The sequence below is a fragment of the Urtica dioica genome, chromosome 5 (genome assembly GCF_054948205.1).
Source record: "Urtica dioica subsp. dioica isolate 48M chromosome 5, U.dioica_male_clone48M_v1_H2, whole genome shotgun sequence".
Taxonomy (NCBI): Eukaryota; Viridiplantae; Streptophyta; class Magnoliopsida; order Rosales; family Urticaceae; genus Urtica; species Urtica dioica.
Window position 1 is genome coordinate 10,225,070 of NC_142760.1, and position 72,089 is coordinate 10,297,158.

At 40.8% G+C, this 72,089-nt stretch overlaps 3 protein-coding genes, 2 long non-coding RNA genes and 1 pseudogene across 5 annotated transcripts; 5 read left to right on the plus strand and 1 right to left on the minus strand.

Moving 5' to 3' along the window:
- The first annotated feature begins 4,441 nt into the window (after positions 1–4,441).
- LOC149395135 (uncharacterized) lies at positions 4,442–6,809 on the plus strand. The gene is made up of 2 exons (XM_089614230.1): positions 4,442–6,485; positions 6,563–6,809. Exons 1-2 carry the CDS (start codon positions 4,864–4,866, stop codon positions 6,807–6,809), a joined length of 1,869 nt encoding a protein of 622 aa, XP_089470356.1. The 5' UTR covers positions 4,442–4,863.
- Positions 6,810–7,624: 815 nt separating this feature from the next.
- On the plus strand, positions 7,625–8,787 carry LOC149395136 (uncharacterized). Its single transcript, XM_089614231.1, has 4 exons — positions 7,625–7,714; positions 7,983–8,303; positions 8,383–8,493; positions 8,590–8,787. Exons 1-4 carry the CDS (start codon positions 7,625–7,627, stop codon positions 8,785–8,787), a joined length of 720 nt encoding a protein of 239 aa, XP_089470357.1.
- A 3,340-nt stretch (positions 8,788–12,127) lies between these two features.
- Positions 12,128–13,263, plus strand: LOC149395137 (uncharacterized). The gene is made up of 3 exons (XR_016296898.1): positions 12,128–12,190; positions 12,758–13,064; positions 13,196–13,263. It is a non-coding gene; the product is annotated as an uncharacterized LOC149395137 (long non-coding RNA).
- Positions 13,264–24,574: 11,311 nt separating this feature from the next.
- LOC149395138 (uncharacterized) lies at positions 24,575–36,971 on the plus strand (annotated as a pseudogene).
- Positions 36,972–45,734: 8,763 nt separating this feature from the next.
- Positions 45,735–46,312, minus strand: LOC149395139 (uncharacterized). Its single transcript, XM_089614232.1, has 2 exons — positions 46,139–46,312; positions 45,735–46,025 (listed from the first exon to the last, which is right to left on the minus strand). The coding sequence occupies exons 1-2, from the start codon at positions 46,310–46,312 to the stop codon at positions 45,735–45,737; spliced, it is 465 nt and encodes a 154-aa protein (XP_089470358.1).
- Positions 46,313–47,157: 845 nt separating this feature from the next.
- Positions 47,158–49,325, plus strand: LOC149395140 (uncharacterized). The gene is made up of 2 exons (XR_016297143.1): positions 47,158–47,476; positions 48,827–49,325. It is a non-coding gene; the product is annotated as an uncharacterized LOC149395140 (long non-coding RNA).
- Positions 49,326–72,089: the final 22,764 nt, after the last annotated feature.

Sequence of the window (72,089 nt, forward strand, 5' to 3'; positions counted from 1 at the left end):
AGACAAATGTAGATTTGCATGAACAAACTCTTCATGGTTTGCTTAAAACAATATATTCGCAATCTAAGGATCAAATGACTATTGATCTCAGTACGATTTTTCACTAGTAGAAAAATGGCTTTTAATGGCGCCTCTTTAATGGCGTTAGTGAAAAAAAAAACGCCATTAAAAGTAGTTATTGTATTTTCGAATTTCATTTTACAAAAGAAAACGAATAGCAGATCGCCACGTCGGCACCCGGAGAAAAATCCAAAAAAACTAATCTTAGCGTTTAAATGTTAAGCGCCATTAAATTAAAATAATCCAATTATTTAGCACCACGTGGTTATATATCTATTTAATGGCGTTTAAAATAAGACCACCATTACAAGTCTGAAAATTTTAAGTATTGAAGACTTTTAATTGCGTTCTTTATTCATGCGCTATAATAAAGAATTAAGCTCATCTACGTGGCCCACTTTTATTAGGTAAAATATTTGGTGAGATGAATAAAAATAATATTATTTAATTTTTTGGGAAAAAAAAGTACACTTTGAAATGCTCTACGTTTTTATTTTCTCAAACTTGGGCATCTCTTCTGCGTCACTCTGTGTCTCATTGCAGAAAATGATCCTCCTCAATAAGTCCCATCTCTCATATTGATAAAAGCTTGTTCACATCTTCATGTGGAAGAGAAGACACAAAATAATGATAAAAAATCATCAGCTTTTATTTCAATATCCTGCGGCTGTCGAGAGTCGTCCGTCGAGAGCCGCTCTGTATCAAACTCCGAGAGCCGCTGTTTGCTGTCAAGAGTCATCGCCAGCGCCACTTTTGCGCGACAACCGTCCCCGCCGCTGGTCGCCACCGTTTCTCGACGTCGGTCTTCACCGCCGTTTCTCGAGTCCATAATAGCCGCTCCTCGTTGACAGCCGAAAATCGTGTACATGGTCAACAGGTTAGGGGTTTTTGTTATTATCTGATTGCATTGTTTTATACATTTATTTCTTTGATTGTCAGATTATCAACCATTAGATCCAGATTTCATGTTGTAAAAATATGGCCCTCCATGTGTTTGATTTAATGCCAACACTCTCGGTCAATAGTTTAGCAGAACTTAAAAGTCCAAATTCTTAGCGTTTAAATTAGGCGCCATGAGTCTGGAATGTTTTTGGTATTGAAGACTTTTAATAGCGTTTTTTTATTCATACGCTATAATAAAGAACCAAGCCCATCCACGTGACCCATTTTTATTAGGTAAAAGATTTGATGGGCTGTATAAAAAGAATATTATTAAAGTCTGAGAAAAAAAAAGGATTATAATTAAATGTTTTTGACTAATTAAACACAATCTTTTACGGTTTTGTACTTTGGCGTTTTGTATTCTCAAACTCTTGCGGCGCAACAACTTCTCTGCAACTCACTATGTGCGTACGTGAATAACCACATCTTGCCGCCACTGTTTGCTGTCGAGAGTTGCTCCGATATCAGACTCAAAACAGACTCAACGTTGAGTGTTGTCGCCACAGCCACTTTTGCGCGATAACCATCCCCGCCGCTGCTCGCCACCGTCTCTCGACGTCGATCTTCACCGGGTTTGTCGAGTCCATAATAGCCGCTCCTCGTTGACAGCCCAACATCGTGTACACGGTCGGCAGGTTATGGTTTTTTTTTATTTATTATTTTATCTCTAAATCCGTGGTGTAATTGGTTGTAAGGAATGTTATTAACATCGGTGATGTGGTTCTCTTTCATATTTTCCTGGTCATTCATCACAAATTCAGACCTCTTTGGCAGTATCTATCCCGGTGATGTCGTTGTAGTGTTTTTTCCGTTTATTTTGACGCTCCATCGCATTCCAGCCCATACTACATCTTCACACACCCAGGTAAGCTTTTTTATATGTACATCATGTCGTTGATTTTTTATTATTATTTTTATTTTAGCATGAGTCTGTTATTGTTAATGGTTATTAGTATGAAGTTGTTGATGTTTTTTTGTTTGTTAGGATATATATTTATAGTTGCAGATGAAGCTTTGTTAATTTGTTATCTTGTGTTAGCTTTGGTGGAAGCATTGGTGATTGTTTTGAAAAAATAATGTTTTGCTTTTATGCACGTTTCTCAAATCTACTTGATCGTTGTAAATGTCTTTCTCAAAAAGCACTATAATTTGATATCTTTTTTTGTGTAATCAATAAATTTTTAGACTGATAAATAGAAGAAGTTTCAGTGACTAAATATTTGGCTATTTTAAATGACTTGGTTATGCAAACTCATACCAATATTATCATGAGTTTTTTTCCCAAGTTTTCTTTTTATAAAGTTAGAGGGAATGTTATAGCTTTCCATCAAGAAATTCGTTTGACTAAAAAAAATGTACAAGTGACAGATATCGAGAGCCATCCGTCGAGAGCTGCTCCAATATAAGACTTAAAACAGACTCAACGTCGAGAGTCATCGCCACTGCCACTTTTGCGTGACAACCCTCCCCGCCGCTGCTCGCCACCGTTTCTCGACGTCGGTCTTCACCGCCATTTCTCGAGTCCATAATAGCCGCTCCTCGTTGACAGCCCAACATCGTGTACACGGTCGACAGGTTATGGTTTTTTTTATTTATTATTTTATCTCTAAATCCGTGGTGTAATTGGTTGTAAGGAATGTTATTAACCTCGGTGATGTGGTTCTTTTTCATATTTTTTCGGTCATGCATCACAAATTCAGACCTCTTTGGCAGTATTTATCCCGGTGATTTTGTCGTAGTGTTTTTTTCGGAATATTTTGACGCTCCATCGCATTCCGAGCCCGTACTACCTCTTCACACACCCAGGTAAGCTTTTTATATGTACATCATGTCGTTGGTTTTTTTTTTCTTTTAGCATGACTGTGTTATTGTTAATGGTTGTTAGTATGAATTTGTTGATGTTTTTTATTTGTTAGGATATATAGTTATAGTTACAGGTGAAGCTTTGTTCATTTGTTATCCTGTGTTAGCTTTGATGAAAGCATTGTTGATTGTTTAAAAAAAACTGTTTTGAAAAAATAATGGCTTGCTTTTATGCACAACCAATGTGGGACTCATTTCCCACTTCAATAGAGTTTACTACAGCAATTGGTATGCATTTAACTCTTTTGGTCAATTAATCAGGAGAGTGGCTATAAAAAGAAGCTAATAAGGAGAGTGACTATTATGAATCAAATGTTGGATGAAAACCAATTTCAAACGTTTCAAAAAATTAATATAGTTACAGAACCATTTTTCTAGTAGACTTTGCACGCGGTTATTAAGATATCACCGTTTAAGCGAAACCCACTCCGTGTATGAGTTGGCCTTTATCATACCCTCTGTCGTGCCCATTGTCATTTTTTTTCATAGCTTTTATTTATGTCAAATGTTTGGCTATCAATCAACAAAATAAATATTCTATTATAAATATTGATCCTTGTAAATGTCTTTTTCAAAAAGCATTATAATTTGAGACTTTTTTTTTGTGTAATCAATAAATTTGTAGACTGATAAATAGAAGAAGTTTGTATGACTAAATATTTGGCTATTTTAAATGACTTTGTTATGCATATTCATACCAATATTATCATTGAGTTTTTTTCCCTTGTTTTCTTTTTATAAAGTTAGAGGGAATGTTATAGCTTTCCATCATGAAATTCGTTTGACTAAAAAAAATGTACAAGGGACAGATATTTCTATTTTTTTTTTGTAAGGTTACTATTATTTAATGGTTAATGAAGAAAAATAATACATGTATGACATACCTTTTCTTTTCTCTCATTGCAAGATTCATGTATAATATGCAACTGTTGAAAAAAAAAGTTTTTTTTTTCCAATGGCGATACTTTAATCTTTGACGTTTTGTAGCACTTGTTATGCTATCTGCAATTTTTTAAGTTAGCATATGTCTATATTTTCGTGAATTTCATCGAAAATTTTGGTTCCTATATGACATAGTTTATTATTAAATCGTTTTAATTTGTTTTTTTTATATAGTTTTATTATGGATAAGTCTTGGATTTTCTCTCCTAGAACTTCAATTCAATATGTGAATGGCGTAGAAGGTTTTTTAACCCATTGTCAAACTGTTTGCGAGAACGTGAATGAAATTCATTGTCCATGTGTTAAATGTGGAAACTATGGTCCAAAGGTGAATATTTGTACTTTGAGATATCACTTGATCTCAACGGGATTGATAAGAGCTATATTCACTGGTCCCATCATGGTGAAAGTTATTTCACCAAGGGAAAGGGTAACGTGGTGGCTGAAGAGAATGATGTAGATGTTGATGCTCCACCTATAGCTGAAATGGTTGATGATCTGCAAGATGAGCTAGTTGATAATCCCGAAGGACTTCAGTCTCTACTAAGTGATGCGGAAAATCCTCTATATCCGGGTTGTGCCAAATATACAAAGTTGTCGATCTTGGTAAGATTATTCAATCTAAAAGCTAAGCATGGTTCAAGTGATGTCATGTTTACAGAACTGCTTAGATTGTTGAAAGACGTCTTGCCTGAAAACAATCAGTTGCCATCAAGCATGTATGCTGCTAAGAAAATTCTAGCAACTATTGGTTTGGGTTACACTAAAATTCATGCTTGTCGGAACGACTGCATTCTTTACCGTAAAGAATATGATTCTCTGGAACAATGTCTCGTGTGTACAGAATCCAGATGGAAGAAAACCACCAACGATCAAGAGAAGTCATCCAAGATCCCTGCAAAAGTATTGTGGCACATTCCTATCATTCCTCGTTTTCGTCGTTTGTTCTGAAATTCTGCACATGCTAAAGATTTAACCTGGCATGCAAATCAAAGGATCGACGATGGAAAGCTACGTCATCCGGCAGATTCTCCATCATGGAAACATATCGATTCGATGTGGCCGATATTTGGTAAAGAGGCGAGGAACCTACGCCTTGCACTTTCGGTAGATGGCATCAACCCACACAGCGTTCAGAGCAGCAGACATAGTTGTTGGCCAGTACTTCTAGTTATTTACAATCTTCCTCCTTGGTTATGCATGAAACGCAAATTCATGTTATTGTCGCTGCTCATTTCGGGTCCGAAACAACCAGGCAATGACATTGATGTTTATTTGGCTCCATTGATCGACGAGCTTAAAGAGTTGTGGGAAACTGGTGTCCAAGCTTTTGATGCATACTCCAGAGAAGAATTCACTCTTAGAGCTGTTCTCATGTGGACGATAAATGATTTTCCAGCGTATGGTAATTTATCTGGCGCTTCTGTGAAAGGCTATTACGCATGTCCGATATGTGAAGAAGATAAAGAAGGTACCGAGTTTTTGAAACACGGGAAAAAAGTTGTCTATATGGGTCATCGGCGATTTCTACCATTCAATCACCCATACCGGAGATGTAAGAAGGCGTTCAATGGCAAACAGGAGTTTGGTGTACCGAAAAGACCATTAACGGGGATTGAGATACTTGAGAAAGTCTCACGTATGTGTTTTAAGCCTTTTGGAAAGATTGTGAAGAAGAAATACGGTGGCAAGAAATCAACGGAGAGCAAGCCCAAGTCGGTGGTGTACGACAAAAATTGCTGGAAAAAGAAATCAATCTTTTTTGAATTGGAGTATTGGAAACATTTATTCGTGCGTCACAATCTCGATGTGATGCACATTGAGAAAAATGTTTGTGAAAGAATTGTTGGTACACTTCTGAACGTCCCGGGAAAAACTAAAGATGGTGTATCGTCGCGGCTTGACATGGTACGACTTGGAATTCGAGAAAAATTAGCTCCAGAGAAGAGAGGGGATCGATTGTACCTACCACCATCTTCTTTCACTTTAACAAAGATTGAAAAACAAAAGTTTTGTCAAACTTTGTTCGATATTAAGGTCCCCGAAGGCTACGCCGCAAATATCCGTAGTTATGTTTCTATGGACGAGTTAAAACTGTTTGGGCTTAAGTCGCATGATTGTCATGTCTTGATGCAACATCTTTTACCAGTGGCGATTGAGTCAATCTTACCGGACGGATTGAGAGATGCTCTCATTAGGCTATGTGCATTCTTCAACATTCTTTGCTCCAAAGTGGTTGATACTTCGATACTAGATTTGCTCCAAAACGACATTCAGGTCATATTATGTAAATTGGAGCAATATTTTCCGCCATCGTTCTTCGACGTGATGCTCCATCTTACAGTGCATTTGGTGAGAGAATTGAAACTGTGTGGACCTGTTTATCTTCGTTGGATGTATCCTTTTGAAAGATATATGAAGGTCTTGAAGGGATATGTTAGAAACCGAAATCGACCAGAAGGATGTATCGTTGAAGGTTACGTGGCTGAAGAATCTCTTGAATTTTGTTCTGAATACTTGCATGATCTTGAAGCTATCGGACTCCGAAACAACGTTGAAGATCTAAATGTGAGTGAAGTCTTAGGTGCTGGGATAGTTCATTCATCTCCATATGAGAGTCTTATCATAGCACATCAAACTATACTAGCGAACTCCACTTTGGTTCAGCCTTACATTGAGTAAGTTAGTAAAAAATGTATTGGTTTCCTAGCTTTCCCATGTTTTGTATTTAACCATAGTTTATTGGATTATGCAGAGAACATATGAAACTTTTGCAAGAGAAATCGAATAAAAAATTGATAAGACAAGTACAAGATGATCATGTTCGGAAATTTCCTCACTGGTTTGAAATGCGGATTAGGGGTGAAACCGATGTTCATGACACGCCACGCAGTTTATCAAGAATACCAAGTACACAAGTCATCAAACATTTTGGTTATATCATAAATGGTGTACAATTTAGCACTATGGAGCGGGATAACGAGAGGGTCACCCAGAAGTAGTCAGCTTGCTAGCAGAGAGTATGCACTATGCAAGTGCTAAGGATAAAAATCCCGTTAATTCTGAGTTGATATATTATGGAGTAATTAAAGAAATATGGGAAGTCGACTATGTGTCTTTTCGCACACCAATATTTCTTTGTGATTGGGTTGAAACAAACGGAGGAGTCAAACACAATTCACATGGATCTACACTCGTAAACTTGAAGAGGCTAGGTTACAAGCGAGATTCGTTTGTTATGGCAACACATGTGAAACAAGTTTTCTATGTTGCGAGTCAAAGCGATGAAAGATGGTCACACGTATTCGCTACGCAAAGTAAAGATTACGCCAACGAAATTCAGGATAATATTCATGATAGTGACGTCTTATTCGAATGCTTGACTCCTATGAAAGGATTACATGCCAGTGGTGATAATGTTGCACAAGATGATAGTGACTTGTTATATATTCGTAAAAACGGGGAGGGAATTTGGGTTTGATAAATTGTGGTAATTTTACTTTGTTTAATTATTTTTAATTTTTATTATCAGTAGTCTTTTTTTTAATAAAACTGTGATGAAGTTCTATAATTTTGACATGTTCAGTTTTTCTTAAAAAAAATAATTTTTATATGCTTTAATGGTGACTTGATTAATTTTTCCAGATTCAAAATGTCAAAGCCAGCACAAAAGGAGAAGAAAAGGACAAGAGGACCCACGAGGATCGCAGACATTATAAAAATTCGGAATTAAGGCATTAAACTTAAAGTGGATTTCGATTCTTACGGAGAACCTATAAGGACTAACAGAAAGAAGTTTCGCACGTTTTTGGGCTATATGGCGAGAATGAAGGTGTCAATTATCGACTTTGAAGATTGGCATGAAGTTGATGAATCTATAAGAGAAAAAATCTGGCAAGAAGCTCAGGTATTCTACATTAATGACATTACATATTGAACCATTATTATACAGGTTAGAGGAATCAAAATAATAACTACATTAATGACATTAAACAAACTTGCATTAAACCCCTCACTTGATCGATCACCAGTCATCAACACTTACATATTGAACCATTATTATTAATTTTATAGGCTAATTTATTATCTGTTGACATCTAGACTATTACACAGGTTAGAAGAAACAAAATAATGACTATTCTGTTGACATATTTTTTGTTATGGAACTTTCTCAGTTAACATTTATCGTTGAAGATAAACATCGAGAGTACGCGATGCAGAAAGTCGGTAAGCTATGGAGATCTTTCAAGACCGGCTTGACGGGAAAACTGTACACGATTCTGAAAAAGGATGGCAGTCCTGAAAATATCAAACTGCTCGGAGACAAAGTAAAAGCCGATTATGGTGTACCTGAAGACATTTGGACCCGTTTTGTGCAAAGTCGAATGACTCCCGAATTTGAGGCAATAAGAAAGAAGAACCAACGCAACCAAAGCCAACAAACTGCATATCATCACAGTGCTCGGAGACCATATTCTGACATCAGAGAAGATTTGGTAAGTTATTATTGACTAATGATTGCCCTTTATTTTGTGTGTTTTTATTGATTACAAGTCTTATTCTTTTAATACATAGCGGGAGAAATTGGGTGGCAAGGAACCAGATCGTGCTACGGTTTGGGTTGAAGCCCGCAAAAACAAGAAAGGAAAGTTGGAAAATGAAATTGATATTATTCAAAGAAAAATCGTAAGTATGTCTTTTTGGAAATTGATCTATAGGCTATAAGGACTGACTGTTTACTTATTTTGAAATGTATGTCTTTTTTTAATGTGGTTTGTGTAGGATATTCTCCAGGATGCGGAAAAAGAAGGTAGATTCAAAGCAATCGGAAGCACTGATATTCTGACTACGGCTCTATCGAAGACAGAGTATAGTGGACGCGTGAGAGGTGTAGGTGGGTCAAAAAATACGGCTTACTATTTAGATCCGTTGAATAACAAAAAAGTGTCGGATGATATAGTGACAATCTTTTACTTGTAAGTATATTAGTTAAAGAACTTTTATATATAGGTAATGTATAATTATAATATATTATATCATGTCGTGTGTAGGGCGGATTTGAAATACACGTGGAAGATAGTTAAGGTACGAGTTATATAACTTTAATTTCATATATTAAAAAATGTGTGGAATTACAATTCTAAATTTTGTTAGGTACCGAAACAACCATCGACCGTCGAGTGTGGATATTTCGTCCTTATGATGATGAGAGACATCATTAAATTCTCGAGTTTCCAAAATTGCATCAAAATTATAAGTATTATATAAACTAGATATTTATATAGCTTAAATTTTAATTTCTAACATATTACTTTATAAACTTGTTTTAGTGGCGCGATCAAGACACATACAATCAAGTGGACATCGACGAGTTTCGTGACGAATGGTATCAATTTGTTTTAGATGACATTTCTAAGAAAGACAATAAAGACGGATATGTAAAACATGCTTGGAACTTATGAACTTGGTGAAGACGTTAGATATAGTTTGAACTTATGAATATGGTGGATGTTAATTGTTTTTTATTTTTATTTTTGATGAACCTGTGAATCATAGTTAGAAATCTTTTTCTAGCTTCGGAAATTAGAAGAAGTTATGGTATTATGCATATTTTTTTTATATAAAAAGAATGGTATCACTTATTGTTTTTCTTAGATGTTTTTTTGTGTTAAGATTATATTTTTATTGATGTATGTATTAGTGCAGAATTGCAGGCTACTAATATTATTAATATCTATTTTTAGAGCAATAATTAAGAAACTTTTTGGGTAAAAAAAAAAGCCACAAATAATGGCGGTCAATTAATTATCGCCATAATAGGTTAAATAAAGCGCCAACTTTACAGCGCCAAAGTTTGAACTTCGCGCGTTGTGTAATTTTTAATGGCGTTCGAAAGATAAACGCCATTAAAACCATTTTTTTAAAATGGCGTTCGCAAGCAAAACGCTATTGAAACTCTTTTTTTAATGGCGTTCGAAAGAAAAACGCCATTAAAACCCTTCCCAGTACTCCGCCACGCGGATATGACACGTCGACACATTTAATATCGCTTTTTGGTTTACACGCCATTATATATCTTTAATGTCGCCTGTTTTGATGGCGTTCAAAAAGTGACATTAATTCTTTATAATAGCGCATTTTGAACGCCATTAAATCCGTTTTTTCTACTAGTGGTTAGGAGAATCTATGATGTCTGGTTATGGGACATTGAGAGTTGGAGACTCTATAGTTCTTCTAGGTATCTTCCGAAGGTACTGAATTGACCAGTGCACTTCTAGAGACAAAATAAGAACAAACCATTTAACCTCTTATGTCTCGAGGTCACTACGTATAAATTGCATGATGCTTACCTTAATACTGAAATGAGACATGTCATTTCATAGCTTACATATTCTCATTTGAGAAAGTCAGAGTTCGGACTCACTATGTGATTCCGAACATGATTTATTGATGAAGTACTAAGCTATGAAGATGTCATGAGTAACTTTGTAAAGATCTCATAGATATGGAATTTATGTACAAGATTGCTGAAATGCAATGTATATCACCTCATGCTTTGTTCCTTGGAATGTGAATAAATGAACTGGCCAGTGTCCAAATTGAGTCATGACTCTTTTGGTTGAAACAATGTGACTTTTTAGCTCCTCATCAATACATTGTTTCTAACTTATTCACAAGCGACGAAGGAGTTGAAGAAATAACAGCTAGAAGGGTATAATGGTAATTTTGTAAATCCCGACTAGCTGATGATAATCATGAAGGGTAAACATAGATAATATTAAGTGGATCCACTCATCACAATTAAGTTGAATTCTTGAGTATAAAATAAATTCATTTGAACCGAGAGATTCTCAGTGTCAACTCTTTAGTGGAGTCAGTTGACATTAAGTTAAACTTGAAAAAAGTTTGTGAAATTTTGAGTCCAAGTATTTTAGCTCAGGCTTTGTTCATTTGGATCCATGAGGTCACTGTCACAAATCATATTGAGTAGGAATAGTTAAACTAGAAGCTAAGTCAAAACAAGAACGAGACAAGTTTTACGAAAATTGTCAAAAGGGTATTTTTGTCTTTTTAGACATAGGATGAAATGAATGTCAATAAATTTTTTGACATGGTCATATGATGACTTAAATTACTCGGCCATGATGAGTTCATTGGGCCTTGTGGATTAATTTCATTTCATAGAATTTTACTTGAAAATTCTTAATGGGCTTTTCTTATGTTGTCATGAACAAATGAAGAAACTTCTAGAAGCTCCTTCTAGGAGTCTTGGCCGCCCAACCCAAAGAAAGGAAAGAGAGAAATTTGTGTGCATTAATGTATGAAGATACTTGCCAAAAGAAAAAGAGGAAACAAATTTGCATCTAGATGCATAAGGGATTTCGGCCAAATGGGTCAAGGGAGAAGCAGAACAAAAGAGGAAACAAATCCAAGGCTTCTAGAAGCCCCTCTTGGCCGTGTGAATGAGGAAGGAATGAGCAATAAATGATTGCTCATGAAGGCTTGGAAAGTAAGAGGAAGCTACTTCTTTCCAAGGCCGACCCTTTTCCTATAAATAGGACCATCATTCCCTTCATTTTATTCATTCAAAAGTTTGAGAGATTGAGAGCTTCTCTCTCTAGACTTGGCCACCCCTCTCTCTTCCTCTCTCTAGTTTTCTTTCGTTTTTGTTTTGGCACCTAGGTCCACATTTGACCTAGTGTTTTTAGCTCTTCAACTTTGAGACTTGTTCTCGAGTCGTCGTGTTTAAAAGTGCCCATACACTAATTCTTTTCTTTCTCGAGTGATTCTTGTGATAGAAACTTTCGTGGTTGCTCGAGTTCCCGAGGAAAGAAGAGAGACGTGCTGCGAATGGGACGAACGTTTCAACCTTCCGAAAGCTCCTCAACGTTCAAGTTTCTCAAAGGTTAGTAAATATATAATGCTCATTAATGTTTTAAATTATATGTATTTTCTTTTTGTCTAGTAAAATCGTTTTACTTGTTTTAAAGAAAAATTTTAAATTCCGCCGCTTGCTCGAAGCGTTAAACTTTTTCTTAACCCTAGATCAATGCCAACATAAACCAACTCCAGCTGGTTTAACTGAATCCACTAACGTGCTGAGGTGGTTGATCTGCTTGTGCCAACGTGGACGTTTCTCTAACACAATGACACGTATCTTGATTGGTTGTAATGACAAGGCTTGTTTTAGACACAGCGCATATACATTGCAATGCGTGTCATGTTTTCATAGAAACAAAAAGTTTTGTGCTTACGATTCAGAAAAAAAAAAAAGTTTTGTGCTTCTTTACGTGTGTTTAGATATTCTAGCCGAAAATACCAATACTCCAAGTCCAAACTCATAAATCATCATGTTCACAGGGAATTTAAATCAGAATAAAAGGTGAGACTTCTTTGATTCTCTAGTTTTCTAATTGATTGATGCTTATCTTTAGTTGAACATAGATCTGAGATTTTCCATGAAAAATTTGTAGGTTAAGTTTCTAATTGATTATCTTGTTTTTTTTTAATTAATCTTAATACAGTTATAAAAAGACATTTTTTTTTCTCTCGCTCAGGTCTTTGATTTAATCTAGCCGTTTCTGATATGGAAGCGTGGATCAAGTAGTTGGTATTCTGTTTGTGTTATAATACGTTAAATTCAGCTTATAATTTTTTTTAATAAAAAAATTCAGCTTATAATCATAGTGCTCTACTTTCACTTGAACCGTCTTTGATTTTGAAAAAAAATTGCACTTGCGAGACAACACTGTTGATAGTATATAAGGATTGCTGCGACTTCTTGAGATATGTTTCCCATTACATTCTTGTTCTAGTTTGCATTTTGGTCACACTCATCAAAGATAGATTTGATTAAAAATGCGAAGTGATTTATTAAATTAAAGTAGGACTGCCATGGATTAAGCTCAATAATATTTATTTGCTCAAATGGCGGTGTACTTTACAACAGATATAAGGGAAAATCAGAGTTCCAAACGCCGGCGAAAATCCGGGAAAATTGTCGGAAAAGTCATTTTCGGTCACCTGATGGCCAAAGAAAAGAAGATTGTTGTTTCGCGTCGTTTTTTCGTTCAAAAATCGGCGACATCGACATGTCGTTTCCATCATCGAACGACGGTCATTTTCGCTCACTATAAAGAGTAAACAAAACTCTTGTTTCGGCGAAAGTGAAGGAGTCACGGGACTGTTGAAGACCAGCAAGGGGCGGCGATTTTCTTCGAGTTTCTTCGTCAATCGGCGACTTTCGGACAAGGACAGTTAGTTTTTATACCCTTAAACCCATATTTTTATTTTCGTCATTTTGATGTTTAAGTTGATTTTTTTTTCATATGACCGCCTTCATTAATGTTGTTTATAATTTGACGATCTATCATATATTTTTTTTCAGATTTTTTGGACAACTTCCGGTGAACCACCATTTTTTCGGCGACTCAAAAATCAGATTTTCAACTATTTTAAATTACATATACTTATGTTTTGAATTGGAATCGGTATATATTGAATTGAATTGATGGTGTTTGATTTTTAATTGAAATTGAAATTGTTAGACTTTGAATTTAAATTAATTTATCATGTATGCTAGAAATGAAATTGGTAGAGTAGGAATTGAAATTGTTACATTTTGAATTGAAATGAAATTAGTTTGAATAGAATTTATTGACATGTTGAAGGAAATTTGTTTATATATTGAAATGAAATTAGTTTGAGTAGACTTTGAATTGAATTAATATATCATGTATGCTAGAAATGAAATTAGTAGAGTAGGTATTAAAATTTCTACATTTTGAATTGAAATGAAATTACTTTGAATAGAATTTATTGACATGTTGAATGAAATTTGTTGATATATTGAAATGAAATTAGTTTGAGAAGACTTTGAATTGAAATTAATTTATCATGTATGCTAGAAATGAAATTGGTAGAGTAGGAATTGAAATTGTTACATTTTGAATTGAAATGAAATTGGTAGAGTAGGAATTAAAATTGTTACATTTTGAATTGAAATGAAATTAGATTGAATAGAATTTATTGACATGTTGAAGAAATTTTGTTGACATATTGAAATGAAATTAGTTTGAGTTGAATTTGTATAATTTGTAATTCATGTATGTGATTATTTTACTTGTAGCTCACTACCTAAATCCAAAATTTCAATATAATCCGGAGATCATCATGGAACCCGAGCATCTTACGGCGGTTACAGAAATGTTTGAGCGGCTATTCCCGAACGATAACTGCGACAACATCGGAACGAACTTCTGGCATTCCGCGACGCGAAAGTCATGTTCGGTAGTAAATCCGCAGTAGCGGGAAAGACAAAGATGGCTTCCGGTAAGAACTATTTCTTTGAACCGAATTTGTAATCTGTCCTAGTTTCATATTTACGAAATTTATTCATTTTCTTAGGAGAATGGTGGGCCATGTTTGGAATCAAAACTCCCACGTTGAGAAAGTTGGCGATGAGAATCATGTCTCAGACCGCATCATCATCAGCGTGCGAGCGAAATTAGAGTGCATTTGCACTTGTCTACACTATGCAACAAAATCGACGGGCATATAAGAGACTAGAGGAACTCGTTTTTTGTAGCTACAACATGAAGCCGCAATTACGAGATATCGAAAGCAACGTCGCTGACAGGAAGGATCCTTTGGATATGATCCAAAGATCAATTGAGGTAATGGGCGACAACGCCAACGATGATGAACTCCTACAATGGATCTGACAAGTTCACCTCAACGATGAAGACCGGAAGGTGTTGATATGGACACCGTATTGAGCGAGGATGTCGATCAAAGTTCGCATGGATCATCAGACAATGGACGCTGTCCTAACGACGGTGACGATGATGGAGGCGGTGGTGACTTTGGCGGGTATCCTGCTAGTCAAGATGTTGGCATTGGTAGTGGTGGTGACCAACCTTATGAACAGTCGACTATGGAGCAAGGTTAGCAAGCCATGCAAGATTCGGATCACGGGTCACAAGATCAAAGATCTGACAGGCTGGTGTATTCGCATTTATTCATGTCGCAATTTTAAAACAATGTACGTAGGCTGATTATGGAAAGTAATATATTATATGTTTAATAGACCCGGAGACTACTTTGACTTTGAGACCGGATCGTATTACGGTGGTGGAACACAGAGAGCGTCCGCGCATTACATGTCTTCTGGTAATGATTACGGCGGTGACTTTCAACAAGGATATGGAGCGTATATGTCCTCTGGTAGTGAATACGGCGTCAACTACTTGATGTCTCAGTTTGACACAATGTCATTCACTACGGCAGACACACAGAGTGACGGTTCGTATACTTGTCCTTCTTACCGTTACCCTAATCCGATAGGAGTGCCACAACCACATGTGAATCCGTAAGGAAGTCGACGTCGTACATTCGGTGTACGCGTAGATCGGTTCGGTGCCAAGCACATTTTAGCCTGTGCACCAAGATGTCCACTAATAAGTGAAGCTGTAGGGTACGAACAAGCTGACTACGGCAGGCGTGTTCAAAACTTTCGACGATCGTACAAGGGGAATTTCACTTGATCTCAATATTGCGAGCTTCAAGAAAACCAACCGAGTTTTATCCAATCGGGGCGTTCCGACGGAAAACCGAACGCAAATAATATGGCGAAACAAAAGAATATATATATATATATATATATATATTTGTAAATGTAGTTCAAATTTAAAAACACTTCAAATCATACCTATCTAGCATAAATGTTCCATATTGAACGACTTACAATCAAATTGTTCATGAAATAAATATGTTTTACAAACATGTAGTTACAATGGAAAATTAAATGTATCAATAGAACCTCGATGAACGTCCCGGTTGGATTAAACTCAGTTGGTTTTCTTGAAACTCGCCAGATTGAGACCAAGTGAAATTCCCCTTGTACGATTGTCGGAAGTTTTGAATATGTCTGTCGTAGTCGGCTTGATCGTACCCCACAACTTCATTTATTAGTGGACATCCTGGTGCACATGCTATAATGTGCTCGTCACTGAACCGATCTACACGTACACCGAACGTAAATGTCCACTTCCTTGCGAATTCACCTATGGCTGTGGCACTCCTATTGGATTAGGATAGCGGTTATAAGGATAAATATAGGAACCGTCACGCTGTGTGTTTGACGTAGTGAATGACATTGTGTCGAACTGAGACATCAAGTGATCGATGCCGTATTCACTACCAGAGGACATGTACGCTCCATATCCTTGTTGGAAGTCACCGCCGTAATTGCTACCAGAAGACATGTAATGCGCGGGTACTCTTGGTGTTCCACCACCGTAATACGATCCGGTCTCAAAGTCAAAGCAGTCTCCAGGTCAGTTAAACATATAATATATAACTTTCCATATTCAGCATACGTACATTGTTTTAAAATTGCGACATGAATATATGCTAATACACTAACTTGTCAGATCTTTGACGTCGTGACCCATGATCTGAATCTTGCGTTGCTTGATAACCTTGCTCCATAGTCCACGGATTGTAAGGTTGACCACTACCACTACTACCACCAAAATCTTGACTAGCAAGATAACCACCGAAGTCACCACCGCCTCCATCATCGTCACCGTCGTTCGGACCACATCCATCGTCTAATGATCCATGCGAATTATGACTGACATCTTCGCTAAATACGGTGTCCGCATCGTCACCGGGTCGGGGTTCCGGTCTTTATCGTCGAGGTGGACTGGGCGGATCCATTGTAGGATTTCATCATCGTCGACGTTGTCGCCCATTACCTCCATTGATCTTTGGATCATATCCAACGGATCCTACCTGTCGACGATGTTGCTTTTGATATCTCGTAATTGCAGCTTCATGTTGTAGCTACGAAAGACCCGAGTTCCTCCGTCTCTTATACGCCAGTCGGTTTCGTTGCTTAGTGTCGATAAGTGCAAACGTGCTCTAATTTCGCTCGCACGCCGATGATGATGCGGTCTGAGAAATGATTCTCATCGCCAACTTTCTCAACGTGGGGGTTTTGATTCCAAACATGGTCCACCATTCTCCTAAGAAAATGAAGAAACTCTGTAAATATGAAACTAGAAAAGATTACAAATTTGGTTCAAAGAAATAGCTCTTACCGGAAGCCATCTTCGTCTTTCCTGCTACTACGGATTTACTATCGAACATGCTTTTCACCTCGCGGAATGTAAGAAGTTCGTTCCTGATGTTGTCGCAGTTATCGTTCGAGAATAGCCACTCAAACATTTCTGTAACCACCGTAAGATGCTCGGGTTCCATGACGATCTCCATATTATATTGAAATTTTGGATTTAGGTAGTGAGCTACGAGTAAAATAATCACAGACATAAATTTAAAATTATACAAAGACATTCGCAAAGAATAAATGAAATGACTAATACCTGCCTGGTGTAACGGATGGTCAAGTTGTCTCGTCCATCTCTCAACCGCAATGTCAACCACCCATTGCTTGTTTGGGATGCTTTCCAACTTCTTTTTCATTAAATCGACAGAATCTTATAGATGTACAAATAGTTCTTGATCTCATCTGACGCATCAACAGACTTAAGCTGAATACACCATAACATTTATTATGCTCAAACGCGTCACCGTCCATCCATCCGACATTATGGTGCATCCATATTCCTTCCACACTTCTCGTTGTTAGTCGATGTACTTCGTGACGGACGCAACCTCGTCTCTCAAGTGCGTGTTATAAATCTTATACGGAGTCGGAAGCGAGATACCTGGACCTGTGAAGTTTGAAAATGCAAGTACAGTTGGACACGACAATACTTGTCAAATTAAAACCCTACTTCAAATACACGAGTCTTACCAACTGTCATGGCTTCATTGACCACGTGTCGAAAGTGCAGCGACTTCACTTTGTTCGCTGGTATGTTCTCGTGGATGACGTAGCTGCTAAAGGCTCGTCCTAGTCATTGCTTCAATTTTGGATTTTTGATTTCCGGAATAGTTGGTTGTCATCCACTATCTGGTTGAAAATGAGGAGGTGGTGGTGCAATCCCGGAACCCTCAACAGGGCCAGATATCCAAGCATCCGGCCGTGTCTCTTGATGGCTTCTTTTAAGAGCTTGCATCATATCATATTCATATTGTTGGCCGGGGTCAAGCTCTACGTGAGTCGGACCGAAGCGTCCGACCAAGTGCTCGTCTACGGTTTCATCGAGGATGGCCTTGATTTTCTTCTTTTGGAGAGTCTACGCTTGTAATGCTAACATCTCCTTGCCTACTTCTGTAAGACAACTCGGACATTTCTTCACATTTGTCTTCGGATCGTTTCCACTTAAGTGTAACTTCATCCGTGTGATCCCCCCTGTAACGTGCCCACAATAATTGCACGTAAAGTGATCCGGGTTTGTTGCAGCTGTGGTGCAATGCTTACGAACTCCTTCCTCGCTCATCTTCGATATACCTGCACATTGAATTCAAAATTTCAATACATTTTCAACTTGTCAAAAAATTCTAATCAAACTACTTTCATTTCAATATGTCCACAAAATTCTTTCAACATGTCAATAAATTCTATTCAAGTTTCAAACTACTTGCATTTCAATATGTCAACGCATTTCTTTAAACATGTCAATAAATTATACTCAAACTAATTTTATTTCAATTCAAAATGTAACAATTTCAAATCCTACTCTAACTAATTTCATTTCAATATATCAACAAATTTTCTTCAACATGTAAATAAATTCTATTCAAACTACTTTCATTTCAATATGTCAACAAATTTCTTTAAACATGTCAATAAATTCTATTCAAACTAATTTCATTTCAATTCAAAATGTAACAATTTCAAATCCTACTCGAACTAATTTCATTTCAATTCAAAATGTAACAATTTCAAATCCTACTCTAACTAAGTTCATTTCAATATATCAACAACTTTTCTTCAACATGTCAATAAATTATATTCAAACTAATTTTACTTCAATTCAAAATGTAACAAATTCAATTCTTAGTATACCAATTTTATTTCTATACATGATAACTTAATCTCAAATTTTCAATTCTACGTCTAACTATTTAAATTTCCAATTCAAAGCCTAACAACTAAAATTTCAAATCAAAATCAAACTACATCAATTTATCACAACATATATGAACACTAATTCAAAACAAAAGAATATGTAATTTAAAATTTAAAGACATAACCTTACTTAAATAACATAAATAAAAAGTTGAAAAATCTGTTTTTTTGTCGCCGGAAAAAATGGAGGTTCGCTAGAAAAAATGGTGGTTCGCCGGAAAAATAGTGGTTCGCCGGAATGTCTCCAAAAAACATTCATGAAGACGATTATATGAAAAAAAAAATCAAATTACTAAGTAAAATCAAGATCTAAATTTCGGAAATTAGGGTTTAAAAAAGAAACGAAAATTACTTCAAACAGATGAGACGAATTTCGCCGAATAATTGTTGAATTTGAACTGAGATGAGATGAAAACTTGGATATTCTCTGATTCTCTTGGAAATTCGCCGATGAGTTCTCCTTCTTCTTCGTTAAATCTCCCTTGCCAAAAGTCGTTTTTTTTCCTTTTGTCCTGATATTCGTCGACAATCGTGGATTTTGGGCAACTTTTATGCTCCAACTTCAGTGAAATGTGTCGGTCCTTTGTCATGGAAATGGCATGTCGTTTCGCCAAATTTCCAACGCCAAAAAACGACGAAATGACACATACGCATGTCGCCCGCCGCTGACTCACTGGAAAGGACATTCCCGGCAAAATTCCTAGAAATTCGTCGGCTTTTAAATCCATGACTTGAACTTATATAATCAATTCCCAGAGAAATTGGATATAATCAATGAGTCAATAAAATAAAAAGGACATCACAAAAAAGAAAAAGAAAAAGAAAAAGAAAAAGAGAACTCAAACCGTTAGAGCCCTAAAACCCTAAACCAAAAATGCAATCTCACCTCTATCTTCCTCGGCGCTGATTGGGGCTTCATCTAATGAAACCTAGCCTCTGCAAATGATAGCGATAAGGTGTTATATAGCTCTGGCTTGGATATATGTTCGATTCCCTGAATTCAAGTGTTAATGTTCCTTGCATACTATGTGTTTGTCAAAATGTCGCAGAGATCATTTGAAATGGTATTATTTTCTTGACTATTTTTTCAGGTTTTGCGTGCCGACTCAAACAACAACGAGAAGATTTTAGGGATTAAGGATGATGAGGATTCAGACTTTCTTTTGTCAGAGCTTTGTTCAATTAAAAGGTATGCTTTTCGACTCACATCAAATGTATGCTGAATGTGATTTTATTAATTTTAAATTGTATGTGTGAAAATTGTAAATAGAAGCTTCTATGCCGCGTTGGATCATATGGAAGGAATTAAAATCTCAGCAACAAACTTTATAATGATGTTTTCACTGCATGTAGTAAAATATGGTGAATTGAATGTCTTTTTCTGTTCAATTATGATATCTTTATAGATGATATCTTGTGAAATATAATTTATTATTATTATTATATTATAATAGTCTTTTAACTTAGTTATATATATATATATATATATATATATATATATATATATGAAACTTGTCTTTTGATTTATTTTGATTATCTAACTTAGGAGTTTGATGAGATGCCTCCTTCAGACGAGCCGAGGACTTCATAAAAGAAATTTTGAAATTCAAGTTACATGACGAGGATGTATAATCTAAAGGTTCAAGTATTTTTATTGGCTAAAACTAATCATATATCTTCTTTTATTTATTTTTTAGAATGATGATTGTATTTTGAAGTCTTATTTTCCCATGTCTAGTATGTTTGATATATTTTTATTTTGTTAAGATTGTTTTTTCTCTTGTAAATATTATGTTTTTTTATAATTTAATCTCAGTTAATTGAGTACAAATGTTTAAACACGATTAAATCAACTATTTAACACGTTTATTAAATGGTTTAATTTAAACGGTAATTGATCTGTAAAAAAATGAACAGTCGGATTTGGATATAGATTTCAAACACGATTAATAAATGGTCGGATTTGGTTTTAACAATTATTTATGCAAACACGATTAACACGACACGAACACGAAATTTCCATCCCCAGTGCCACGTATCCTTTTTATTGACTTTTTATTGAATTTTCATTGACTAGACTATAATATTTATATGTAAACACCAATTATCTTTATTCATTTGCGCCACATATGTAATTTATTTAAAAATGAAAAAACAAACAACAATTCCTAAATCGTGGAGAACACAGAAAGAGGCAAGAGGTAAAAATCGATAGTTGATAGTCATTAAAATTACACATTCGAACAGAGAATCTAGGATTCAGCGTTGTAATTCGTACACGGAATGAATTCATCTCTTGGGAGATATGAATTTTATTATTTAATTTTGATTTAAGGCTATTTTTTATTCAAAATTGAGAATTTGAAAGTTAAGGTACTGGTTTGGATTTGATTCGTTTTTTCTTATATAAGAGTTAACATCAATGAATGTGAGATTTGTAACACTATTATCCATTTCAGGGTATAATTTCGTCATTTTAGTTGAACAGATGGTAGGAACTCAATATTTTTGAAAACTAAAAGTTAAACTCGACATTTCACTAAAACACAAGGTATATATGTGTTATTTTCCCCATGTATAATAATGTACAATATCTCTTCTCGAGATTAAGCAAAATGGGTGAAAAAGCTCTATATTATCTTATATGCATATTTTGTGTTTAAAATTCTAGTCTTACGACGCACCCAAATTACCGATTAACAAACATAAATCAAGTATAACACAATATAAAAACAATGAAACATAGTTTTGGAATCCGTTCGGAACCCGAAAAATGTGAGGGAAAGAATGAGAATCCGTTATGTTATTTATGAATTGGTGGAGATCAAAACATGGAAAGTTGATGTAAGATTTACATTCTTGATAATTGATTGTTGGAATTCTAGATACAAAAATTAGACGAACTAGCCATGTCCAAACGTTTAGATTGCAAAATAGCCAACCTTTGAGAAACTTTTGCAGAATAGCCAATATGAGTGAGCTGGCATTTCAGACTTATTTTTTCTACCTAAACTGCCCTTATTATTTTTTGAACGTGTGTTGTATATAAACGGAAAGAATCAAAATGATAAAGTCAACCAATGATCCACTTTTAATGCTTGTTTAACAGAATTTCCACGTTTAACCATAAAAAATATACACGTTCAATACAGATTTTATTGAATCAGATTGTTAATGAGATTGGAAAGTTACGTTGTATTCAAATTTCAAAAACCATTCAGCGCCTAACCACACACAATTTTTCTTCTTCTTTGATTTCTAGATAATACAGGTTCTTATCTGAAGAGTCTTATTCATCAATAAACACATTCAAATCTGACCTCGTTTTTCATCTGTTCCACCGAAAAAACCAACCCTAAGAAATGTCGATGGAAAATTTGTCTGTTTCAACAATTACGAATGAAGAACTGTCCCTTACAAGATCTTTGAATGACGACTTTTCACTCATTGAATCAGGTATTGAACGATTTATAGGTTGTTGTTATTTGTATTTATGTGTTATATTTGTACAGGAATTAAAGATCTTGTTTTCAATCATGTTAATTTATGTTAATTCTTGTTAATTGCTGTTGACGTTCTCGGGTTTGGTGTTTTGTATTTAATCTGTTGTCGATCTGTTGACGATTTCAATCATGTTAATTTCTGTTAATTCTTGTTAATTTCTGTTGACGATCTGGGGTTTGGTGTTTTGTATTTAATCTGTTGTCGATCTGTTGACGATTTCAATCCTGTTAATTTCTGTTAATATCTGTTTATTTCTGTTATGTATAATTCTTGGATTTATTTCCGTTGAAGTTAAGAAAGTCCGCAAACGGACCTTCATTAAACAACTCACTTAGCTTTTCAGTGACTAGTTGTGATCTAACTAATCCCATCACTTCTAGCTTTGAATGTGAATGGATTCGTTGTCCGGAATACCACATCGACTTATCCACAACGTAACTTCCAGGATTTACACAGAGAACATATACACGTCAATTAACTTGGAATCCAAATATAATGGTTTCTGAATTTAGGATGTTCATAATGTTTACCACAATGTTTGAATTTTTCTTCCCTGCTGGTTCTTTATTTTTTCTCCTCACCGCCGGTGATTTCTTTTTCGCGCTCGACCTGGTCTTCATGTTCTGTTCATCACCATACATACAAATTAACATATATTAACAGAATGAAACACTGATTATCATACAAAACCATTCACAGAAACTAACATACATATCAAAAATAACATATACTAAAAGAAAAGCTTGTATTAACAATTCTAACATAGTCTGTCATTAACCCAAATTAACTTGTATGAACAATTAAATATACTCACAGTTAAAAACCCAAATAATACCAGTTTCATTATATACCGTAATTAACGATTATATATCAAAGGGACTGTGTTCTAACACAAATTACCCATCAAATCGGTATAACTAAGAAACTCATATTACCCTCACCGATAACCATAAATCACTTAAAAGTTACAAAAAACCTTAAACGAGAAAAACCAAACCCAATAAACCCAAATTATCCCATAATAACAACCCATTATAGGTCGATTGCCATTCGTTTATTTGTTATTAACTTAAATCAACCACCGCAGAAGAACAACAACATAAACCCCCAAATTTTTCAAACAATACACTTACCGGTTGTTTCGATTTCATATACTTGATTTCTCCCGTATTTCTTCGTGAATAACGTCGCCCCCGGTGGTGTTGTTAACAAGAATATCTTCAAAAACAAATCCTCCGTAAAATCGCTAGTCTCGCTTCAAAAATTTTTGTTTGACTTTGTTTTTGAATTTCTTCTCCTGCGGTGTAGGTGTGGTTGCGTCTTGCTTGGCATTTATCACGTTGATTTGTTAGATACGCGCATTTATCACGCTGGATTTTTTTAGTTCGCATTCATTGGTTCAAATTTTATTTCTTTCTTGTTTTGGGCGCTGGAATTTGATTTGATATTATTTAAATGAAGGGCAAATTTTTATTTTTTAACCGTTAATGTGGTATATTGGCTACACATTAAAAATAAACCAAAACTTGGCTATTTTGACAATTACAACGTTTGACTTTGTTATTTAGCTCGGGCTCCCTTCTTTTTATCCGTTTTAAAATGATGTATTTTTTCTTATCCATTTAATAAGATTTTTCACAACCTTCTCCAAATAAATAACCACTGAAAAATAATTATAGAAAATAAAAGATTGTTTAGATTGAATTAAGAGATATATTGTATATGATAAAACCAAATTCTCTACATTCTATGTTTTAATTTTGAATTGTAATTGCCTAAAGTTATGATCATTTGTATTTTTCATTGGCTGCTTCGTTTCAAAGTAATTTAAATTCGTTTTGGAATCTCATGTCTTCAAAAGATAGTGAAGCAATCCGATCTCATTGTCTAAATGTGCGAATTAGTGCCCCTACCGAGGATTATGTTGTATTTTTTTTCTTTGTGGCTTTAATGTATTAGTTTGTATATGGTAGAAGTGTTTAAATGAGTGACCAATTTGCTGACAATATTAGTAAATATTATCAGTAGCTAACAATAATTGCACAATCAAGTTCATTATATAAAAAATTCTCCCATCTCTCTGTTGATACTTGAAGAGTTAACATAATTATGCAGTGCCATTTCTCTAGACTTGTTTATTAGGCTTGTATTTTGTTTCGATAGCTCGCAGATAACGAGGAGCTCCATACCTAGTGGAGCGCAGCGAAAAGGACCAACGAGATGAAAGTTGTGTCCTTGACCAAGGAAAGGGCTAGATACACTGTCAGTCTCGATGCTATGTTTGTCATCTTCAATTCTCTTGGAAAGTTTTCAGATCTTCTGGATCGTAATAACATATTATCAGTAGCTGAAAATAAATTGAATGAACTAAATTAAGGTAAAGAGCAGTCATGAATATAAGAGACAACTATTAAACATCTTAGGAATCGTCCACTGCTACAAGAAGCTGAAAGAAATGAGTGCTTTCGGAGAGAGAAGGAAAAAATGTTCCAAAAGTTGGTATCTTTTGAGGCAAAGCTTTTGCTACATATGTGCAACCAAAGACAATTGTAAAATTCATTCCAAGATCATTGTTTATTATATAGCTAATAAACAATGATCTTGAAATAGGTGACTTGCTTAAGGTCTGCAAATCATGGTTTTTCCATGATGTCTATAGTTGTTGTCGCTGTTTTTCGGACAACTATTTAGGAGTCGCAGACGGTTAGACCCAAGGACGGACCAAGTGGTCTCGTCTCGACTCGAGCGTGTCGGGCTTGGTATCCCAAGCCGTCCCTTAGCTGTAGGTGATCTCTGTCTCGTCCAAGCACCTGAAAAGTAAGCAAAGAAGGTGTGAACTACAAAGGGGAAACAGGGGGGGTGCCCCTGTTTACCTCTCCGACGCTCAACATTAGTGTGATTGAGGTGGAGTATAGAGGTTTTAGGGGTGTTTAGAGGCCAAAGCTTGAGAGAAACGAGCGAGGTACGAGTTCGGCAGCGTTTCAGTACTCAAGAATGGATTACCTGAACCAAGGGGGGTGCCTTGGTATTTATAGGCAGCCAATGGGTGGTTTGAAGACCCCTTGGCCGAGTGAGAATGCTTGGGTCGGCATTGGAGGAGGTTGGGTCGGCCAATGGCCGAGTGAACATGGTGGTGAAGTTCACTCGGCCATTGGCCGAGTGAAGGTCTTGGGCCGGCTGAGGTTCACTCGGCCAATGGCCGAGTGAACTGCTGAGGCAGCAGGGAGGTTCACTCGGCCATTGGCTGAGTGAACTGTTGGAAGGTTCACTCGGCCAATGGCCGAGTGAACTGTCTTGGCGGCTGAAGGGTTCACTCGGCCATTGGCCGAGTGAACTGCTGGAAGGTTCACTCGGCCAATGGCCGAGTGAACTGCCTTGGTGGCTGAGGGGTTCACTCGGCCATTGGCCGAGTGAACTGCTGGAAGGTTCACTCGGCCAATGGCCGAGTGAACTGCCTTGGTGGCTGAGGGGTTCACTCGGCCATTGGCCGAGTGAACTGCTGGAAGGTTCACTCGGCCAATGGCCGAGTGAACTGCCTTGGTGGCTGAGGGGTTCACTCGGCCATTGGCCGAGTGAACTGCTGGAAGGTTCACTCGGCCAATGGCCGAGTGAACTGCCTTGGTGGCTGAGGGGTTCACTCGGCCATTGGCCGAGTGAACTGTCCAATGGCCGAGTGAGCCATTTGACCCAGCCAATGGCCGGGTGAGCCATTGACTCGGCCCGTGGCTGGGTTTTGACTTGGCCATTGGTTTGGGCCGGCTCCTGGTTGAGTCGGGATTTCGCCGCCCAAGATCTCGTACCAGCCATGTGGGTCGAAGAGATGACCTTGTTCCCGTTGGCCCTAGACGGGCCAACAACATTAGCCCCCCGAGTTTCCGGTCGAGCGTAGATCGAGTGGAAACTCAAAATCTACGCCTTTGTACGGATGCGGGATGAACGCTCTCGGGTCCGTGCCATGAGGAATGGCCTTCGCGCGTCGCGAGGGACGGCCTTTGTGCGTCGCGAGGGACGACTTTTTGTTTCGGGTTGATCGTGCGTGGCTCATTTTCTCGATCTACCAATGAGGGCGTGATCGGTTAGCACGGCTTTATTGCGTTGTGCGCGTCTTGTTTTCTCGACTTGCCAATGAGGGCATAATCGATTTGCGCGTCTTCTTTGTGTGGTGCGCGTCTTACTTTTCTCGACTCGCCAACGAAGGCATAATCGATTTGCACGTCTTTTTTGTGTAGTGCGCGTCTTACTTTTCTCGACTTGCCAACGAAGGCATGATCGATTAGCACGTCTTCGTCGTTTAATGCGCGTCTTACTTTTCTCGATTTGCCAACGAAGGCATAATCGATTAGCACGTCTTTTTTGTTTTGTGCGCGTCTTTTTTTTCTCGACTTGCCAACGAAGGCATAATCGATTTGCACGTCTTTGTCGTTTTTGTGCGCGTCTTACTTTTCTCGATTTGCCACCGAAGGCATAATCGATTTGCACGTCTTTGTCGTTTTGTGCGCGTCTTACTTTTCTCGATTTGCCACCGAAGGCATAATCGATTAGCACGTCTTTGTTGTATTGTGCGTGTCTTACTTTTCTCGATTTGCCAACGAAGGCATAATCGATTAGCACGTCTTTGTTGCTTAGTGCGCGTCTTACTTTTCTCGATTTGCCAACGAAGGCACAATCGATTAGCACGTCTTTGTCGTTTTGTGCGCGTCTTACTTTTCTCGATTTGCCACCGAAGGCATAATCGATTTGCACGTCTTCGTCGTTTAGTGCGCGTCTTACTTTTCTCGATTTGCCAACGAAGGCATAATCGATTAGCACGTCTTCGTCGTATGGCGCGCGTCTTATGTTCTCGATTTGCCAACGAAGGCATAATCGATTAGCATGTCTTTGTTGTATTGTGCGCGTCTTATGTTCTCGATTTGCCAACGAAGGCATGATCGATTAGCACGTCTTCGTCGTTTAGTGCGCGTCTTACTTTTCTCGATTTGCCAACGAAGGCATAATCGATTTGCACGTCTTTTTTGTATTGTGCGCGTCTTATGTTCTCGATTTGCCAACGAAGGCATAATCGATTTGCACGTCTTTTTTGTTGTTTTTTTTTTTGTTGAACGAGTGAGCTTTAGTTTCGTCGAGCATTGTTCTTCGTTGAGCATTGTTTCCCATTAGCCCCCCGAGTTTCTCGTGTACTCGTAGAGGAGACTAGAAATTATAATGCAGCAAGATAAAGACTTCGAGGTGAAATGTGATACAATTATCATGCACAAATAGTCAAAAATTACATCCCTGGGCCATTGGCCTTATTGAAATTCGAGATTGTCTTAAAACCGGAAATAAAATGACATAATGAGAAAAGGGGACGGGCTTAGCCCACGACATGCAGCTGTGAGCTCTCCGGTTCTTCAATCGCTGCCTGGTCCATGACAGTCACCGTCGCCGGACCCTTCCTTCCCTGCCGTGGACGGCCTTCGTGCACCGTGGCCGCCCCGACCGTTCTCAGGACATACTCTTTTAATTTCCCGTCTTGAATCAGGGCCTCGATCTGACGCCTAAGATGATAGCACTCGGACGTCAGATGCCCGTGATCCTGGTGGTACTCACAGAACTTGTTCCGATCCCTCTTCGCGGGATCCTTCGCCAGAGGAGCTGGACTTCCTAGCTTGTCGCGGTGTAGAGCTAGGATCCGCTCTTGCGGAGTGTTCAGAGGGGTGTATGTTGATGACGCTCGGAAGCTATCAACGTGCGACGATCTTGGACCGGAGAGGGGGCGACCGTTAAGGGCCCGGCCTCCCTTGCTCCTCTTGCTTTGAGGGTCGGGGCGATCTTCGTCCCGTTCTTCGCGGTGGCGACTACCTTGTCCTCCTGACTTTCGGCCATCGCGGCCATCGAGATAGTCCTCGATTCCCATATGTGTACGGGCTCTCGTCATCAGCTCCGCCATGTCTCGCGGGACTTGCCCGACAATGGACTTGAGGAAGTCGCTCGTGCGAACTCCCTCGGTGATCGCCGTGATGGCGTCCTTGTCGTCGAAGCCCTCGACTTTGTGAGACTCCTCGGTGAAGCGAGCGAGGTATTGTCTCAATGTCTCATCTCTCCCCTGTCGAATGGAGAGGAGGTGGGTCTTCGATTTCTTTTGTGCCACAAGCGTGGCAAAGCGAGCGAGGAAAGCCTCTCGCAAGGCCCTGAAGGACGGGATGCTTCCAGGCCTCAAACTTTGGAACCATTCAAAGCCCGACCCCGTGAGGGTCAGGCTGAAGGCTTGGCAGAGGGTGGCGTCCGTCTGCCCTTGCATCGTCATCCACGTCTCATAGTGTTGGACGTGGAAGTGGGGGTCCGTACGTCCATCATAGGGGGGAATGGACGGTAACTTAAAGTTTCCCACGCATGGCTGCGCGAGGACCTGTGCGGCGAAGGGAGAGTATGATTCCTCGATCCCTCCGTACGGCCTTTGCCTCCCCGACTCCCTCATCTCGATGATTTGATTCTGGAGGCTCTGAATCATCGTGACCACGTCAAGCCCGTTAGCAGGGCCGACCGTCGGGGCCACGGGAGTCACCGGTTGGCGTTCGTTGGATGCTTGGTCCATGACATTGGCCTGAGGTCGGCCAAGAGTTGCGGCGGGGAGCGCGTCCCTTCGAGAATTTAGCCTTTGGCGGAGATCCTCCCCTCGGGAGTTTCTCTGCGCCGTCAAGCGCTCTCTAAGGTCCACGCTTGGCGCGTGACGAGGCGAGGTCGCCCTTGGTCGGGTTGTCCGGCGAGCGCTTCGGCTATCGGCTCCTTCGTCGACCATAGTCGCTCTCTCCTCGGCGAGGGGCCGTGTCCGGCCACCTCTTGAAACCGAGGGGGCGAGTCCCCAGGACTGTGACCGTGCCTGTTGGCGCGCCGGGTACAAAGGATCGGCCAACGCACCATTGGCCCTCTCGGGTCGCGCTTGAGCGAGGCTAGGGGTGGCCTCGTCGGTCCTTGACTCCTCCACGTATTCGGGGTCGGAGTAATCCTGAGCAGATCGATCCTCGACGTCGGCGATGAGGGAGCTGTCAACGCCGGGACGGTCAAGGAGCTCCGCGAGCCGCCGGGCCGTGTCCTCTCGGAGCTCGGCCTCGGGGTCGTTCATCGGGTCTTGGGGCTGGCTCTCGCTATCGCGAGGTTGCCCTTCAAGACGGTGTGCGAGGAGTCGGAGACCGTACCTCGAGCTCGTCGCTCGGGTACCCGCGGAGGTAGCGGGTAGGTGACTCATCTCTCGAGAGTCGTAGGAGTGGTGAAAGTGTGGAATGGAAGGGAGAGCGTGCCAAGGTCGGAGGTCCCCTCCTTCTAGCGCCAAAATGTTGTCGCTGTTTTTCGGACAACTATTTAGGAGTCGCAGACGGTTAGACCCAAGGCCGGACCAAGTGGTCTCGTCTCGACTCGAGCGTGTCGGGCTTGGTATCCCAAGCCGTCCCTTAGCTGTAGGTGATCTCTGTCTCGTCCAAGCACCTGAAAAGTAAGCAAAGAAGGTGTGAACTACAAAGGGGAAACAGGGGGGGTGCCCCTGTTTACCTCTCCGACGCTCAACATTAGTGTGATTGAGGTGGAGTATAGAGGTTTTAGGGGTGTTTAGAGGCCAAAGCTTGAGAGAAACGAGCGAGGTACGAGTTCGGCAGCGTTTCAGTACTCAAGAATGGATTACCTGAACCAAGGGGGGTGCCTTGGTATTTATAGGCAGCCAAGGGGTGGTTTGAAGACCCCTTGGCCGAGTGAGAATGCTTGGGTCGGCATTGGAGGAGGTTGGGTCGGCTAATGGCCGAGTGAACATGGTGGTGAAGTTCACTCGGCCATTGGCCGAGTGAAGGTCTTGGGCCGGCTGAGGTTCACTCGGCCAATGGCCGAGTGAACTGCTGAGGCAGCAGGGAGGTTCACTCGGCCATTGGCCGAGTGAACTGTTGGAAGGTTCACTCGGCCAATGGCCGAGTGAACTGTCTTGGCGGCTGAAGGGTTCACTCGGCCATTGGCCGAGTGAACTGCTGGAAGGTTCACTCGGCCAATGGCCGAGTGAACTGCCTTGGTGGCTGAGGGGTTCACTCGGCCATTGGCCGAGTGAACTGCTGGAAGGTTCACTCGGCCAATGGCCGAGTGAACTGCCTTGGTGGCTGAGGGGTTCACTCGGCCATTGGCCGAGTGAACTGCTGGAAGGTTCACTCGGCCAATGGCCGAGTGAACTGCCTTGGTGGCTGAGGGGTTCACTCGGCCATTGGCCGAGTGAACTGCTGGAAGGTTCACTCGGCCAATGGCCGAGTGAACTGCCTTGGTGGCTGAGGGGTTCACTCGGCCATTGGCCGAGTGAACTGTCCAATGGCCGAGTGAGCCATTTGACCCAGCCAATGGCCGGGTGAGCCATTGACTCGGCCCGTGGCTGGGTTTTGACTTGGCCATTGGTTTGGGCCGGCTCCTGGTTGAGTCGGGATTTCGCCGCCCAAGATCTCGTACCAGCCATGTGGGTCGAAGAGATGACCTTGTTCCCGTTGGCCCTAGACGGGCCAACAACAATAGTTAAATTCAATAGTTATGTATTTGTACCTCCATTGTGTCGCTGATCTTTTCCAACATGTTGCTTATGTTATGTCATCCTTGTCTCAGATTACAACGAGAGTGGTGCTGAATTACTGATTCCTGCGAGTGAACTCTCACAACACATCAGGTAATTCTATTTTCCTTAGTAACATTGGTTGAGTTGCATTTATTTTCTTGGTTAAAAGCCTTATTATAATAAACCACAAGTCACCCAATTTGAATGCAGTGTTATTTTTTATAATAGCATTATGTCTTTTGAGTGAAACAGGGGCTGTATCTGAATTTTTTGTTCACTGCATCCCATTGAAAAAGACGGAAAAAAGTTATCTTCATCTTTATTTTTGAATCTTATATTCATCATACATGGTTGCTTACCACTTTGTCATTGCATTTTATTTTGAGGAAACCTACTTGTAATAAGTAATTTTTTTCCACAAGGTAATATTACTTGTAGAAGTATATATACATTTTTTATGGACCAGGAGCATGCTGCTCCTTTTGTGAAGGCCCCTAAGAAACCTGCACAAAAAGCAGCCGAAAAGAAAGAAAAGAGCATCGATGTAAAGGAAGAGCCTCTAGATCCTTTGTCTGGGAAACTTCTGACAACAAAGGTAAATTGCTTTAAGATTATTTAACTTTTTTCCATGTTCTCGAACAGTTCTCTAAGGGCCTTCCCATCAATGCACTTTATCTGATTAATTCTACATGTATTTATTTATCTAGGATTAGATTCACGAAGCTAATTTTTTTCTTAGTTTGTTTAATGTCGATGGAAAAAGAAAAAAATATATTGATGTTTTAAACTCGATTACCTCTTTATAGTTTCACTTTATTTGAATTGTCTGTTTCCTTCCCATGGAGATTCTAGAGAGGACTAATAACAACAAATCAATGCAGTAAGTTATCTAATATATTATTAGAGACCATATTCACATCATTTTCCTCCTTCAGAGCTCGTAGAAGAAGCAGATAACAAATCAAGCAAATGAGCTCTTTAGCAAGAAAGGTGACGAGAAAACACTTGACAACTTTATCCCGAAATCTGAAAGTGATTTTCAAGACTACTCAGAGCTCATTGGTCAAAAATCCTTCCATACAAGGTTAGACGTGGGGAAGGGTGTTTTTTCTATTTTATTCTTAACTGTGAAAGTTGTGCCTCGTCATCATGACACGTCACCAACAAACTCAAGAGCTCGGGCTGGAGAGTTAGTTAGGTCTGCACATGGTTTTTAGGCAAGTTGTAACCAGGGTAATGTGAGTATATAAACACTAACATGGGTAGTTTCTTGTGATCGATTCATTCACTCACTGTGATTAGAGAAGTAAAATCTGAGAGAGTGTTAGAGATCAAGAATAGGGTCTTGATCTCACTGGAAACACGAGAGATAAGCTGTTGTGAGGCTGTTTGGGTTTTCTAGGTTAACGTTTGAATCCAAAATCAAGGGTTTGATCGTATTTGTACTTGTACTCTGTTGAAGATAATGCGTCATCGAAATAGGACCCTCTCAAGGTCTGAAGGGACTAGGATTCATTCTGAATCCGAACCAGGATAAATCAGCGTGTCTTCTCTTTCTTCTTCCCCTCAATCTTCGTGTGTTTTGTTCTTCGCGCTAGATTATTTCAAGCTGAGAGTTGTTCAAGCAAATAAAGAGGCTATAGAAAGGAAGTTCATGAGAGATGTGCCATACTCAAACTGTGTTGGCAGTTGCATGTATGCCATGATAAGCACCAGACCTGATATTGCTTATGGTGTAAGTCTCATCAGCAGGTTTATGAGCAAGCTACTCGACTTCACTGGCAAGTAGCAAAATGTTTGGTCAAATACATCAAAGCAAGCCTAAATCTGAAGATGGTCTTTAAAGCTGATTAAGAGGGAAGGTGCAGAGTTGTTGGGACTGTGACTCAGATTATGCAGGAGATTTAGACAAAAGAAGGTCCCTAGCAGGATACGTGTTCACAATTGGAGGAAATACTGAGAGTTTGAAGTCTACACTCCAACATATAGTGGCCTTGTCTACCACAGAGGCATAGTATATTGCTCTTATTGAAGCAATTAAAGAAGTTTTGTGGTTAAAAAGATTCACCAAAGAGATTGGTCTGGCAGATGAAGAAACAGTGGTTAAATGTGATTCTCAGATATGCTCACTCTTATTGAAGCAATTAAAGAAGCTTTGTTGTTAAAAGGATTCACCAAAGAGATTGGTATGGCAGATGAAGAAACAGTGGTCAAATGTGATTTTCAGAGTACAATCCAGCTGTAAAAAAATAGTGTGTTTCATGAGTGGATCAAATCCATTGACGTGAGACTGCACTTCATCAAGGATGTTATAAATGAGAAGCTGGTGATGGTGAAGATGATTGACACTGAGATCCATCTTGCCAATGTATTTACCAAAGTTGTTGCACTTAGTAAGTTTGAAGGAGCTCTTATCTTGCTAAGGATGGTCAAGGAGTAAGGACCATGTAAATAGGCCTCGAGATGAAAGAGAAATTTGGTGATATACACAAATGAGGACTTCAATTGGTGTACCTGAAGAGTGAAGATGGGTGATGAACCAGCAAGGTGGAGATTTGTGAAAGTTTTGCCTCGTCATCATGACAGTTCAGCAGCAAACTCAAGAGCTCGGGATGGAGAGTTAGTTAGGATCTACACATGGTTTTTAGGTAAGTTGTAACAGGGTAGTGTGAGTATATAAACACTAACCTTGGTCGTTTATTCTGATCGCTTCATTTATTCATTGTGATTAGAGAAGTAAAATCTGAGAGAGTGTTAGAGATCAAGAATAGGGTCTTGATCTCACTGAAAACATGAGAGATAATATGTTGTGAGGCTATTTTATTTTTTTTTCAGGGTTGAAGCTTGAAGCCAAGATCAAGGGTTTGATCGAATTTGTACTTGTACTCTATTGAAGATAGTGGATCATAGAAATATGACTCTCTCGAGGCCTGACTGTACTAGGAATCATTCTGAATCGGAACTAGAATAAATCAGCATGTCTTCTCCTTCTTCTTTCCCTCACTCTTTGTTCTTGGCGCTAGATTATTGCAGATAACTTCAAGTAGAATTTATCGCTAGTTTTGTGCTTTGATTTGTTTTTTTTTTTTTGAAATCTTGTAGAATTGTGTTTTTCCGCGTTCAATTCTTAACATTAAATATCCTCTCAACGTGGCTTTTTTAATTTTAAGGTGGTGATGAGAGTATCGACGGTCTCTTTGAAAGTAGCGGACGCATTGGAAGTGGCTTCTTCAATCACTGAAATCGCCAACGAGAAACTATAGTTGGAGAAAGAAGTCGTGGCTGGTAAAAAGAAGACACGTAACAATATTTTTTTTAATTTCTTTCGTGGTAGGCATTAATATTGTTTATATGTCAGCTTTATTGTTTTGAAACTTAGATTTCTGCAGAATTTTTGGCATTGGTGCCCACAAGAAGAGTAATAGTTGATGCTTATATGCATTTGATGCAATAAAGTCTCACGAAGACTCTTTCTTGTAATTGCTGAATAATTAATAAAGGGTTGAAGCTTTCATTCATTCTTCCGTGTTTGTTTGTTTGAATCTTTATGATTAACCTTAGTCTTTAGTCCTTAAAAAAACCTAACAACAAATGAAGAGTCAAATATAGATTTGCATGAACAAACTCTTCATGGTTTGCTTAAAACATAATATTCACAATCTAAGGATCAAATGGCTATTGATCTCAGTATGATTGTTAGGAGAACCTATGATGTCTGGTTATGAGACATAGAGAGTTGGAGACTCTATAATTTTTCCTAGGTATCTTCTGAAGATACTGAATTGACCAGTGCACTTCTAGAGACAATGTAAGAACAATTCATTTAACCTCTTCTGTCTCAAAGTCACTATGTATGAATTGCATCATGCTTACCTAAATCCTGAAATGAGACATGTCATTTCATACCTTACGTACTCTCATTTGAGAAAGTCAGAGTTCTAGATTCACTAAGTGATATAGACAAGACCTATTGATGAAGTACTAAGTTATGAAGATGTCATGAACAACTTTGTGAAGATATCATAGATATGGAATTCATGTACAAGATTGCTGAAATGCAATGTATATCACCTCATGCTTTGTTCCTTGGAATGTGAATAAATGAACTGGCCAGTGTCCAAATTGAGCCATGACTCTTTTGGATGAACAATGTGACTTGTTAGCTCCTCGTCAATACATTGTTTCTAACTTATTCACAAGTGACAAAGGAGTTGAGGAAATAACAACTGGAAGGGTAAAATGATAATTTTATAAATCTCATCTAGTTGATGATATTCTTGAGGGGTAAACATAGATAATATTCAATGGATCCACTCATCACAATTAAGTAGAATTTTTAGTATAAAATATATTCATTTGAACCGAGAGATTTTCAGTGTCAACCCTGTAGTGGAGTCAGTTGACATTAAGCTAGAACTTGGAAAAGGTTTGTGAACTTTTGTGTCCAAGCATGCTAGTTCAAGCTTTGTTCATTTGGATTCATGAGGTCACTACCACAAGTCATTAGAGTAGGATTTGTTAAACTAGTAGCTAAGTCAAACCAAGTTCAAGTGTTGAACTAGACGAATTTTACGAAAATTGTCTAAAGGGTAATTTTGTCCATAAGGACAATAAGATGGTATAAATGTCAAAATAAGATTTTGGACATTGTCATATGATGACAATCTAAATTGAGTCCACATGGCCAACATGATATTTGGGCCTTGAGGATTGAATTTCATTTTATGGAATTTTATGTGAAAATTCGACATGGGCTTTTCTTATTACTGTCATTAACAAATAAAGAAACATCTAGAAGCTTGTTCTAGATGATCAATTTTGTGGCCCTCTATATAGAGAAAAAGAGAATTTATTTTGTGCATTGATGTATGAAGATACTTGTCAAAAAGGAAAAGAGGAAACAAATTTATGGCATAAGCCATATTGATGTTGGACGTCCAAGTCATAGAGGAAAAGGGAAACTATTTGCAACCTTGGTATTATTATGAGAAATAGAGATTGTGCTCATGAATATGTGATACTCAATAGAAAAGAGGAAACTACCTCTTCAAGGCAATCCCTCATCCTATAAATACCACACCTCATTCACAATGTTGAAGACACAAGTTTTTGAGATTGAGAGCTTCTCTCTCGAGCTTGGCTGCCCATCCTCTCTCTCTCTCTCTCTCGCTCTCTCTCTCTCTCTCTCTCTCTCTCTCTCTCTCTCTCTCTCTCTCTCTCTCTCTCTCTCGTCTTGCTCTTTTGTTTTGGCACCTAGGTCATCATTAGACCTATCGTTTTGTATTAGCTCTTTGGCTCTAAGACTAGTTCTTGAGTCATTGTGTTTAATAGTGCCCACACACTAAATCATTTCTAAACTTGAAGACTCTAGTGGTAGAAACTATCGTGGTTATTCAGGATTCAAGAAAACACGAAGGAGACAAGCTAAGTGGGGAGATGAGCGATTCAACCTTTCCAAAGGTTTCTCAACGCTCAAGCTGTAAACGAGGTTGGTACCGAGATGAGCGATTCAACCTTTCCAAAGGTTTCTCAACGCTCAAGCTGCAAACGAGGTTGGTACCGAGTGAAAACTCTTTATAGTTTTAAATTTTAAATTATATGTTCATGCACTTTGTCTATGTAGTAAAATCATTTTACGTGTTTTAAAGAATTTTTTATATTCCGCCGCTTGTTAGAAGCGATAAATTATTCTTAATCATAGATCTATTCCAGCAAGAATAGCTAGAGCAATTAACACACCCAAATGACTATTCCATAATAATGATTTTTTTTTGGCTATTCACTCATATGTGTGACTATTTTGTGTGATATTTGTTTGGTTTAGGTGAGAAGAAAGAACAACTTCACGTTGATAAACCTGACGGCGACCTGGTTATTAATTCGTACGACAATATGGAGGTATGATTTCATGTTAGAGCATGTTTTCAATTTTTTTATCGCACAAATGGTCCAATAAAGAAAGAAGAAAAAAAAGGAGAGCTTTTGGATGTCATTTACCACCAATCAAAGAGATTTGATGATGTGTTGGAAGATGAAATTATTGCTTTTTGCATTTTGCATTTTTGACAAATACAAATAAATATGCCCCCTATTTATATGTCTCTTTTGTAGGTAGTGCTCAATATTCTTGATGTCTCTTGACTATTATCGGAATAATTTTGTTCTGTAACTCTTGACTATTATCGGAATAATTTTGTTCCGTAACTCTTGACTATTATCTGAATAATTATTGTTCCGTAACAGTAAAACTTTGGCGTTATTTTTTGTTCTTTTGCTTACTTTTGATGAAAAACATATTACAATCTTAAATGAATTAGAGGGCCCTTTTCATTTTGGGTATTTTATACTATGTTTCTTAGTCACAGTAAAAAAGATGAATTGTTTTTTCAAAAAATTGGCTACGTAAGCCACCTAAACTATAGGAATTGTAAATTAGCCAACCTTTAGTAAATATTTTGTAAATAGCCTACTTGCATATGTGTCAGTCTATTAACTACCTAAAACATATGTTTGACTGTGTTAAATAAGTCTTTTATTAATCTGTTAATAAGTTTACTTGGTTATTTACAAGAAATTAACCAAAGGTGGGCTATATTTCAATCCACTATATCCGTGTGGCTATATAACTTAATAACACTTGTTTTTTAAGACATCTGTGCTCAGGACATTTGTAATCCTGTGTTCAAGAGTTGTTTGTGTTGTTCATATTTGTCCAAGTATCATCAAAGTAAAACTATATATATAGGTCAAGGCTCACATGTGTGTTTATGGGCGACTCCGAAGCCCATGTTTGTAATAAGGGAAAATATCAAGAATATTCCTCGTGTTTAATCGAAATGCGAGATTTATCCCTTCGATTTTTAGAAATATCAAATATATCCATTCAGTTTAATATAAATGACATATACCTAAAAAAGATATTATATTACAAATATCATCTTTTTCGTTTATTTTTTACAAAAAAAAAATAATTCGAACTCCCCTAAATACCCTTCATGAAATAATTTTTTTATTTTCTATTCTATATACAAAAAAATTAAATTAATTTTTTTTTATAAAAAGTTAAGAATTTTTTTTATAAAGAGAGATTTCAATTTTTTTTAAAATAAAATAGTAAATAAATATTTATTCTATTAAGGATATTTTGGGGAGTTAAAATGATTTTTTGTAAAAAATAAACGAAAATGGTGATATTTGTAATATAACATTTTTTAGGATATATGTCATTTATATTAAACTTAAGGGATATGCCTGATATTTCTAAAAATCGAGGAGATAAATCTCGCATTTCGATTAAACACGATAGATATTCTTGATATTTTCCCTTGTAATAATGATTAAGCGGTAGGAGTGCATAGATTAGTGACAACAACTAAGCAGCAGTGATTCGATCGATTTCAGTGAAGACGAAGATTTAACATAAAAGTTTATGTTCTACTATCATGTGTAATATTTGGAAGACATTTTTTGCTAGATTATTAAAGTGCACATGGACAGTGCATTGATTTAAGTTAAAATCAAATCCCTTAACTCTCATGACTTCTTTCCCCCACAGCTTTCGTTTTTTTTTTTTGTTCAAATCATAGCGTTCATTTATATATATATATATATATATATATATATATATATATATATATATTCGAAGTGCTAAGAAGAAGAGAAAGAGATGAGGTGTCAAAATCTTTAAGGATGAACAATTTCTGAGCAGTAATTTAGCTATTGTGATAGAGAACTCGCGCTAACCCTAATAACAAGTTGAAATTCTTATTAGTCACAAATGCAAGATGTCGCACACAATGTGTTGATAATGTGTCCGGCAACTTGCTTGAACACAGATAATGGATAATCAACAAACAGTGCGATAAATAAACGACACACAATATGGTTATCCAGTTCGGTGCAACATCGCTTACGTCTGGGGGCACTCTGCCTGTGGAAAGGATTTCACTATATAGTAGTCAATAGTACAAGCAAGGTTTTATATGATTACAACACAAAATCAACGCCCTAGAAACTATTACCACGACTGAATACCTAGACCAGGGACTCCCCCTGAATTTGAGATCCTCCTCAATTCCACTCTTCGAGCAAACGCCTATGCTCAGATGACTTTGGTCTTCAAACGCACGTGAGTCTTCAATCACGTAAACACAGAACCAAAAATCACTCAAACACTCAATCTTCTGGAATAGTATTTGGTGAATGACACCGCTCTTGTCAAAAACACAAAGCCTCCCAATCCATCGGTCTTGCACGTCTAGGAGCTCTAAGTATTTTGAAGAAGCGTCAAGGCTGCTAAGGGGGAAGCGCATGGCTTTTATAGCAGTTGTACAAACCTGGAAGTGTATCTAGGGTTTCCTTACCCATTCTCGCAAGAATATCACGCAATAAAGTCACCAGCGAGGCAATCTGGCAAAATCGGAAACTTGCTTGAAATATTGTCTGCGCACATGAGGTAGGATGTCTTACTAGAAGCTAGAGCATGAAGACCGACATCTTTCCATACAACTTGCACTAAAAAATAGAGCCAACATATAACGTAACAACAATCTCCCCCTTTGGCTATTTTTTAGGCAAGCACTTCCAGAGCATTTCTCAAACAAGCGTCATGACCAGAGAAGAGCGTCAAAATAAATGACCTCATATCAAAATAAATGACCCTCATGACGCCTCTCCCTCTGATTGCCTAAAAAACATACCAAAGGCAATGATCGACCAATACAAAGGGAGGAAAAATAGCAAACAGTACAAGAGACTTGAAGCAAGCAAATGATATTCCAAAAACAATAGAGTCTGAACATAGTCTTGAACAAGCAGAGAAGCAACTGAAGTTAAACACACACAAGCTGTAAAAGGGTTCCAGCCGAAGCACACAACATCAACAAAAAATTAAGGTTCAAGGGTTACAGACCATAGACAAAAGGTACTAATGGGCAGTAGGTTGAGCGGAGTCATCATCACTTTCATCACCTAGGCCATCTGTGTCACTGTTGTCGTTCCCTTCACTGTTTTCATTGCCTTCAGAAACAGCAGCATCATTGTTTTGACCAGAACGAGTGGTGGCCACATCATCATTACCAGGAGAAGCAGTTAAGTCGCGAACAAGACTTTCGCATATGGACTTCCTGCGAGAGAGTGTCTCGATGGTCTTCTTGAGAATGTCAATCTCCTCATGGAGCTCTTTCAAAACGTTCCTATTAACTTCTTCAGGAACAGTACCCAACTTCATAGAGCTACCAGAGGCGAAAGATGTCGCGACAAAATGTTTAACAAGATCACGAGCATGCTTCCCTTCAAAATGCTTGTGACTGATGGTAAGAACACCTGGACTTTTCCCTGCCACATCCGTGCTACGCATAATATTCTTGTTTTGCTTAAGAATAATGCCAGTGATGATGGATGGGAACCCAATGGGAAGCTTCACGGCATAAGATTTGGCATTTTTTGCCAAATGATCAAAAACAAATTCTCCGAAATCAAAGGAAGAGCGAGTACCTATTTGGTAGATCATGCTAGCCAGCTCTGCCTTGATGCTAGACCCATGAGAAGAAGGAGCCCAGTTAGCGATGCCTATGCGATAGAGAACTGAGTACTTGGCGATGAGATCAGAAGAAGGCAATGTTCCCTTGGAAGGCCAAACTTTGGTCTCACCACCAGCGATCTCTCTTGCAATGACGTCCAGAGAAGGAACATGATCAGCTGTAATAATTTTCCCTCGACCAAGGAAATCATTGATAACATTTGGGGAGATCTCAAAACAATGTCCTCTAACATAGACCTTCCTGAACTCAGCATCATCAAGAACATCAAAGGAAGAAGAGAGGTTGACAATAAATTCCTTCACTAGAGTGGGGTAGTAGACACCAATGTTGGTGACTGTCTTGAGCATCTCAGCATCGTGTAGGAGTTCCATGACGACATCAATTTGTTGAGCCTCAGCAGACAATTCCTTCTCAGGAAAGATGGCTCGGTGATACACAAATCTCCACTTAAGTACTCAGTCTTCCTTGTCCATGGGAGCAGCAGGACATTCTTTGGAAGCTTTTGACCTCCCATAGATCTCTTGTTTCCAATCCCAAGAGATATCACAGGTTCCTCTTCTTCAGTCTCAATGGCCTCGTCAGCAACAGGCATAGGTACCACAGCGGGCTTTTTCCCTCTCTTCTTGTTCATACCAACCTTAACCTTTCTCTTCCTTTTCTTTTCCTTGATAGGAGCAGCAGACTCACTTTCCTCCATGATCTTTCTCTTCTTCTTCCTCTTCTCAGACAGAAGAGTAGCAATACACACGTCATCATCATTCTGAACTTTCTTCTTTAGAGAAGTAAGAACATCCTCTCCAACATCTTGCCTCTCATAAGTTTTATCCTTATCCACTTGTGCCGAGGATGTCGGGACATCTTTCACAACATCTTGTCCCAGACCCAGAATTCTCCCAATCACATCATCATGTGGGGGTTCTTGTTCATCAAGAAGAGATTCCAAAACATCACTGTCCCTACGGTTCTCTTCAACATGTTAAGAAGGAATAGAGGAATCAAGATTACCTTGAACCATCTTGTGAGGGCCTTCAAGAGGAGAGGTGCTTGTGTGGGCTTCTTCCATGGCAGTGACATTAACATCCTCTCTCTTCAGAAGCGATACTTGAACTGGCATCACCTGTGATGTCGGTGATTGAAAGACCGGCTTTCTTGATCATGGCTTTTCTCGTGGTGACAAGGGAAGGGTTTGCAGGTGGAACTGACGACCCAACAATGGCACCTCCAGCCTGACCATCGGCGCGATTACCAGGTCGCATTCCACGAACCCGGACCCCGTGCTTCTTGCTTTTCAGCTCAAGCCCAGCCCATTTCTTAGCAACATTCTTCGTCTTCATCTTAGGTTTTAATTTCTTTTCTGACCCGGTTGTGCTTATGCCACTTATTGTACCCACACTAGTGAAGGAGAGACTGAGATAACTACCACAAAAATAACCGTCAGGGAAAGTGGTTACCCAATTCAAAGATAATGTGAGATAAGAGAGTGAGAAAACAAGAAAGAGGGCTTCACCGAAATTTGAAAACAAGGTAACTTCCTAGCCTTTCTTGAGAAATAAACCGTCAGTTGCATGTTTGAGGAGCTGAAGATGATCGAAACAACGCTGTACAAATAAATGGGCCTTGGTCCAGCTCCAGCCCAAACTCGAATTAGATGGCATTTTAGCCCGGAAAATAGGTCGAATGGGCCAACCAGACAAATGGGCCCATGAACATATACTTATGTAAAATAGTGTAGCATAAAACAGAGACAAATTATCAAAGGGGAGAGAAAAAACACGAATAACCATCTCTCCATATCTCAGTAATTGCTATTGTTCAATAACACATAATCCTAGGGAGGATCAGAGACTTTCAAACCTGTTCACATCCAGGGCCTTTGTAAAGATGTCTGCAAGCTATTTTTTAGTGTGAATATATTTGAGTTTGATGTTCTTATCTTCCACTAGATCTCGAATGAAATGGTGCCTGATTTCAATGTGCTTTGTCTTACTATGTTGAACCGGATTCTTTGAAATATTGATGGCACTGATATTGTCGCAGAATAATTTCATGACATCTTGTCCGACACCATATTCAGCAAGCATCTGTTTCATCCAGAGTAGCTGAGTGCAACTTATTCCGGCTGCAATGTATTCTGACTCAGCTGTGGATAAGGATATGCAGTTTTTCTTTTTGCTGAACTAGGAAATAAGATTGTTTCCCAGATAGAAACATCCACCAGAGGTGCTTCTTCTATCAGCAGTGCTACCTGCCCAGTCAGCATCACAATATCCCACAAGAGTAGAAGTAGCATCAAAGGAATATAAGAGCCAAAAGTCAGCAGTTCCAGAGATGTACCTTATAGTGTGCTTAGCCTGAGAGAGATGGCTAACTATAGGATTAGCTTGATACAGAGCACACACACCAACAAAGTAAGCAATATCTGGACGGCTGGCAGTGAGATATGAAAGGCTTCCAATAATACTTCTGTACATGCTTTGATCAACAGATTCACCAAGATCATCTGTAGTACTTTAACATGAGTAGCAGCGGAAGTGCTTTTGTGAGAAGATTTTTCAAGGCCAAACTTCTTCACAATGTTCTTGACATGCTTACTTTGAGATATAAAGATGCCATCCTCCATCTGTTTGATCATTACTCTGTAGTTGACTGGATTCTTCGTCCGAGTACGTATCCCATCTTCAATATCACCAATGACCTCTTCAACAGGGTGATTTTTCTGAATTCTTTTAGAAGGAGCACATCTTTGAGGAAAAGCTTCAGTTTCCTTGTTAGGGAACGAATTATCAAAAGGAGAATCGTCTTCAGACACAATGTCGTCCACTTTGTCGCCAACATTTGTCCTGACATCTGTGCTACTAGGTAAAACTTCATCCTCATCATCAGCACTTTTAGAATCATCAGAAACGTCATTAACAATCACATTTATAGACTCCATCATACATCATAGACTTGGTGCGTTTGTTAAAGACACGATAAGCACGACTGTTTCTGGAATACCCAAGAAAGATACCTTCATCACTTTTGGGATCAGGATTACGACGAGGATCCCAATCAGCATGGAAGTACTTGCCGTTTGGCTTTCTCCCCCTCCATATATCATAATGAGTGACAATAGTACCCGGACGAATGGTAACTCTGTTATGAATATGACAGGCTGTGTTGAGAGCTTCAGCCCTTAAAAGAAGAGGAATGTCTTTGGCAAACATTATCATTCGAGCAATTTCCTGAAGAGTGTGATTCTTCCTTTCAACAATCTCATTTTGCTTTGGGGTGAAGGGGGCAGAAAATTCATGAGCTATTCCTTCTATGCTTTCTCCCTTTTTCCTCTTTGCACTTTCTTGCATAAATCTTCAAACACAACAAAAGTGTCAGATTTCTCACGAATAAAATCAACCCAAGTGTACCTTGAGAAGTCATCGACACAGTTAAACACATATCTCTTTCCACCGAGACTTTCAGTCTGCATAGGACCCATCAAGTCCATGTGTATGAGCTCTAGAACACGTGAAGTGGTATGTTGTTGCACCATCTTGTGGGACTTCTTGACTTGTTTTCCTATCTGACAATCACCACTGATTATTCCTTCAATAATATTAAGATCAGGGAGCCCGACAATAACCTTCTCAGAGAAAATCTTGTGCATGCTTATGAAATTTAGATGACCGAGTTTTTGATGCCATAGCTTAGCTTCATTTGCCTTGGACAAGAGACACTTGGTGACCTGAGAGTCTTTGACCGGGGACCACACATAACAGTCGTCCAGAGTCCTGGTTCCTTTCATAAGCTCATCATGTTCCTCATTTATCACTACACACTCATCACGAGTAAAATTAACACGTAAGTTCAAGTCATAGAGTTGGCTAATGCTAATAAGATTAGCAGTGAGACCTTCAACCAACAAAGCCTTTGTTAAGCAAGACAAACCAGGATAATTAAGTTGACCTTTACCAATAATCTTTGCCTTCACTCAATCACCAAAAGTAACATGGCAATTAGAGTAATGTTTTATGTTAGATAAAAAGGTCTGAACACTTGTCATGTGACGAGAACAACCACTTTCAAAATACCAATCGTTACCAGTGGTGGAACGCATGGAATTGTAAGCAATGTTGGCGCGATATGATGCATTTTTCACTCTCCATTCCATGCGAGGAGATGGGGAACGACGTGGTTGAGCTTGCCTGTGAGAGGATTGATGCCGATGAAGATTCCTCACATATAGGCGATAGCAAAACAGCTGAATGTGACCCCTACGTCCACAGTGATGGCAGATCCAACGAGGTCTGTTGACAGGAGACCTAGTTGGTATATAAGGATGTTGCTAATGCTGATTCTGGATCTTGTCACGACCAGATGTCTGAGACATATTGTGCGGCATCTGAGCAGCAGACTTTTGAGGGACAAAAGTAGTCTGAAACGTGGAAGCACCATGAGTATACCCAAGTCCCTTCATGTTCTTTGCAGGCTTTCCAACTGTGAGAATTTTATCAAGACTATCAGTGCCAGAGTTCAACATCCTGACAGATTTTGTTATCTGGTCAAGTTCCCCATTTAAGCGGCTGACTTCGCGCTTTAGATCAACAATGGTTTCTAAGAGCCTTGTTTTATCTTCAGTATGAGTTAGGATGAGAGCAATTTGCTTGTCAAGGATCTGAGACTCTTCAACCGATTTAGTATGTAAGACGTTATAAGCATCATTCATAGTATCATCAGAAAGTTCATCATCAGTAATAATTTTCTTTGAGGAACCATCAACTTCATTAAAGGATCAAGTGTTATGAATAGGAATAGACGTTGTGAAAGAAACAAAATTGCTTATCTGGTCAGAATTTCTATCTTCTTCTTCCTCATCAGAGAGAGTGACATTGTAACCCTTCTTCTGCTTCTTTAAGAAGTTAGGACACTCTCTCTGAATATGCCCAAAGCCTTCACACTCATGGCACTGTATACCTTTCCCTTTTCCAGTAGTATTGTGAGATTGTTCACCACCTTTGTCATTTCTGTGAAAATTTCCATTCTTTTGAAACTTTTGTTGAAAGTTGTCTGCGACATCTTGAGGGACATTCTTCCCGGTCATCTGGTTGAATCTCTTCATAACCCTGCCATAATTTTTTGCCAAGATAGCAATAGTATCATCAATTTCATTATCCGAGTTAGATGATACCTGCTCTGATCATCGATAGAACTTTTGAGAGCTATTCCTTTGTGTTTCTTTTCGGTTTTTGGAAGAGATAGCTCGAAGGTCATGACGGATCCCATAAGTTCATCAAACTTCAGCGTCTTAAGGTCATGAACCTCCTATGGCAGTGATCTTCATCTTGAATCTTGGGCTTAAAGCCCTCAAGGTTTTTCTGACCAGGTCTTCATTTGTCATAGGTTTGCCGATGGAGTATGACTGATTGGCGAGATCTCGAATACGAACATTGAAGTCGGAAACTGATTCATCTTCAAACATAGTGAGTGCTTCAAAGTTCGTCGTGATGTATTGAAGCTTCTGCTCGCGCACTTTAGTGGTTCCCTCATGGGCAACATAAGGATTTCCCAAGCTTCTTTGGCACTTGTGCAGGTGTTTATTAGCCTGAAAACATGTTTATCAACCCCGTTAAAGATAACATTGAGTGCACGAGAATTACCCAAGGCTGCCTCATCGTCTGTACGACTCCAGTCCTTCTCAGGTTTGAGACCGGTCACTGTCCCTTTATCATCAACAGTTACAGGAGCTTCCCAACTGTGGATCACAGCCTTCCAGGTCTTGCTGTTGAGGGATTTCATAAAGGCGCTCATTCTAGCTTTCCAATAACCATAGTTGGTTTCATCAAGAACTGGAGGAAGATTGACAGACCCTCCTTCTCTAGAACTATCCATCTCTAGTTAACAGAATAAAATACCCAGGAAACCACCCAAAGATCAAGGTGCCTGCTCTGATACCAATTGAAATTTCGATTAGTCACAAAGGCAAGATGTCGCACACAATGTGTCCGACAACTTGCTTGAACACAGATAATGGATAATCAACAAACAATGCGATAAATAAACGACACACAATATGGGTACCCAGTTCGGTGCAACATCACCTACGTCTGGGGGCACTCTGCCAGTGGAAATGATTTCACTATATAGTAGTCAATAGTACAAGTAAGGTCTTATATGATTACAACACAAAATCAACGCCCTAGAAACTATTACCACGATTGAATAACTAGACCAGGGATGTAAGGACAAGTTTCTGCGTCACCCGTATTTGGAGATATTGAAATAACTAACGAGTTTCCGTTGTTACAACTAAATTCTCGAGTGAATTATACTCCAATGGATTTATCGAATTAATTTTAAAGTATGTTAAGGTTATGGAGATCTCGGAATAAATAAAGGAATTATCGAGTTTAACTCGATTAGTAAATTATTTCCGATGAGACATTCCGGAAATTAATTTAAGAAATAAATTCTCAAGAACGAGAATTAATTCCGAGAAACCTTAAATATATTTTAATTAATCGAGAACGAACGAGGAAATTCTCGGTTCGAATCATATAATTATAATCCGTTCGGTTATGGATTTAATTGAATAATTATATGAAAGGACTTGGTTGTAATGATTTTTAAGGGACCCATTTGAAAGAAAATACGGAGAAGAGGTTGGTTTGGGAATGAGAGGATAATTTTTGGTTTGCCACGTCATTAATGTGTGGAATTTATTATCACTTAGCCGAATAAGGGAATCGGCAACCAAGAAAAAAAAAACATACCAGCCCACGCGAGAAAAGAAGGGAAAGGAAAGAGAAGAAGAGAAAAGAAAAGGAAGAAGAAGAAGAGATCGAGAGAGAGAGAGCGAGCGGCCGAGCGAGCGAGAGAGAGAAAGAGAGCGAGGGAGTGAGCTCGCAGAGGAAGAGCTCGGCCGACAGCAGCCGAGACCGGGCCACTGGACGCGCGCGCGGCCGAGAAGGAGTGAGCGCCGCCGCGAGCACGCCGAGGACGCCGGAGCAGAGGAGCTCGCCGGAGAAGAAGGAGAGAGGGATGGCGACGGAGAAGGTAACCTCAATTTCGAATTTTTCTTCCTCTATGGTTCGATTTGAGGAAAAATGAATTAGGGTTTGTGATTTTTGATTTGGGGGTTTTACATGGGTTGAGGTTTAACTCCGAAATTGATGTGTGGGACTTGGCTTCAAGTTATAATTGAAGAATCGTTACTTAATTTCGGGATTTATGAGATGATTTGGATGAGTTTGGATTTGGAATTGTTTCAGCCGTGTGATATTGTTGTTGTTCGTGTGAACTCTTGGCCGTGTGTATTAGGGGTGAAACTGGATCGGTTCGGTTCGGTTTTTGACATTTTTAGTATCCGAATCCGAATTTTCGGTTTTTAAAAACTTGGTCCAGTATCCGGTCCGATTTAGTCTAAAACCGAAATTCGGTTATCCGAATATTCGGTTATCCGGTTTCTTAAATCCAGTATCCAGTCCAGTATCCAGTTTTTAAAATTCGGTTATCCAGTTTGTAAAATTTCAGATCCAGTTTAATATCCAATTTTATAAAATGGATATTCATTTTCTAAAATCCAAATCCGGTTTGTAAAAATTCAAAAAACGAGTACAAACCACTCTTATAAAGCTCCAAAATGACAATACATAATCTAAAACTGAGTAAAAAAAATAAAATTCAAAAGGATACTCGTCTCCAACTACATGAACATGTAAATATCATAATATAAAATTAAAATTACAACCCTAATGATCATAATAAACCATACAACGATTGAATTTGTGTGTTACTTTTATAGATCACATAATCAAGTTGTAGTAGCAGTAGGAGTTGATATATGAGAAGTTTGTTCTTCTATGACAACTTGATCATCATCTGTTAATAATAATGACATAAATTTAAAATAAATTTTGTTTTAATAAACAAACAACAAATGAATATGTCAAATAACTTATCAAATTAATTATTTTACCCAAAACAACTTGCTTAGTATCATTTAGTGCTTCCACTTCAGTAAAATCTGATTTGGGAAAAAAATAAAAACGCTAGGTCTCTCTCAAAATTAGGTCAAGTCTTTTTTTTTAATATATATTTATTTTTAATTAAAAAAAAATCGGTTAAATAACCGATATCCAGATTTTTCCAAAATCAAATCCGATATCCGGTCTAGTTTTGTAAACCGGATCGATTATCCGAATCCGAATTTCGGTTAGCTGACGTGGCTCCGAATTTCGGTTTCGGTTCGGTTTGGATATCGGTTTTATCCGATTTTCGGTTCGGTTTTGTACAGCCCTAGTGTGTATTGTTTGGCTTGATGAGATTGTGTGGTTCATTTTGGTCTGTTTTGGCCGGATAGTGTTTGGCTGGTTTAATGTTTTTCTGGATTTGTTGGTATGGCAGTTAAGTCTTGTTTTGTTGCGAGTGTGTTGTCGAGTGAGGCTCGATTTTAGGTAGGCTGCACAGGTCTCGGGGCAGCGGTTCGGGACGGCGAGGGCGCTGTCCAAGGGTTGACGGAGCTGCTGCGCGAGCGATGACGGAGCGGGGCTGGTCAGCGTGGTTCGTCGGCTCGGTGTGGATGAGCTGTTGAGCCAGGGACGGCAGCGACGTTGTGGCGGCTCTCGGGGGCTGTTTACGGCAATCTCTGCCTAGTGTTAGCGAGTCGAAATTCCCCGAGTTCCGACTCGAGTCTAGAACGTAATTAAGTAGTTTTTCTTTTCAAAATGGGTTATGAAGTTGTAATTTATATGCGCGAGTTACTTCGAGTTAGCGCGTTAGTAGATTTTATTTGTAGTATTGTTATGTTTTATAGTCAAGCTCGTTTGATATAAGTCGTTAAGAAAAATAAATTAGTATGTTATCGTTACTAAACTCGTTGATGATTCAATCAAATTAGTTAGTATACTTATCTTCATTATGTATTAAAAATCGAGTTCGACTATAAGCTCGACTCTTTTAATTTGGAAAAAGAATATCAACGAGAAATGTTTTATTTACGTTCTCAAATACTTATAACTTGTCAATAAAGAGACAAGTCATATAATATTTTCTAAAACACATTTGAGAAGTATCGTTTTGAGTTATTTTCATATAACTTACGTATGCTATAGATTGTTAGTAAGAGTTTCTTTATACGTTCTTTTCTTTTAGTTTCGACCTTCGGGAACCTATTCTAAGCCGTGGGCTTTGCCCAGTCAAGAGAGTAGGTGGTCGAATAGTGTGGGACGTTTCTTAGCTTAGATTTGAGAGGTTATGTCAGGGCCTTATTTTTTTAGGCGTCGATTCTTTTTGTATCTCTGTTTTGCCTCCGTGTATTCTCTGGTTCTCGTGTTTTGTGACGCTCTGAGTAGCGAGACTAGGAGGACGTTTTGAATACGTTCCGTATGAGCTTTCTTTTAGTAGAAGTGTGTACGTTAGTAGATCAATGGACGAGATACTGAGTATGCTCGATGTTCGATCTTTCTCTTCCATAGATACGTTCAGAGTGCTATCAGGATTAGCAGGAGAAGCTTACGAGGACTGGGTTATACGTAAGAGGGACCCTTTTATCTGGAAGAGAAGAATTCAGGATTCGAAAGAATCGTTATCCGGGTAAGTGGATTATAGGCACCTACAATATCAAGAAATATTATATATATCTTTATATATATACATATGTTGTACGTGCATTTTCTATATGCTTTCTAGTAAGCAAGAGTAAGATAAGCCAGAAGATAACTCACTATCAAAATTAAGGGCTTTAAGCCACTAACGAATAGGGAAACGGAATTAGTCCGGCTAACAAAAATGGCTAGAGGTAGCTAGGAACCCGAGCCTTTGCTATGTGTTTAGTTAGCCACCCTCCAGAGATCCAGTCCTAGTGAACTGGATTATGGGAGACTGAAGTTAAAGCTCGTAATCAAAAGCGAGAATATTATGATAGGATCTTTGGGAGTCGCATCTCAAGATCTTATAAGTCACGAGTTAATAAGAGAAAAGAATATATGTTAAGATCGGGATTAAACCCGAATTAAGCAATCTCTCATGTTAAGTTAATTAAAGAGAAAACATAGAATGGTACCGCCTCCGACATATACCCCTTGTTAGCAGGTACCTATTATGCTTCGTGCTGGTACCACATGGGGATTAGGCAGGAGACTGTGCAGATATCATTAAGGGATCCCGAGCAGGAAATGTATTGTATGATGGGAATTGCCGGGACCTAAGCTGGCATATTCTCAAGTAAGAGGAGTTACCGGGACCTAAGCTGGTAATTCCATAGATTATGATTAAAGCAAGTATGTTATGATGTGAATCACCGGGACCTAAGCTGGTGAATTCTTAAGTAAGAGGAATCTCTCGGGACCTAAGCTGAGTGATCCCTAAGTAAGATGAATCTATCGGGACCTAAGCCGATTGATTCTCAAGTAAGGTGGATTTATCGGGACCTAAGCCGATACTTCCGCAAGTTATGAAAAGATATGATCTCATGTTATGTATTGTTATGTGTTATATGCATTGTGCATTAGATATGTAGATATCCGCTTACTGAGTCTTTCGACTCACAGTTATTATCTTGATATTGTAGATAAAGGAAAGGCCAAAGAAGACTGAGCAGAGCATCAGCGAAACCGGTAAGTAAGTAGGCGTGTGTATGTACGGCTGCCGACCTGTGGCTAAATCAAGGGCGAATGAGTCTGTTTTGTTTTTAAAAGACGAGTCTTTTGTTTATGAAGTTTTAAATAGTATGTTTTAAGAAAAACGAAAAATTCGCCCATACTTTTGAGACGCTTATGTAAATATTTTAAAAGTTTTTCTAGAAAATGTTTTCAGGAAGCGCTTCCACCAAAGTTTTTATGAATTTTATTTATGTTAAGTAAGATACGAAGATCTCTGCCGCGGCTCGTGGGCGAGCTAAGGCTCGCGGGTCGTGACAAGGGACTCCCCTTGAATTTGAGATCCTCCTCAATTCCACTCTTCGAGCAAACGCCTATGCTCGGATGACTTCAGTCTTCAAACGCACGTGAGTCTTCAATCACGTAAACACAGAACCAAAATCACTCAAACACTCAATCTTCTGGAATAGAATTTGGTGAATGACACCGCTCTTGTAAAAAACACAAAGCCTCCCAATCCACGGGTCTTGTATGTCTAGGAGCTCTAAGTATTTTGAAGAAGCGTTGTCACGCCCCGGGAAAAGTGGGGTGTGATCACCAGCATAAAAATTGCATTTTGCATTTGCATATCTCATCATTCAATGCACGTTTACTTTTCTGCAAGGTATACTTGTACGTGTATGGTGATTTACACGTGACAAGAGTAGTATTATTATTAAGTAAATATTATTTTCGAAAATCTTTTTTTTTTTTTTTAAATCAAACCATTATTATAGCACCTACTGAGCCTTAGGCTCACCCCTATTTCCTCAAATTTTTCTTATAATCAGGATGTGAGAAGGAGAAGGGTTAGAAAGACCTCGGGATTAAGTGTGGTCGAGAGTTTGAAGGTTTTCGCTGGATAGACTATCAAGTGTCGAAGGTTGGTTTTATATTTCCATTTTCTTTCTTTATCTTTGGACTTGTAAAGTAAATAACTGAGTATGCACCGTGGGTTAGTTATGTAAAGTTTATTAGTGTTCAGATTATATTCTAATCACGCCTCATCTTTTACCGGGGCGTGACAAGCGTCAAGGCTGCTAAGGGGAAGCACAGGGCTTTTATAGCAGCTGTACAAACCTGGAAATGTATCTATGGTTTCCTTACCCATTCTCGCAAGAACATCACGCAATAAAGTCACCAGCGAGGCAATCTGGAAAAACCAGAAACTTGCCTGAAATACTGTCTGCGCACAAAAGGAAGGATGTCTTACCAGAAGCTGGAGCATGAAGACCGACATCTTTCCATACAACTTGCACTAAAAAAATAGAGCCAACATATAACGTAACAACACAAGTTATACATTCTTTCATTTCGTTGATGATCGTTTAAACAACTACAGAGAAACAATAACAAGCAAAGGTAAAGGCCTTAGAAAAGTAAGAATAACTTTGTGAACTCATTCGTGGACATACTGTTGATTCTAGATGATCGTTGAATAATAATCTGAAATAATTGTTGATTTTAGAGGATTTAGACTTTGGAAGTTAGTTTGAAATAGAGGTGTAATATTACTAATTGTCTTGATGAAATCTGAAAATCGTTACACATGACATAGTTTTGTGAATGATCTTATTTTAAAAGAGTATTCTTATGTTCTTGTTTGTAACAGTACCTAACCACGCCGTTGGCAAAGAAAAAGAATACAAAAAGGTCGCACTAGAAGCACTTGTCTCAATTACTTGCTTCATTACTTATACTTGGGCATAAAGATTTTCCACATCTACAAGAGCATGACACGACCACACCATGTCATAGGCACGATCTGTTGCCTAAGGTGCAACACATTGAAGTCAATCCGCTGCCTCCGCCCACCCAGCTCAGCCATACTAATAGAAACTCTTTGAAATGACTTTAGTGCGCTCTCTCTCATTTGCATAAAAAAATAAGTACTTTAGAATGTTATTACTGTGAACTCTCTCAACTTCTCGCTAAGAAAATCTATGTTATTTCTGCCGTGATTACGTAAAAACTCTCATCATCTCTCTTTTTTTTAATTTGATTTTAAAGATTTTTTTTCCTATAGAAATGGAAGATAGTTGAGTTCTTTGTTTTCGCTGAACAACAATTATATCAAAACAACCACGTGCAAAGCACGAATATAGTTGAGTGCCTTATTTTTGCTTAGCAACAATTATATCAAAACAAACACGTGCGAAGCACGTTCTCCATCCTAATTTGAAAAGAAATTGCACTTACGAGACAACATTGTTGATAGTATATAAGGGTTGCTACGAATCCTTGAGATAGGTGTCCCATTATATTCTTGTTCTAGTTTGAGTTTTGGTCACATTCATCAAAGATATATTTGATTAAAACTGCGACCTGATTTATTATATTAAAGTAGGACTGTCACGGATTAAGCTCAATTTTATTTATTTGCTCGAATGACGGTGTAATTTACAACATATATAATAATGTACAATATTTCTCAGTGAGATTAAGCAAAATTGTTGAAAAAGCTCTATATTATTTATATGCACATTTTGTGTTTCAAATTCTAGTCCAATGACGAGTCCAAATTACCGATAACAAACATAAAGCAAGTACAACACAATATAAAAACAATGAAACATAGTTTTAGGATCCGTTCGGAACCCGAAAAATGTGCACAACTAATTGACAAATGTCACTTCTAATTGACAAATTTCGCTTCTAACTAGAAGCGACTTATCGTTTCTAATTTCAAGCGTCACTTATAAAAGTCATTTATGTAGTAGTAGCGAGGGAAAGAATGAGAATCTGTTATGTATTTGTTTCAAATAATTACATTTATCCGAGTAATCCACAAACGATGACAATTTCTCTTTTTCCTACTTTGAGAAAAATAAGAGAGAAATTTGATTTTCGCCACTTTCAAACGAAATTTATTTTTCTATGCATTCTCATTATCATTTCATTTTTCTTTAAATTTCATTTTCTCTTACATTTTCCAACATTTTCCAGGTTTCAAAATGGTCCCTTAGAGTGTTGAAAAAAATGGCAACATTAAATTCTCAAAAATGAAAAAAAGCATATCCACAACTTTTGAATAGAATAATAACAAACATGGCATGATTTGCAGTGAAAAAACAACATAAAAAACAAACTCATATCAATCATACCTAGATAAAATATAGATGAAACTTACATTGACAACATGCCAATTTTTGTTTTTTGTTTTTTTAACCACGCGTCCACTTTTTTCCAAGTGGGTGTTGATACTCGAACATGAGCGCATGTCCGAACTCGTACATAAGTTTGTAACATGCATGGTTATTGCCCCGCACAAAACTTCAGAGGTGATTAAGAATATGATGTTGCGGAATCACAATAGTAGTCCGTGAGTCCCAAGTCCACTAATGTGAGTCCCATGTCCTAACGTTGACAAAGTTGTTTGTGGACAAGACTATCGGTTCATTGCAAGCCTCGCATTCAAGTCGTGCAACTTTGGCACAACCAATTCCTACAATCGGCATGGTCAATGATTACATTGGAGGTTTCAGGTTCGGAGGTATATGAGCTCGATGTAGTTTCTACATCTACTAGGCCCGTCTTCAATGCCTTCACTAGGTTCTTTATTTCTAACCACCGTTGTTGTTCCATCAACACACAACTAAGAGTTAGGTTGATACATGGTTGCGTGGAACTAAAGCAATTCAACACCAATATCAAAATATTTTCATGAAAACAACTAAATTCGATCGACATTTCCCCTTGGGCTGAAGAACTGTTCTTATTTCTTCTGTTCAAACCAAACTCTGCCTGACATGCACAAAGTGGAACAACAAATTTGACCTCATTGGTCCCATAATTATGTCAAGTTTATATTTACTCGTAACATCCACATACACAAAACAAACAACAGTCACTTGTCACTCTTCTTCCTCTTGGATAAATAGTACCCATAAGTTATGGACAAGTGCCAATATGCTCCTTAGCAACCGCAACAAGTGCCAATTGGAGTTGACGAGAAAAACAATGGACATAAAAACACATGAGTTTTCTTCCAAGATAAGTGTTTTAAAACCATTGAATTGACCTCGCATATTACTTGCTCCATCGTATCCTTGCCCTTGTAAGCTAGATATACTCGATCCATACTTAGAATAAAACTTATCAATAACCTATTTCAACAACAAAGCTGCGGTATCGGCAACATGTCAATTCCCATAAAATGCTTACTTTTCAATTCTATCAACATAACAGAAAAACAATCGCCATTTGTTTTTACAACGAAATGTCTTTTGACTCGTCAACTAAAATAGAGAAGAATTCACTACGAATATCTTCCATGATGAAACCTAAAGTCTCTTCTGCGGAAGCTCGTACAATATTTTTTTGAATTTCGGATGATGTAAACTTCAAATTTTTATGAGCATTTTCCAAAGTGACGGCTTTGAAATCATCGTTATGATCATAAATAAATTTCACAGTGCCTGGCATGTTATGGCTGTGTTGATGAGAGTCAATTTTTACTTTCTTGTTTTGAGTCTGTGAAGCTTGTTTAGATTAAATTTTTTTGGCTTGTTTGGTTCCTTCAAGACTCAGGATTTTCCACCTGACATCTGTGAAGTGGTGTTTTAGTTGATTGAAGTTTCTTTTCGAGCAATTTTTTTTAATAATTTCATATGTCGAACCAAAGTCAGACATGTGCACTTGCCTCTAGGTCGCGGCAAGTCATGAGATCGTCTCTCTTTTCGCCGTACCGGATTTGGTAGAGCTAAGCGCACGCCGCCATGGCCAAATTTGAAGGAAGAGGAATTAAAGAGTTATACCATTATTGATGTCGTACCATGACTCAGATTTTGCTGGTATTTCGGGAGATACCAATGGGTTATTGAGGTATGCAGTGACGGTAAGGATAAACTGTACCGATAAAGTTACCGTTACTAGTGTGGTAAAATCGACATATATTAGATTTACCAAGAGGTATAACAAATAAATACAAACATGTATATACATAATGTAAATATTGTAATTGTTGTCGGCCCATCTAGAGCCGACGTGGACAAAGGCATCTCTTCGACCCGCGCGGCTGGTGCGAGGTCTTGAACGGTGAATCCCTGACCCAACCAGGGGCCGGCCCAAACCAATGGCCAAGTCAAATGCCTTGCCCGGCCGTTGGCCGAGTCAATAGCTCACTCGGCCATTGGCTGAGTCAATGGCTCACTCGGCCATTGGCCGAGTCAATGGCTTACTCGGCGGATGGGCAGTTCACTCGGCCAATGGCCGAGTGAACCTTCCAGCGGCCCATACAGTTCACTCGGCCATTGGCCGAGTGAACCTTCCAGCAGTTCACTCGGCCAATGGCCGAGTGAACCTTCCAGCTGCCCATGCAGTTCACTCGGCCATTGGCCGAGTGAACCTTCCAGCAGTTCACTCGGCCAATGGCCGAGTGAACCCCAACCGACCTCAAGCTTTTCACTCGGCCATTGGCCGAGTGAACCTTCCAGCAGTTCACTCGGCCAATGGCCGAGTGAACCTTCCAGCGGCCCATACAGTTCACTCGGCCATTGGCCGAGTGAACCTTCCAGCAATTCACTCGGCCAATGGCCGAGTGAACCTTCCAGCTGCCCATGCAGTTCACTCGGCCATTGGCCGAGTGAACCTTCCAGCAGTTCACTCGGCCAATGGCCGAGTGAACCCCAGCCGACCTCAAGCTTTTCACTCGGCCAATGGCCGAGTGAACCTCACCACCATGTTCACTTGGCCATTGGCCGACCCAACCATTGAGGGGGTCAATGGCCGACTCAAGCATGCTCACTCGGCCAAGGGGTCTTCAAACCACCTCTTGGCCGCCTATAAATACAGGGGCCGCTCCCCTAGTCCAGGTAATCCATTCTTGAGTACTGAAACGCAGCCGAACTCGTACCTTGCTCGTTTCTCTCAAGCCTTGGCCCCTAAACACTTAAACCCGCTACAAACCATCTAAATCCTACTAATGTTGAGCGTCGAGAGGTAAACAGAGGCAACCCCTCTGTTTCCCCTTTGTAGTTCACACGTTTTCTACTGCTTTTCAGGTACAGAGACGAGGTGAGTTTCTACCACAGCTAAGGGACGACTTGAGATATCAAGTCCGACACGCTCGAGTCAAGACGAGACCACTTGGTCCGGCCTTGGGTCTGACCGTCTGTGACTCCTAAATCGTTGTCCGAAAAACTGCGAAAACATTTTGGCGCTAGAAGGAGGGGTCGAACCGACCTTAGCACGCTCTCCCTTCCATTCCACACTCTCACTACTCTTACGACTCTCGAGAGATGAGTCACCTACCCACTACCTCCGCGGGTACATGAGCGACGAGCTCGAGGTACGGTCTCCGACGCCTCGCACACCGTCTTGAAGGGCAACCTCGCGATAGCGAGAGCCAACCTCAAGACCCGGTGAATGACCCCGAGGCCGAGCTCCGAGAGGACACGGCCCGACGGCTTGCGGAGCTCCTTGACCGTCCCGGCATTGACGGCTCACTTATCGCCAATCTCCTCGGCTACGACGTCGAGGATCGATCCGCTCGAGACGACTCCGACCCTGACTACGTGGGGGAGTCAAGGATCGATGAAGCGACTCCTAGCCTCGCCCATTCACGGCCCGAGAGGTCCAATGGTGATTTGGCCGATCCTTCACACCCGGCGCGATGACAAGCACGGTCACATTCCTGGGGACTCGCCTCCTCGGTTTCAATAGGCGGCCGGACACGGCCCCTCACCGAGGAGAGAGCGACTCCGGTGGATGATGGGGCCGATAGCCGGAACACTCGCCGAACGATCCGGCCGAGGGCGACCTCGCCCCGCCACACACCGAGTGTGGACCTTAGACAGCGCTTGATGGCGCAGAGAAACTCCCGAGGGGAGGATCTTCGCCGGAGGCTCAACTCTCGAAGGGACGCGCTCCCCGCCACAACTCTCGGCCGACCTCAGGCCAACGTCGGGGACCAAGCGTCCAACGAGCGCCAACAGGCGACTCACGCGGTCCCGGCGGTCAGCCCCACGAACGGGCTCGACATGTTGACAATGATTCAAAGCCTCCAGAATCAAATCATCGATATGAGGGAGTCGGGGAGGCAGAGGCCTCATGGAGGGATCGAGGAGTCATACTCTCCCTTCGCCGCTCAAATCCTCGCGCAGCCCTGCGTAGGGAACTTCAAACTGCCGTCCATCCCCCCCTACAACGGGCGGACGGACCCGAACTTCCACATCCAACACTACGAGACCATGGATGACGATGCAGGGACAGTCAAACGCCACCCTGTGTCAAGCCTTCAGCCTGACTCTCATAGGGTCGGGATTTGAATGGTTCCGGAGTCTGAGACCAGGGAACATCTCGTCCTTCCAGGTTTTGCGAGGAGCTTTCCTTGCTCGTTTTGCCACTCTCGTGGCACAGAAGAAGTCGAAGACCTACCTCTTCTCTATCCGACAAGGGAGAAACGAGACCTTGAGACAATACCTCGCTCGCTTTACCGAGGAGTCTCACAAGGTCGAAGGGTTCGACGATAAGGACGCCATCACGGTGATCACCGAGGGAGCTCGCACCGGCGACTTCCTCAAATCTATTGTTGGGAAGGTCCCGCGGGACATGGCGGAGCTTATGTCAAGAGCCCGCACCTACGTGGGAATCGAGGACTACCTCGACGACCGAGATGGCCGGGGGACGGAGGGGCAGAACAGTCGCCGCCGTGACAATCAAGACGAATATCGTCCCGACCCTCGAAAGAGGAGGAACAAGGGAGGCCAGGCCCCTGGCGATCGCTCCCGCCCGGGTCCTAGACCCCCACACGTCGATAGCTTCCGAACGTTCTCGGCATTCACCCCTCTGAACACTTCGCGAGAACGGATCCTAGCTTTGCACCGCGACGAACTAGGAAGCCCCGCTCAACTCACGAAGGATCCTGCGAAGCGGAACCGAACCAAGTTCTGTGAGTACCACCAAGACCATGGGCACCCGACGTCCGAGTGTTACCAGCTCAAGCGCCAGATTGAAGCCCTCATCCAGGATGGGAAGTTAAAAGAGTACGTCCTTAGAACGATCGGGACGGCCGCGGCGCACGGAGAGCTCCTGCGGCGGGAAAAGAAAGGCCCGGCAACGGTGACCGTCACGGACCGAGCTGCAGTCGCAGGACCGGAGAGCTCGCAACTGCACATCGTGGGCTCGATCTTGGGTGGCCCGGAGTTCAGAGACTCAAGCACGCAAAGAAAGAAATACGTGCGCGAAGTTTCCCGGGGGAAAGTAGCGCACTACATCAACCACACGTACGAGGCTCCTCCTCCGGCCCCGTTCGAGTCCATGTTCTTCACCGGCCAAGAGGCGGCGCGTGTGCTCCACCCACACAACGACGCGATAGTTGTCTCTGCCCCGGTTGCCAACAACCTTGTCCGGAGAATCCTAATCGACAATGGAAGCTCCGCTGACATAATCTTCAAGTCGGCGCTGGACAGGATGAAGCTATCCGGAATGAGACCGACTTCGGTCTCGACCCCACTCTTCGGCTTCTCCGGGGAGAGGGTCATGACGGAGGGAACCATCAACCTCCCGGTCACCTTCGGAACGCCGGGAGGGCTCGAGGTCACTCACATCGTATCCTTCCTAGTTGTGGACCAGCCCTCGGCGTACAACATCATCATCGGCCGCCCGACTCTCAACCGGCTGAAGGCCATAACGTCCACCTATCACCTGATGATGAAGTTCCCAACTGAGAAGGGGATTGCCATCATGTTGGGAGACCAGTCGATGGCGAGGATGTGCTACATCCAAGGCGTGGACGGGAAAGGGAAGGAAAAGATGGTGAGCACCATCCTCTAGCTCGGTCAGGCTGCGGAAGCCGGTACTACAGTAGAAGCCCGCTCCCATTCTCATTATGTCATTTTATTTTCGGTTTTAAGACAATTTCAGATTTCAATAAGGCCAATGGCCTGGGAATGTAATTTTTGACTATCTCGACATGGTAATTAGATTACATTTCGCCTCGAAGCCTTTATCTTGTTGCATTATAATTTCTAGTCTCCTCTACGAGCACACGAGAAACTCGTGGGGCTAATGGGAAACAACGCTCAACGAAACTAAAACTCGCTCACTCAACTAAACAACTCAAAAAAAAAAAAAAAAAAAATAGAAGCATAACAAAGTCTCAAGGGGCCGATGGTTAGGCCGGAGGTCCCAAAGAGAGACTCTTCACGTAACTCCTCGAGATGAGTTCATTCCTTGAGTCGAGTTCGAGTCCACGAGTCGACCGATACTCCTCGTGCCGACCCTTCACGCAACTCCTCGTGCAGACTCTACATGAGTCCTCTAGTGGAGTCTGAGTCCACGAGTCGACCGATACTCCTCGTGCCGACTCTTCACGTAACTCCTCGTGCAGGCTTTACATGAGTCCTCGAGTCGAGTTCGAGTCCACGAGTTGACTGATACTCCTCGTGCCGACTCTACATGTCTCCTCCGGATGAGTTCATTCCTCGAGTCGAGTTCGAGTCCACGAGTCGACTGATACTCCTCGTGCCGACTCTTCACGTAACTCCTCGTGCAGGCTCTACATGAGTCCTCGAGTTGAGTCCCGAGTCCACAAGTCAACTGATACCCCTCGAGCAGGCTCTACATGAGTCCTCGAGTTGAGTCCCAAGTCCGCGCTCGCCGCCCAGCTCGTGAGCCGAAAGGCAGCGAGTTTCAAATGGGTTTCAAAGGCTTGCGTCTGCCGGGCATATCTGGTCTAGCCAGCGTCCACAGGAAAAATCGCCACGCAAATGTGGCACCGCGCTCGCCGCCCAGCTCGTGAGCCGAAAGGCAGCGAGTTTCAAATGGGTTTAAAAGGCTTGCGTCCGCCGGGTGTATCTGGTCTAGCCAGCGTCCACGGGAAAAATCGCCACGCAAATGTGGCACCGCGCTCGCCGCCCAGCTCGTGAGCCGAAAGGCAGCGAGTTTCAAATGGGTTTCAAAGGCTTGCGTCTGCCGGGCATATCTGGTCTAGCCAGCGTCCACAGGAAAAATCGCCACGCAAATGTGGCACCGCGCTCGCCGCCCAGCTCGTGAGCCGAAAGGCAGCGAGTTTCAAATGGGTTTAAAAGGCTTGCGTCCGCCGGGCGTATCTGGTCTAGCCAGCGTCCACGGGAAAAATCGCCACGCAAATGTGGCACCGCGCTCGCCGCCCAACTCGTGAGCCGAAAGGCAGCGAGTTTCAAATGGGTTTCAGAGGCTTGCGTCCGCCGGGCGTATCTGGTCTAGCCAGCGTCCACGGGAAAATCGCCACGCAAATGTGGCACCGCGTTCGCCGCCCAGCTCGTGAGCCGAAAGGCAGCGAGTTTCGAATGGGTTTCAAAGGCTTGCGTCCGCCGGGCGTATCTGGTCTAGCCAGCGTCCACGGGAAAAATAGCCACGCAAATGTGGCACCGCGCTCGCCGCCCAGCTCGTGAGCCGAAAGGCAGCGAGTTTCAAATGGGTTTCAAAGGCTTGCGTCCGCCGGGCGTATCTGGTCTAGCCAGCGTCCACGGGAAAATAGCCACGCAAATGTGGCACCGCGCTCGCCGCCCAGCTCGTGAGCCGAAAGGCAGCGAGTTTCAAATGGGTTTCAAAGGCTTCCGTCCGCCGGGCGTACCTGGTCTAGCCAGCGTCCACGGGAAACGTCGCCACACAAATGTGGCACCGCGCTCGCCGCCCAGCTCGTGAGCCGAAAGGCAACGAGTCACAAATGGGTTTGAAAGGCTTGCGTCCGCCGGGCGTACCTGGTCTAGCCAGCGTCCGCGGGAAACCCGGTCACACAAGCGTGACACCAAGGCCCTCCGAGGCCCAAGTCGGGCCAATCGATCATGCCTTCATTGGTAGGTCGAGAAAATAAGCCGCGCACAGTAAAGCCGTGCAAATCGATCGCGCCTTTATTGGTAGGTCGAGAAAATAAGCCTTGACGATCAACTCGGAACAAAAGCTGTCCCTCGTGACTCACAAAGGCCGTCCCTCGTGACGCGCAAAAGCCGTCCCTCGCGACGCACAAAAGCCGTCCCTCATGACGCACAAAGGCCGTCCCTGGTGACGCACAAAGGCCGTCCCTGGTGACGCACAAAGGCCGTCCCTCGTGGCGCGCAAAGGCCGTCACTCGCGACGCGCAAAAACGGTTCCCCGTGACGCAAACCCGAGAGCGTTCATCCCGCATCCGCATAAAAGCGTAGATTTTGCGTGTCCACTCGACCTACGCTCGACCGGAAACTCGGGGGGCTAATGTTGTCGGCCCGTCTAGAGCCGACGTGGACAAAGGTATCTCTTCGACCCGCGCGGCTGGTGCGAGGTCTTGAACGGCGAAACCCTGACCCAACCAGGGGCCGGCCCAAACCAATGGCCAAGTCAAATGCCTTGCCCGGCCGTTGGCCGAGTCAATAGCTCACTCGGCCATTGGCTGAGTCAATGGCTCACTCGGCCATTGGCCGAGTCAATGGCTTACTCGGCCGATGGGCAGTTCACTCGGCCAATGGCCGAGTGAACCTTCCAGCGGCCCATACAGTTCACTCGGCCATTGGTCGAGTGAACCTTCCAGCAGTTCACTCGGCCAATGGCCGAGTGAACCTTCCAGCTGCCCATGCAGTTCACTCGGCCATTGGCCGAGTGAACCTTCCAGCAGTTCACTCGGCCAATGGCCGAGTGAACCCCAGCCGACCTCAAGCTTTTCACTCGGCCAATGGCCGAGTGAACCTCACCACCATGTTCACTCGGCCATTGGCCGACCCAACCATTGAGGGGGTCAATGGCCGACTCAAGCATGCTCACTCGGCCAAGGGGTCTTTAAACCACCTCTTGGCCGCCTATAAATACAGGGGCGCTCCACTAGTCCAGGTAATCCATTCTTGAGTACTGAAACGCTGCCGAACTCGTACCTCGCTCGTTTCTCTCAAGCCTTGGCCCCTAAACATTTAGACCCTCTACAAACCATCTCAATCCTACTAATGTTGAGCGTCGGAGAGGTAAACAGAGGCAACCCCTCTGTTTCCCCTTTGTAGTTCACACGTTTTCTACTGCTTTTCAGGTATAGAGACGAGGTGAGTTTCTACCACAGCTAAGGGATGACTTGAGATATCAAGTCTGACACGCTCGAGTCAAGACGAGACCACTTGGTCCGGCCTTGGGTCTGACCGTCTGTGACTCCTAAATCGTTGTCCGAAAAACTGCGACAACAGTAATTAATTGTACTAGTAAGATAAATTAAAAAAATTAATATTTAGTATTGGCCCAGCCCCATCTCAGGGTTGTTTATTTTTTTTTTATTTTTTTTTTATGTTGTTAAATTAAATGATTTGTGATGTTTCCAGCTAGTAAACTCCATAGAATTTGTTTTGTTTCTCTAGTCTTGCTAATAAAGTCCAACCCGAATTTCAAGACACAAAATAGCATTAAATCTGCTATCATAACGTCATTATAACATCTGAAAACCCAAGCGAATGTTTTTTTTTATTGATTTATTATTATTGAAAGTTGAAATTGTATTTTGGTCCCTTATTTATATGCCAGTCCACGGTCCGGTCCGGTCCAAAATCGACCAAAAAATCGGACCGGACCGCTCAAAACGGTCCAAAAAAATCCAAACCGGACCGAACCAAAAAACTGTAAAAACCGGACCGGACCGGACCGGACCGTTTTGAATCGTGTAGACCGGACCGGACCGTTTGGATCGTTTTGAACCGTTTAGACCGGACCTGATCAGACCGTTTTGGACCGTTTTGAACCGTTTTACATAATTAAAATTAAAAAACCATTAATTTTCCACCAAAACAAAAAGATATAGGCATGTATGGGAGGGAAATACATGCACAAATGCCTAATTTGGCTAATTGGACATTAATTTATTTATTTTTTTATTTTTTTTTAAATAAACCGGTCCGGTCCGGTTTAACGGTTTTTTTTTAAAAATCGAACCGGACCGTTTAAAATGAGTAGACCGAACCGGGGAAAAAACCGTTTTAAACCGGACCAGCGGTCTAAAAATCACCGGTCCGGTCCGGTTTACGGTTTTTTTGCGCGACCCTACTTATTTATACGGTATACTCAATTGATTTATAGAAAGTCCACGAAAAAAGTTATTATAATTAAAAAAAAACCGTAAACTAATTCATAGAGAAAAAGTTAGTACATACGCATCATGAACAAACTACTTTCATATGTCACCTTTTTTCATTTTTTAAAATTTGTTTTGTTATTTTATATTATAACTCACCGTTTCTTAGCAATAATAAACCAGTCAGCCTTAAATATCTTGAATATGAAATATATATTGGGATATAAATTTCAAAATATAATACAGTTGGAGAGCTTTGAAAATCACAAAGATTTCAAATAAATAGAAATATGAATCAAAATTATAAAAGGCCTATTTTTACCTATTGTCCAAGGCCCCCAAATTCATTGAGCCGCCTCTGTTGTAATAACATATTATTATCATCTTTTAAAACTAATTGATATCACATGGTTTTGGGCCTTTAGCTCACCTCGTGGACCTTTTTTGGGCCTTTAGAGATCTTTAAGGACCCGGCCCGTTGGGCCTTCGGGATTTGGGATGTCACGCAAATCGCGTGAAGCATGGAAGTCTTTACTCGAGGAATCAAGCAGGCGAGCGCGTGTGTAGCGGCGGACCATCGTGTCGTGGCTTGTTGATCTTTGGGCGAAGTCCCGCCCAAGTCTTTCTTCAATGGCGTATTGTTTGATGATATCTTCAGGCCGGTGTCCGTGGGACTCGTCAATGACTTGCATGACAAATATTGTTAGGGGAAGATCGTGACGTCCGTCTCGGCCAGCTTGGAAGGCGACTGCACTTTTGCATTTTGCAAAGGCGTGCTCATTCTGAGGTCTCAGAGACGGAGGTTGATGCTGCGGGCCGATGCTTCGAGAAGATGGAGTGGTATCTGGTGGAAGGCTGTGCCGCTCCGGAGGGCTTCGACTGCTCAGGGATTGACGCTAGAAGTTCGATCACGCATCGGGTATAAGTCGGTCTCACGGAGGCATCCGCCGTTCCGACTTTGGTGGCGCTTCTTCATCTGCGTTCGGAAGATTGACCCTTTTTCCCCAAACTTGAGTGCCGGTCTCAATTGAGGCCTTTGGAGCAGTGTCACTCCGATTCTGGCTGACTTTTCTGCCGATGTGGGGGTAGATAGTCTTGGTTGAAGACGTGAAAGGGCATTGTAACGAGTAGCGATGTGGACTTCTTCTGTCATGGCGTTTCTGACGCCCAGAGGGTAAGTTTCCCTCTGTTTGTCTATTCACTTTGTTTTGCAAACATCTTACTTTGGCTAACCTGCTCTTCAAATCGCTTCAGGTGCAACCCGTGGCGAGAAGATTTATACGACCTCATTCGTCGCATGGGACTCTTCCAGGAGGAGCTTGCTCGAGCGAAGTCTCAGCTAGCTCAGGCCGAGCGAGGTTCTCGCTCAAAGGCGAAGTTCACGAGTCTTCGAGAGCAGCTTCAATTAGCTCGCGTGGAATGGGGAGTCTCCCAAGGCAAGTGTGATCATGCTCAGTTGGCGGTGGAAAAGATGGCTGGAGAGTCGACTATGGGGCGTCAAGCTCTCTAGGTGGCGACTCGGTCGACATAAGTTTTTCGGAGCGAGGTGCGTGACCTTTGAGATGTTAGTTGGACACACGGACGGATGAGATGGTTATCATACAGGGCCAGCTTCCGCCAAGCGAGGCTGCCCGCGTCCGGGCGGAGCGCGAGCGTGAAGTAACTCGGCTTATTGCGGAGAAGACAACAGCGGAACAGCTCGCTTCTGACTCGCAGGATGACTTCGATGTCGGGGTCGAGGAGGCGAGGCACGCTGCGGCAGTGGAGTGTCGGGAAGATACTGCTACCAAGAATGTCTCTCGAGGGATCACTTTCGACTTCTTCGATTCTCTTTTTCCCGCAAGTGTTTAGCGCATTACTTTCTTTAGGAGTTTCCTTTCAGCGCACTTATCTCAACGCTTGCTTTCTAGGATTTTTGGGGCAGTTGCCCCCTTTTTATGAGATATGATCTTTTTCTTTTATGAACAAGTCTGATGATCTTGATTGCGCGTTCTTATTCCGATTAGCTAGAGCATGTCTCGGTAGATACAAGTGTTTGTCAATATTTTCGACATCTTTTGCCTTGGCAAGATTTGGCTTTCCTTCCCGTAGCAGCTTGGTTTGTTGCCTTTGGGGGTTCGGCCTTAGACGTGCAAACCATTGTATGGTTCGCATCCTTGTTCCGTCCGATCGTGTCGCTTTCTCCGGGTTAGGGCAAGTCTGTCGCAACTATGTTGACGTGGGTGCATCGTGTGAAATGGCGTGAACTACGCCTAGCATGGCGGTTCAGGTTCGCCTTGTGGCGGCTTTGAGTGCGTTGTGATTAGTCATCATACACAACGCCTTGTGGCGACTTAGAGCGCGTCATGAGAGACGGCTTTGTTCGTCATGAGAGACGGCTTTGTGCGTCGGGTAGACGTCTTAGGCACATCGTGCCACGTAGGCTTCTTAGGTGTGCCATGTAGGTGGCTTTGGTGTGCCATGTGTTTGAATTGATCTAGGGTTAAGAAAAAGTTTAACGCTTCGAGCAAGCGGCGGAATTTAAAATTTTTCTTTAAAACGAGTAAAACGATTTTACTAACCTAAACAAAGAGCAAGTACGTGTAAATAAAAACTATTATGAGCATTAAATTTTACTAACCTTTTTAGAAGCTTGAACGTTGATGAGCCTTCGGATGGTTGAAAACGTTCGTCTCCCCTCGCAGCACGTCTCTCTTCTTTCCTTGGCAACTCGAGCAACCACGAAAGTTTCTATCACTAAAATCACTCGAGAGAAAAGGAATTAGTGAGTGGGCACTTTTAAACACGACGACTCGAGAACAAGTCTCAAAGTCGAAGAGCTAAAAACACTAGGTCAAATGTGGACCTAGGTGCCAAAACAAAAACGAAAAGAACTTAGAGTGAGAGAGAGAGGGGATGGGCGGCCACAATGTCTAGAGAGAGAAGCTCTCAATCTCTAACTTATGTGGAATGAATAAAATGAAATGAATGAGGGTCCTATTTATAGGAGAAGGGTTGGCCTTGGAAAGAAGTAGTTTTCTCTTATTTTCCAAGCCTTCATGAGCAATCCTTTATTGCCCATTCCTTCCTCATTCACACGGCCAAGAGAGGGCTTCTAGAAGCCTTGGATTTGTTTCCTCTTTTGTTCTCTCTTGCTTGGTGGCCGAAATTCCCTTTCCTCATGGAGGAAATTTGTTTCCCCTTTTTCGTTTGACAAGTATCTTGATACGTCAATGCACAAAATAAATCCCTCTTTTTCTCTATGGTATGGACAAAATTTGCCTTCTAGAACATGCTTCTAGATGTTTCTTTATTTGTTCATGACAATATAAGAAAATCCCATTAAGAATTTTCAAGTAAAATTCTATGAAATGAAATTAATCCTCAAGACCCAATTACACTAATATGGCCGAGTAAAATTTATTTTATCTGTCATCATATTACAATGCCAAGAAGACAAAAATACCATTTTGACAATTTTCGTAAAACTTATATTGTTCTTGTTTTGACTTAGCTTCTAGTTTAACTATTCCTACTCAATATGATTTGTGACGATGACCTCATGGATCCAAATGAACAAATATTGAGCTAAATACTTCGACTCAAAAGTTCACAAACATTTTCCAAGTTTATCTTAATGTCAACTGACTCCACTAAAGAGTTGAAACTGAGAATCTATCGGTTCAAGAATTCAACTAATTGTGATGAGTGGATCCACTGAATATTATCTATGTTTACCCTTCATGAATATCATCAGCTAGTCGGGATTTACAAAATTACCATTTTACCCTTCTAACTGTTATTTCCTCAACTCCTTTGTCGCTTGTGAATAAGTTAGAAACAATGTATTGACGAGGAGCTAACAAGTCACATTGTTTCATCCAAAAAAGTCAAGACTCAATTTGGACACTGACCAGTTGATTTATTCACATTCCAAGGAACAGAGCATGAGGTGATATACATTGCATTTCAGCAATCTTGTACATGAATTCCTTATCTATGAGAACTTCGCAAAGTTACTCATGACATATTCACAACTTAGTACTTCACCAATAGGTCTTGTTCGGAATCACATAGTGAGTCCGAACTCTGACTTTCTCAAATGAGAATACGTAAGCTGTGAAATGGCATGTCTCATATGAGGATTAAGGTAAGCATGATGCAATTCATACGTAGTGACTTCGAGACATAAGAGGTTTAATGGTTTGTTCTTATCTTGTCTCTAGAAGTGAGACATGCCAAACTACGAAGAGTTTGTTCATGCCAATTTACATTTGTCTCTTCGTAAGTTGTTAAGTTTGTTTATGGACTAAAGACTAAGGTTTATCATAAAGCTTCAAACATACAAGGAAGAATGAATGAACGTTTCAACTTTTTATCAATGAATAAGCAATTACAAGTAAGAGTCTTCGTGAGACTTTATTACATCAAATGTACATAAATAGACACTGCTATTCTTCTTGTGGGCACCATTGACAACTAACTCCCACTTGACTCAAAGAAGATGTGAGTAGTCCTTCATGCCTAATCCCTCTCGATGTTGGTCGAAGACCTTGTTCGCTAGGGCCTTGGTGAACGGATCTGCCAGGTTATCCACCGTCGAGATCTTCTTCACTTCCACGTCTCCGCGCTGCACGATCTCTCGAATCAAATGGTATTTGCTCTCAATTTGTTTAGAGCGCTTATGGCTTCGAGGTTCCTTTGAGTTAGCGAAAGCCCCACTATTATCACAATTAAGGGTCATGGGCTCGTCGACGTTTGGAACGACTTCCAAATACTTAAGGAATTTTCTAAGCCATACAGCCTCTTTGGATGCTTCAAAAGCAGCCACATATTCTGCTTCCATTATTGAGTCAGCAATGCAAGATTGCTTAATACTCCTCCACACAACAGCTCCACCATTAAGGATGAACACAGATCCTGAAGTGGATTTCCTGGAATCCTTATCCTCTTGAAAATTGGAGTCGGTATATCCCGTCATAGTCAGGTAAATACCTGAATATATAAGCATCAAGTTCCTAGTCTTCGAAGATACTTAAGAACATGCTTAACAGCAATCCAGTGCTCGGGTCCAGGGTCGGATTGGAAACGGCTAACTTTGCCAACTGCGAAACAGATGTCAGGTCTAGTGCAAAGCATAGCATACATGAGACTTCCTACAGCTGAGGCATAAGGAATTCTTCTCATGTCCTCAATCTCTTGTGCAGTCTTGGGAGACTGGTCCTTAGAGAGTGAGACTCCATGCCTAAAGAGTGTTTGACCCTTCTTGGAGTCTTGCATCGAGAAGCGATCCATCACCTTATCAATATAAGATGCTTGAGAAAGCGACAGGGTCCGGTTTTTCCGATCTCGAAAGATTTGGATCCCCAGAATGTACGCGGCTTCTCCTAGATCCTTCATATTGAATTGCTTTGCCATCCATACCTTAACCTCAGATAACTTACCCACATCATTACCTATGAGTAATATATCATCGACATATAGTACTAGAAACACAACTTTTCCTTCGTGCATTAATTTGTAAACACACGGCTCATCTATTCACTACTCAAAGCCGAAGCTCTTTACAGTTTCATTGAATATGATATTCCATGACCTAGATGCTTGCTTTAATCCATGAATTGACTTAAGCAACTCACAAACCTTGGTCTATTGACCTTCTTCAACGAAACCGTCGGGTTGAGCCATATAAATGCGCTCGTCAGGATTGCCATTCAGGAAGGCAGTCTTGACATCCATTTGCCAGATCTCATAGTCGAGAGCTGCAGCTATGGATAGAAGTATGCGGATGGATTTAAGCATCGCGACTGGCGAGAAGGTTTCTTCATAGTCAATCCCTTCTTGTTGGGTATAACCCTTAGCCACAAGTCGTGCTTTGAACGTCTCGACGTTCCCATCAGGACCCCTTTTCTTCTTGTATATCCACTTACACCCTACGAGTTTAATCCCTTCAGGAAGGTCTACAAGTTTCCAGACTTTGTTGACATACATCGAGTGCATTTCAACTTTCATGGCGTCAAGCTAAAGGTTTGATTTAGAACAAGCCATTTTCTGTCAGGCTTTTGAGTAGCCTTCCCACTACGTCGAAGTACTACTTGACGAGATTCTGATGAGTTAGGTTGTGTTTCAGTTGGGGTAAGAACAGTTCTTACAGATGAGGTAGAAGCTTCCTCACCCAACTTTTCTTCAAGCACAATTTTGCTTCTAGGTTTCACATCTTTCATGAAGTCCTCCTCAAGGAAACGAGCATTCGTGCTAACGAAAGTCTTATCGTCCTCGTGACTATAGAAAATGAAACCTTTGGTTTCCTTTGGATATTCCACAAACAGGCACAATTCTGACCTACTAGCCAATTTGCCAGTCTTTTGCCTTAGCACATGTGCAGGGCAACCCCAAATTCGGATGTGGCGAAGATTTACTTTACGGCCAGTCCATCGTTCATAAGGAGTACCAGGAACCATTTTGGACGGAACTTGGTTCAGAATGTAAGCGGCTGTTTCGAGGGCATATTCCCAAAAGGAAAGAGGGAGTGAATAGTAACTCATCATTGATCAAACCATCTCCATAAGAGTTCGGTTTCTTCTCTCTGACACTCCGTTTTGTTGAGTTGTGCCAGGTGCAGTAAGCTGAGAAGCGATACCTTCTTCTTTAAGAAAGTCATCAAACTCTACAGACATATACTCACCACCTCGATCAGATCGAAGGGTTTTGATCACTTTACCAGTTTGCTTTTCCACTAAAGCCCTAAAGACCTTAAATACGTTAAAGGTCTCGGATTTGTGTTTGAGCAAATAGACAAAACCGTATCTTGAGTAATCATCTTTGAAGGTAACGAAGTATTCGTATCCTCCACGTGCCTGTTGACTGAGCGGACCACATACATCAGAATGTACTAATTCCAGCAACTTAGTGGCTCTTCGACCCTTATCGGAGAAAGGTCGCTTAGTCATTTTTCCTTCTATGCAAGATTGACAAGTAGGTAGTGAACCTATTGCAGAGGCTTGGAGTTGATTGTCCCTCACATGTGTCTTAATCCTGTCTAGACTGATATGATTAAGTCTTAAGTGCCAGAGGTATGTTGATTTTATTAGATCGGAGGATTTAGAAAGTTTGATCCTATTTGGCTCCCTAACTAGATCGTTATCTATTTCAGTGTCTAAAAGAGAAGGTTGAGTGGGATAGATGTAGAAAAGAGCATTCTTCATACATGCGTCAGTGACAAAAGAATTATCAGGAAACGAAATACGAATTCCATTCTTGATGACCTTTAAACAATAATCTTGCTCACGAAGGCGAGCAACGAATATTAAGTTCTTCCCAAAGGTAGGAACAAAATAAACATTATTCATATTTAAAGTGTGGTCTTCGAATGACAGCTTCACAGATCCCACAGCCTTCGCAGACACAAGGCTCCCATCACCCTATTTGAAGCAGAAGTCACCTTCCTCCAAGCTCTTGGTTTTCTTGAAACCATTAAAGGAACAATAAATATGATTAGTAGCAGCGGAGTCAAGGATCCACGTTGATACATTATCAGCTACTAAGCATGCTTCGGTAACTAGTACAATACTATGTTCCTTTGCTTTGAGATAGGCAGGACAGTTCTTCTTTTCGACCTTGATAGGTCTCTTCTTAGATCCAGAGGCGGAGGCTTTGTGTTCAGTAGCATGTGCCTCTCCTTGAGTCCTCCTTTTCTTAGTGAGTCCCTCAGCAGTGTGAAGCTCCTTCATAAGCTCGGTAACAGTGTACTCTAGCTTGTTCATGTAGTAGTTCAGCTTGAAGGTATCAAAAGACTTGGGGAGAGTTTCCAAGATCATGTCTATTTTAGTCTCCCCATCAATCTTAGATCCAAGGATCTCCATTTCGTTTAGATAACTAATGATCAGCATCATATGATCTCTAACGACAGTTCCAGCCTTCACACGACAGTTCATAAACTGTCGGACCGCTTGTTGCCTTGCTTGACACCCTTGCCCTCGAAACATCTTATGGAGATTGTAGATCATGTCGGCGGCAGTCTCGATGTCACGATGTTGTTGTTGCAACACATTGG

Excerpts from the sequence above, each read along its gene's own strand:
- LOC149395135 (XM_089614230.1), top strand. The coding sequence starts at position 4,864 with ATGTGGCCGATATTTGGTAAAGAGGCGAGGAACCTACGCCTTGCACTT. Across the intron at positions 6,486-6,562 it reads TTGGTTCAGCCTTACATTGA|AGAACATATGAAACTTTTGC; the intron begins GTAAGTTAGTAA and ends TGGATTATGCAG.
- LOC149395136 (XM_089614231.1), top strand. The coding sequence starts at position 7,625 with ATGGCGAGAATGAAGGTGTCAATTATCGACTTTGAAGATTGGCATGAA. Across the intron at positions 7,715-7,982 it reads AAATCTGGCAAGAAGCTCAG|TTAACATTTATCGTTGAAGA; the intron begins GTATTCTACATT and ends GAACTTTCTCAG. Across the intron at positions 8,494-8,589 it reads ATATTATTCAAAGAAAAATC|GATATTCTCCAGGATGCGGA; the intron begins GTAAGTATGTCT and ends TGGTTTGTGTAG.
- LOC149395139 (XM_089614232.1), bottom strand. The coding sequence starts at position 46,312 with ATGGATAGTTCTAGAGAAGGAGGGTCTGTCAATCTTCCTCCAGTTCTT. Across the intron at positions 46,026-46,138 it reads CTGTTGATGATAAAGGGACA|GCTAATAAACACCTGCACAA; the intron begins GTGACCGGTCTC and ends ACATGTTTTCAG.